Raw genomic sequence first — 72,089 nt, forward strand, 5'->3', positions numbered from 1 at the left:
CAGATTATGGATTTCATCATGGAAACAATCTTGTATGTTTTTTGGAACCAAAATCTGCTCCGAGTGCCTGCCCCTAGGCTGACAAAGTGGCTCTGAGTGCAGGCACATTAGAGAGCTGCAAGGAAAACAGTGGTTACTGCTGAGGTGCAAATTTGCCCAGTATAGATAAATGAGGCTTATTTATGAAAAGGTTAACTGAAGCTCACCAAAGTCTGCCAGAAGCATGTACATTATAGAATTATATGTCCCACTTTGATGCCATATAAATGGGAGCAGTGGTATATAACCTCTCTTAGACTGTGGCAAGCTTTATTTCACCCTTAAGATTTTGGGCAATTTTGGCAAATCATTTTCATAATAGCATTCCTTGTTCCTTGAAATTAGAAGGAATAAGGGAGGCTTAATGATGTGTTTGACTAAGACAATATTGTTTTAGCTATTTTATTTGTGGTAAATTATACAGAACAGCTAACTAAAAAGCCCACAACATGTAAGAACAAACCTTCCCACAGGGGTTTTCTGCTGTCTGCTGAATAGAGGTGATGCCACTCCTAGTTGCTATATATTTACTGCCTCCTATGTTGTATTAGGCTGAACTAGAGAGCATAGCCCACAACTGTGCTAGTTTGAAGATGATCTCAGCTGTCAGATGCGACCCAATGAACAAGAGAATATCTCTGGTAATTAGTGAAAAAATATTTATATATTAATTAAAAACCCTATACTTTGGCAGAAGTCTTTTCAATTAAAATGAGAAAGCCATATGAAAGTACATGTAACATCAAATTATAAGGCAACACCCTATAATACAGGTTTATGATATCACTGAAGTTACCATAACATTTTCACCCTTTACGGTTTTATTTGTCATTTAGGGGATAGTCCTCTAAAAGCAATTAGAATTTGGCTAAATGCTATAGCCAAGGGGAATCCTGCCGAATGAGGTAAGATACTTTGCTGTTGCAAACATAGCCCTTCATTATCAAACAAAATGAAGATCCAATGCCAGCTGTGATGGTGTCAGTCATCTTGGAAAGGATTATAAATAGTTTTCAGTGTGTACAGGTCCTTTTCAAAAAATTAGCATATTGTGATAAAGTTCATTATTTTCTGTAATGTACTGATAAACATTAGACTTTCATATATTTTAGATTCATTACACACAACTGAAGTAGTTCAAGCCTTTTCTTGTTTTAATATTGATGATTGTGGCATACAGCTCATGAAAACCCAAAATTCCTATCTCAAAAAATTAGCATATTTCATCCGCCCAATAAAAGAAAAGTGTTTTTAATACAAAAAAAGTCAACCTTCAAATAATTATGTTCAGTTATGCACTCAATACTTGGTCGGGAATCCTTTTGCAGAAATGACTGCTTCAATGTGGCGTGGCATGGAGGCAATCAGCCTGTGGCACTGCTCAGGTGTTATGGAGGCCCAGGATGCTTCAATAGCGGCCTTAAGCTCATCCAGAGTGTTGGGTCTTGTGTCTCTCAACTTTCTCTTCACAATATCCCACAGATTCTCTATGGGGTTCAGGTCAGGAGAGTTGGCAGGCCAATTGAGCACAGTAATACCAGGGTCAGTAAACCATTTACCAGTGGTTTTGGCACTGTGAGCAGGTGCCAGGTCATGCTGAAAAATGAAATCTTCATCTCCATAAAGCTTTTCAGCAGATGGAAGCATGAAGTGCTCCAAAATCTCCTGATAGCTAGCTGCATTGACCCTGCCCTTGATAAAACACAGTGGACCAACACCAGCAGCTGACATGGCACCCCAGACCATCACTGACTGTGGGTACTTGACACTGGACTTCAGGCATTTTGGCATTTCCCTCTCCCCAGTCTTCCTCCAGACTCTGGCACCTTGATTTCCGAATGACATACTTTGGACCACTGAGCAACAGTCCAGTGCTGCTTCTCTGTAGCCCAGGTCAGGCGCTTCTGCCGCTGTTTCTGGTTCAAAAGTGGCTTGACCTGGGGAATGCAGCACCTGTAGCCCATTTCCTGCACGCGCCTGCACACGGTGGCTCTGGATGTTTCTACTCCAGACTCAGTCCACTGCTTCCGCAGGTCCCCCAAGGTCAGGAATCGGTCCTTCTCCACAATCTTCCTCAGGGCCCAGTCACCTCTTCTCGTTGTGCAGCGTTTTCTGCCACACTTTTTCCTTCCCACAGACTTCCCACTGAGGTGCCTTGATACAGCACTCTGGGAACAGCCTATTTGTTCAGAAATTTCTTTTTGTGTCTTACCCTCTTGCTTGAGGGTGTCAATGATGGCCTTCTGGACAGCAGTCAGGTCGGCAGTCTTACCCATGATTGCGGTTTTGAGTAATGAACCAGGCTGGGAGTTTTTAAAAGCCTCAGGAATCTTTTGCAGGTTTTTAGAGTTAATTTGTTGATTCAGATGATTAGGTTAATAGCTCATTTAGAGAACCTTTTCATGATATGCTAATTTTTTGAGATAGGAATTTTGGGTTTTCATGAGCTGTATGCCACAATCATCAATATTAAAACAAGAAAAGGCTTGAACTACTTCAGTTGTGTGTAATGAATCTAAAATATATGAAAGTCTAATGTTTATCAGTACATTACAGAAAATAATGAACTTTATCACAATATGCTAATTTTTTGAAAAGGACCTGTATGTATGAACTGGACCATTTATCAGGGCCATAAGTGAAGAAGGCCATACTTTACATTACATCTGCAGAAAATTTTGGGGGTTTCTAGTAACAAAACACAAAATAATGCATTTTTTTCTTTGTTTTTCAAAAAGTCTTAAAGATGAAAATAGTGTATTTTCATATAAATGTAAAAACAGCATAACAGAGAAATGTGACATGACTTTTGGATTGTAATAAATAATAGGTAATAGATAATAATTAGATAAATGGCTGCCATGCCCTTCAGCGCTACACATTAGGGCTCTGGCACACGGGGAGATTTGTCGCCCGCAATTTTTTCTCCGGCGCTTTGGAGACAAGTCGCACGACAAAACACATGAAGACATTTCATGCGAGTTGAGCTCCAGGCGATCTGCTACGACGTAATGTTTAGCCCTCCCATAAGTGTGCTTACAGATAACCTATTGTTTCTCCTACTCAAATGTAATTGGAGGAGTCATAAACCAAACTTTTTACTATTGAGCGCTATTCTGATATCTACCAGTTTTAGCAATAAAGGTGTCAGGTAACTGCTATCTTGAGACCTTCCCATTGTTCTGCTGATCGACTGCTGTAGGAAAAGGGAGGCATATCACTCCAACTTGCAGCTTAGCAGTAAAGAGAAGCTAAAGTTTAGCAGAGCGCAAGGCACATGACTGTGGCACCCTGGAAAATGAAGAACATGGCTAGCCCCATGTGAATTTTCAAAATTAAGTATAAAAAAATCTGTTTGTGCTTTTAAAACATGGAATTCAGTGCAGGATTCTGCTGGAAAAGCAGAAAATGCATTTAAAATGCTCCGACTAATTTGAGCATCATTCAGAAAATGGACACTGGGAACACGTGGGCCCTGCACTTACTACTTGCCCTGTGTGCTGTGCCCACACTACTGCTCTTTGATAAGGGATAGGCTGGACTCAAATTTCCTGCCACGGGTGTCCTGTAAATGAGTACTAAGGGACATCATTGTATGCTCATTAGTGCTATTGCACTTGCTGTGGGATAATTGATAAATTACCTTAATCGTTGCTACTTTTTATGTGAATCTAAATGTCCCTGGTTGTTCTCATTCACATGAATTGGTAGGATCCGCCATTAGACTTGCACTGATAATTTTGCCGTAAAAATGCCTATATTTCTGAGCAGTAATTACTGGAGGCGGGACACCTACCAACACTTCCTATTCAACTAAACTGGAACATCAAGGGATGAAAAGCAGTTTTGATTATGTCCATGGATAGCATTGATCAAAATACCACATACTCATAGCCAGGTCTGGACTGGGATTCAAAGTAGTCCCTGGCATTTTTAAGTATACAAAGGCCCAAAACCAACCCAATAAATGGTGGCTGTCTACTGCATCTTACAGAAGTCCCTCTGGCTTTAGCCAGTGGGACAATTTGGCAGGGCCCCCTACAAATGGTGTTGTCAGCTGGCACAAGACAGATTTATGTGCTTATTCCTGCTGGTGCAGGGCCCCCATGGGTACAGGGCTCTATTGGACCCAATAGGTCCAATTGGCTTAAGGCTGGCCCTAACTGTTGATTATACAAGGCTCTACTAATTTCAGTCAGGGTTTTGCCCTGTGCAATGGTATGATGGTGCATTAGGAAGGTTGTGGTTTGGGAGGGGAAGGGGAACTGGGAGGTAGCAATTTACTTTAGGAGGGCCTGAACAATATACTGGATTTCCATTCATTTGGCTAGGTCACAAAATGAGCACTGCATTAGTACTAGACTGGACAAGGACCACTACAACGCTCAAATGCAGTCTTCACCCAACAGGATTTTCAGACTTAAGGTCCCCATACACTATAAGATCGCCAAGCGAGCGGATCTTTACCCGATATCCCCACCTACGGGTTGCTTTAAAAAAAAAATAATCTGATCGTTTGGCCCTGGGGCCAAATGATCGGATTACATTTGCGGCCATGGGCAGTCGGTTCAGGGACCGCACAACGAGCCGATGCGGTCCCCGATCCGACTGGATTTTCTAACCTGGCCGATCAATATCTGGCCAATTTCAGGCCAGATATCGGTCGGCCAGGCCGCTCGTTTCTTCCCATACACGGGCCGATTAGCTGCCGAAACGGTCCAAGGGACCGATATCGGCAGCTTCTATCGGCCCGTGTATGGGGGCCTTTACCCAAAAGATTTTTGGTCAGTTTTCAGACATGGTCAGTAAACAGGCCAAAAAAATAAAGCACTAGAGACTCATCAGAAGCTGAGACCTACAAAAACCCAAGGAACCGAGAGTGAACTGGTACCAAATACCAACATGAAAGGACCACGTGGTGGTTTTTAGTCCCTGAGATGCAATCATTAAAGCATTAAAAGCTAATGTAAAGCACTGTGTAATTTGCTGGCGCTATATATATATATATATATATATATATATATAATGATAATTATCCAGTACACTGGGCAAGAAACATAAGATTAGCGAGATTAACATTTGGTGAGATTGTCCTATGAATGAACTGGCCTATCCAGTGTAGTAAAGCTTGCCATATACACACCGATAATATCGTAAGAAACCTTCTTTCGTACGATATTCGGTGCGTGTATGGCTAGTCGGTGAGTCAACCGATATCACAGGAGGCTGCTGATATCGGTCAACTCGCCGATTGGCCAGGTTAAAAGATTTTGATCGGGCACCATAGAAGGAACCTGAGCAAAATCTGCCTTCAGAGCTGAATCGGCAGAAGAAGGTAGAAATCCTATTGTTTCTACCTCCATATCTGCTGTTTCAGCCCTGAACGGTTTGTGGCTGATTGAACGATCTTTGATCTTCGATGGTTGCATGAAAGATCGCAAATAGCCACGTGTGTGGCCATCTTTAGTGAAGTACCTTCTTTCCCTGTTATTGTCTTTGCTCGAGGAGTATTAATTTTGCACTTGAAATTGCAGATCAACTTGGAGTAGAGAAAGGAATATGCAAATATCGCTTTCCTTATCAATTATATTTACAAAACCACTGAAAATTTGTAATGAGTGTAAACTGAAAAGTTACTTTTCTGTAAATATGCATTATTTTATTTTTGTGTTTAAATCTCCTTTAAACATAGAAACATCCTGTATACTGTACTAATGCTGCAGTTACTCAGAGTTTATTATATAGATCTCCTCTCAGTCCTACAGCTGATACTTTGAAAGAAATTCAAAACAGATGCTAGGTCATCAGGTTCAACTCATCCTTTGACAAGCCTGAAATGAAAACAGTAAATTACTGCTTGGAGTAAATAAACTTCTTTAAGGCTGATGCCACACGTGGCGTTTTTACGCTGCGTTTTTTCTCAGCCTCAAAACGCCGCACAAGCCACACAGCCCCTGACTATGGCGTTTTTCAGCCTAGTACTGGTGACGTAGCAAATCCCGTTTCCATGGTGCTAATAGTGCGAAATAGTAAAAAAAACACTGCGTATTTCCGCTAGGTCTGGCAGCTGCCTTTGTGTATACATAGGAATAGCTTGCTGTGCAAATACTGGCGTATTTCAGCCAACGCTTGAAAAATCCGTGCTAAGGCGTTTTCTAGCGTATTTCCACAGTGTGGTTTGCTTCAAGTTATTTCTATGGATGATGATATCGGGCGTTTTCCAGCCGCTGAGAAAATTAGAAAATACGCAGCGTAAAAACGCCTCGTGTGGCATCAGCCTTATGCTGAATTTTAAAACAGAATTTTTCCAGTTTAATTAATGTGCTTTTGTTACTTGTTCGCTGAAATATATAAAACTTTTCTCATCTATTATCTTTCACCTTCTCCTCTGGCACCTTGCTGGAGAGACTGGGGACAAATTCAGCTAACATTCTCCCTCCTCTGGCACCTTATTTGGCAGACTGACTTCTAGGTTTGAATCTGACTGGCTCATCAGACCATTCTGTCTCTTTTTTACTCTGGCAGTTGATCGGCATACTAATTACTGGCTAGACTAGACTGTTGCTCCATTGATTCTTGTGCTAACTCACCTTTTTACCTGGTCTTGCTCCTTTTTTTGTCTCCTTTCCATTAACTGCTTCTTAGCTGGCTGACTTCTCTACCAAGACTGTTAACCCTGTCACTGCTCTATCCATACACTGCACCTACCTGGATCACACCTGTTCAGTCTCAACACGCAACTAGCTCAAAGTTCCTTATTTATATTAAAACGTACCTTCACCCAATATAGTGAAGCTCTCCTGCTGTTCTCAACTAACCCAGCATGGTCATTCCACTGTTCCCTGCTGTTTACTGTGCCCCCCCCCCCCCCAGGCATCCTGTCTATCACATATTGCTATTTCTCAGTCACAAATATGTATCGGAGACTGTTTTTGCTTGCTTCACTTGTTACCTGCAAAATACAGAAAGCAACTGTTAACTTCCAGCTCCTTTACTGGACACTCTCTTCGTCAACAGGGTCTTGAGTAAATAGTATATCCTAACAACAAAATAAAAAGTTAATTTGTGCACATGCAGTCTACAAGACATGTAAATGTTTTTTTTCCAGTGAAGCAGTAGTATTCACAGATACATTAGATACACTGAAAGTTCAATTACAGGTTTAGCACATTACTGGGCTTGCGTAAAATATTCATGAGATACAACTCAGAGTGCACAATATGCACTTTAGAAAAATCATTCAATTAGAAAACTGAAAAAAGCAAAGAAAGTTAGCTATGGTGACACTGTTATTTTTATATATTGTAGTAATGTAATACAGCCCTATGAAGTGCATGGGTGCTAAATTATATCTTGGTCTCCATCTATGATGACTACAACATTAGAACTGTTTGCAACCTCACTTCTATGACCGTTTTTATTATCTTTATTTTTAAATGTATCAGTTATACATAGAAAAATATTTAGATTCTTCTAAAATGTTATTACATTATGCATGCTGAAAAGGCTAGAATATTAGAATTATAATACAATATTACAATATAGCAAACTAGTGGTAGAAACTAGTCAATATTGAGACGTGCATATATGCTTGGATTAAGGTTTATGCAGACAATTTACAAGAAATGTTCTGAATCTTCACACACAAAAAAGGAAAATTCATTTTCTGTATTTATTAACAAAAAATATAAGAATTTATTTTAAAAAATGGGCACAACACTTTTTACAATATACAGGTATAACACCCTTTATCTGGAAACCCCTTTGCAGAAAGCTCTATATAGTCTAATATACAATTTCCCAGGAGAGATGATTTCCAGGATTTACTGCCAGCTCATGTGGGCACTACTATAATGTCTGATTTGAAATCTGCAGGAAATCCACTTTCCACTGTCTCTCTGCATATGCTTCTTTGTGGGACTTCTATAAACTAGGACAAATCTCCCCATATAATATCTTAAGCTCAAGAGCGGTCTCTTAGGGCTCTGGTACACGGGGAGATTAGTCGCCCGCGGCAAAACTCCCTGCTCGCGGGCGACTAATCTCCCCGAGTTGCCTTCCCCCTGCCATCCCACCGGCGAACATGTAAGTCGCCGGCGGGATGGCAGACGCGGCGGGGCGATTTCGGGAAATCGCCGAAAAAGCCTTGCGATTCTTTTTCGGCGATTTGCGCGAAATCGCGCCGCCGCGTCTGCCAGCCCGCCGGCGACTTACATGTTCGCCGGTGGGATGGCAGGGGGAAGGCAACTCGGGGAGATTAGTCGCCCGCGAGCAGGGAGTTTTGCCGCGGGCGACTAATCTCCCCGTGTACCAGAGCCCTTAGAGGAGAGGTGAAATCTGCTTAAACTTGCATGCGCAAGCAGGGTTTGTATCGGCGGAGAGACCCAAAGACTGTTCAGTTGCAGGGAAGATGTTGCCCAGGGACGCAGCTGCACTACTCTGCTCTTTTAGGTTGGGATTAGCGATAGGGAAAGTTTTTAAAGTTAGAAACTATGCGATAAGGGAGAGGTGAGGGGGTCAAGACTAGTTAAGGGGGCTTTTAAAGCCGGTATAGTTCTTCTTTAACCCTTTTACTGCCAGCCATTTTGGTCAAAGCGGAACTTGTATTGCCAGACAGTTTTTGAACATTTTGCACTTTCACTTTTCACTTTAGGGGCCTTTCCTCGGGGGGACTTTTAGTTTACCAAGGAAAACAATATATCGTTTTTTTCAGAACAACCTAAGCTTTCAAAATATGGTAGAATTTTTGTGTAATTCCAATTCTGTAACAAGATATAGGCTTCTAAATGTCTAAAAATGCAAAAAAAATCAAATTTTCCATAATATAATCACACATACTAGAAACAAAAATTATTTTATGCACGAATATACAACTGATTTGGAAAGTCCCATGTCTCCTGAACGTGCCAATACCAAATATATATAGTTTTATGGAGATTTCTCACTTGTATAGGTCAAAAACTCCCAGCAGTACACTACCAAATTCCCAAAGCACTGCTCCAAAAAAACTGCATACTTTGGATTTCAAGGCCAAAATTCCACTAACAGAAGGTTTATCCCAGAAAATTGTACATTTTTGGAAAGAACAGATTCTGGGGAATACAGAATAGGCACAACTGTCTGTCTACTCCAAACTATCAAGTCGCAATGCTTTCCTAAAGTTATTGGTTTTTATCAAAATTTGTGATTTTTTTTAAAAATCGCTTCAAAGCTTCTAGTCTATAGTATCTTATCTCCTACAGGTCATAAAGTAACCAAATAAAACACCCTAAATATGAATGCCTGGGGTCCACTGAACAGTTTGATGCCCAATATGTATAGGTTTACCTAAGTATGTGGCATGTAGGGGCCCCAATGTGAACATACCCCATATGAACTGTCATTTCTGTCATTTCAGCTTCTGCAAAATCAACACATTTACATCATTATATGTGGGATGAAGCTAGTAAAAAGTACGCTCACCCCAGAAAGTCATATATTTTTGGAAAGTACACATTCCCCCGAATCTAAAATGGGTACCCATGTCTTTCTACTCCAAAGTACCAAGCCGCACAGCTTTTCTAAAGTTAGCAATTTTGATGACATTTCCAAAAATCCCCTCAAAGCTTCCAATTTGAAGCATCTTATCTCCCACATAGCATTAGGTACCAAGATAAAACACCCTGAATTTGAACACCAGGGGTCCACTGAACAGTTTGATGCCCAATATGTATAGGTTTACCCAAGTATGTGGCATGTAGGGGCCCCAATGTGAACATACCCCCATATATACTGTCATTTCTGTCATTTCAGCTTCTGCAAAATCAACACATTTACATCATTATATGTGGGATAAAGCTAGTAAAAAGTATGCTCACCCCAGAAAGTCATATATTTTTGGAAAGTACACATTCCCCCGAATCTAAAATGGGTACCTATGTCTTTCTATTCCAAAGTACCAAGCCGCACAGCTTTTCTAAAGTTAGCAATTTTGATGACATTTCCAAAAATCCCCTCAAAGCTTCCACTTTGAAGCATCTTATCTCCCACATAGCATTAGGTACCAAGATAAAACACCCTGAATTTGAACGCCAGGGGTCCACTGAACAGTTTGATGCCCAATATGTATAGGTTTACCTAAGTATGTGGCATGTAGGGGCCCCAATGTGAACATACCCCCATATGAACTGTCATTTCTGTCATTTCAGCTCCTGCAAAATCAACACATTTACATTATTATATGTGGGATAAAGCTACAAAAAAGTACGCTCACCCCAGAAAGTCATATATTTTTGGAAAGTACACATTCCCCCGAATCTAAAATGGGTACCCATGTCTTTCTACTCCAAAGTACCAAGCCGCACAGCTTTTCTAAAGTTAGCAATTTTGATGACATTTCCAAAAATCCCCTCAAAGCTTCCACTTTGAAGCATCTTATGTCCCACATAGCATTAGGTACCAAGATAAAACACCCTGAATTTGAACACCAGGGGTCCACTGAACAGTTTGATGCCCAATATGTATAGGTTTACCCAAGTATGTGGCATGTAGGGGCCCGAATGTGAACATACCCCCATATATACTGTCATTTCTGTCATTTCAGCTCCTGCAAAATCAACACATTTACATCATTATATGTGAGATAAAGCTACAAAAAAGTACGCTCACCCCAGAAAGCCATATATTTTTGGAAAGTACACATTCCCCCGAATCTAAAATGGGTACCCATGTCTTTCTACTCCAAAGTACCAAGCCGCACAGCTTTTCTAAAGTTAGCAATTTTGATGACATTTCCAAAAATCCCCTCAAAGCTTCCATTTTGAAGCATCTTATCTCCCACATAGCATTAGGTACCAAGATAAAACACCCTGAATTTGAACGCCAGGGGTCCACTGAACAGTTTGATGCCCAATATGTATAGGTTTACCTAAGTATGTGGCATGTAGGGGCCCCAATGTGAACATACCCCCATATATACTGTCATTTCTGTCATTTCAGCTCATGCAAAATCAACACATTTACATCATTATATGTGGGATAAAGCTACAAAAAAGTACGCTCACCCCAGAAAGTCATATATTTTTGGAAAGTACACATTCCCCCGAATCTAAAATGGGTACCCATGTCTTTCTACTCCAAAGTACCAAGCCGCACAGCTTTTCTGAAGTTAGCAATTTTGATGACATTTCCAAAAATCCCCTCAAAGCTTCCACTTTGCAGCATCTTATCTCCCACATAGCATTAGGTACCAAGATAAAACACCCTGAATTTGAACACCAGGGGTCCACTGAACAGTTTGATGCCCAATATGTATAGGTTTACCCAAGTATGTGGCATGTAGGGGCTCGAATGTGAACATACCCCCATATATACTGTCATTTCTGTCATTTCAGCTCCTGCAAAATCAACACATTTACATCATTATATGTGAGATAAAGCTACAAAAAAGTACGCTCACCCCAGAAAGCCATATATTTTTGGAAAGTACACATTCCCCCGAATCTAAAATGGGTACCCATGTCTTTCTACTCCAAAGTACCAAGCCGCACAGCTTTTCTAAAGTTAGCAATTTTGATGACATTTCCAAAAATCCCCTCAAAGCTTCCATTTTGAAGCATCTTATCTCCCACATAGCATTAGGTACCAAGATAAAACACCCTGAATTTGAACACCAGGGGTCCACTGAACAGTTTGATGCCCAATATGTATAGGTTTACCCAAGTATGTGGCATGTAGGGGCCCCAATGTGAACATACCCCCATATATACTGTCATTTCTGTCATTTCAGCTTCTGCAAAATCAACACATTTACATCATTATATGTGGGATAAAGCTAGTAAAAAGTACGCTCACCCCAGAAAGTCATATATTTTTGGAAAGTACACATTCCCCCGAATCTAAAATGGGTACCTATGTCTTTCTATTCCAAAGTACCAAGCCGCACAGCTTTTCTAAAGTTAGCAATTTTGATGACATTTCCAAAAATCCCCTCAAAGCTTCCACTTTGAAGCATCTTATCTCCCACATAGCATTAGGTACCAAGATAAAACACCCTGAATTTGAACGCCAGGGGTCCACTGAACAGTTTGATGCCCAATATGTATAGGTTTACCTAAGTATGTGGCATGTAGGGGCCCCAATGTGAACATACCCCCATATGAACTGTCATTTCTGTCATTTCAGCTCCTGCAAAATCAACACATTTACATTATTATATGTGGGATAAAGCTACAAAAAAGTACGCTCACCCCAGAAAGTCATATATTTTTGGAAAGTACACATTCCCCCGAATCTAAAATGGGTACCCATGTCTTTCTACTCCAAAGTACCAAGCCGCACAGCTTTTCTAAAGTTAGCAATTTTGATGACATTTCCAAAAATCCCCTCAAAGCTTCCACTTTGAAGCATCTTATCTCCCACATAGCATTAGGTACCAAGATAAAACACCCTGAATTTGAACACCAGGGGTCCACTGAACAGTTTGATGCCCAATATGTATAGGTTTACCCAAGTATGTGGCATGTAGGGGCCCGAATGTGAACATACCCCCATATATACTGTCATTTCTGTCATTTCAGCTCCTGCAAAATCAACACATTTACATCATTATATGTGAGATAAAGCTACAAAAAAGTACGCTCACCCCAGAAAGCCATATATTTTTGGAAAGTACACATTCCCCCGAATCTAAAATGGGTACCCATGTCTTTCTACTCCAAAGTACCAAGCCGCACAGCTTTTCTAAAGTTAGCAATTTTGATGACATTTCCAAAAATCCCCTCAAAGCTTCCATTTTGAAGCATCTTATCTCCCACATAGCATTAGGTACCAAGATAAAACACCCTGAATTTGAACGCCAGGGGTCCACTGAACAGTTTGATGCCCAATATGTATAGGTTTACCTAAGTATGTGGCATGTAGGGGCCCCAATGTGAACATACCCCCATATATACTGTCATTTCTGTCATTTCAGCTCCTGCAAAATCAACACATTTACATCATTATATGTGGGATAAAGCTACAAAAAAGTACGCTCACCCCAGAAAGTCATATATTTTTGGAAAGTACACATTCCCCCGAATCTAAAATGGGTACCCATGTCTTTCTACTCCAAAGTACCAAGCCGCACAGCTTTTCTAAAGTTAGCAATTTTGATGACATTTCCAAAAATCCCCTCAAAGCTTCCATTTTGAAGCATCTTATCTCCCACATAGCATTAGGTACCAAGATAAAACACCCTGAATTTGAACGCCAGGGGTCCACTGAACAGTTTGATGCCCAATATGTATAGGTTTACCTAAGTATGTGGCATGTAGGGGCCCCAATGTGAACATACCCCCATATATACTGTCATTTCTGTCATTTCAGCTCATGCAAAATCAACACATTTACATCATTATATGTGGGATAAAGCTACAAAAAAGTACGCTCACCCCAGAAAGTCATATATTTTTGGAAAGTACACATTCCCCCGAATCTAAAATGGGTACCCATGTCTTTCTACTCCAAAGTACCAAGCCGCACAGCTTTTCTAAAGTTAGCAATTTTGATGACATTTCCAAAAATCCCCTCAAAGCTTCCACTTTGCAGCATCTTATCTCCCACATAGTGTTAGGTACCAAGATAAAACACCCTAAATTTGAACGCCAGGGGTCCACTGAACAGTTTGATGCCCAATATGTATAGGTTTACCTAAGTATGTGGCATGTAGGGGCCCCAATGGGAACATACCCCCATATGATCTATCATTTCAGCTCCTGCAAAATCAACACATTTACATCCTTTATGTGGGATAATGCTACAAAAAAAGTACATTCACCCCAGAAAGCCATATATTTTTGGAAAATACACATCCCCCCGAATCTATAATGGGTAAATATTTCTTATTGCTACAAAGTACCAAGCTGTAAAGCTTTCCTAAGTTTGCAGATTTATATGACATTTTCGAAAATCGCATAAAAATGTTGCAATTTGCCGCATTTATCTCTCACAATTTCTTGATAAAGATCAGATAAAGACAAATCACCCCAAAAAGGAACACCAGAGGTCTACTGAACAGTTTGATGCCCAATATGCATAGATATACCAAAGTCTGCGGTATGTACTGAACCCAAAATGAAAATAGCGCATAAGGATTTCTCGCCTGCCAGCTCAGCTTTTGCACACAGAGCCCCCTGTCAGTGTATTATGTGCCAAAACTTCCCCTAACCATACAGTGACCCCCACAAAACCATATATTTTTGGAAAGTACACATTCTGACAAATCCAACAAGGGTAAAGAGTCCTTTCTACACCAAAGTACCAATCTGCAGAGCTTTCCTAAAGTTATTGGTTTTTATGACATTTCAGAAAATCGCCTAAAAATGTTGCAATTTGTCGCATTTATCTCACACAATTTCTTGCGTACAAAGGCAAGTCACCCCAAATAGGAACACCAGAGGCCTACTGAACAGTTTGATGCCCAATATGCATAGATATACCAAAGTCTGCGGTATGTACTGAACCCTAAATGAAAATAGCGCATAAGGATTTCTCGCCTGCCAGCTCAGCTTTTGCACACAGAGCCCCCTGTCAGTGTATTATGTGCCAAAACTTCCCCTAACTATACAGAGACCCCCACAAAACCATATATTTTTGGAAAGTACACATTCTGACAAATCCAACAAAGGTAAAGAGTCCTTTCTACACCAAAGTACCAAGCCGCAAAGCTTTCCTAAAGTTATCGGTTTTTATGACATTTCAGAAAATCGCCTAAAAATGTTGCAATTTGCCGCATTTATCTCACACAATTTCTTGCGTACAAAGGCAAGTCACCCCAAATAGGAACACCAGAGGCCTACTGAACAGTTTGATGCCCAATATGCATAGATATACCAAAGTCTGCGGTATGTACTGAACCCTAAATGAAAATAGGGCATAAGGATTTCTCGCCTGCCAGCTCAGCTTTTGCACACAGAGCCCCCTGTCAGTGTATTATGTGCCAAAACTTCCCCTAACTATACAGATCCCCCACAAAACCATATATTTTTGGAAAGTACACATTCTGACAAATCCAACAAGGGTAAAGAGTCCTTTCTACACCAAAGTACCAATCTGCAGAGCTTTCCTAAAGTTATTGGTTTTTATGACATTTCAGAAAATTGCCTAAAAATGTTGCAATTTGTCGCATTTATCTCACACAATTTCTTGCGTACAAAGGCAAGTCACCCCAAATAGGAACACCAGAGGCCTACTGAACAGATTGATGCCCAATATGCATAGATATACCAAAGTCTGCGGTATGTACTGAACCCAAAATGAAAATAGCGCATAAGGATTTCTCGCCTGCCAGCTCAGCTTTTGCACACAGAGCCCCCTGTCAGTGTATTATGTGCAGTAACCCCCCCCTAACTATACAGTGACCCCCAGAAAACCATATATTTTTGGAAAGTACACATTCTGATGAATTCAAAATAGGTAAAGTTATTTTTGTACACCAAAGTTACACCTGGCAAAGCTACGCTAAAAACAGATCAGGAACACTTATATAGGGATAAAATGTGATAAAACCACAAAAATTGTGCAAATCAGTGAAACAACAAAATAAGTTACATGACAGTGTAATTAGTGGCCAGAATATCTGATCCAATAGTTACGCTGTCAAAATAAACAGTTTTTAGGTAAAAGAAAATAAAAACAAAGTGGTAAAATGAAAAAAAAAAAAAAAAAAAAGCAAAACAAAAAAAACCCAAAGTGTTTGTGTATACATGTGTGTACATGTGTAAAAGTTGTGTGATAGTGTGTAAGTGTGTATATAAGTGTAAATAAGTGTATAAAAGTGTGAAAAATGAAAAAAAAAAAAAAAAAAGCAAAACAAAAAAAACCAAAGTGTTTGTGTATACATGTGTGTACATGTGTAAAAGTTGTGTGATAGTGTGTAAGTGTGTATATAAGTGTAAATAAGTGTATAAAAGTGTGAAAAATGAAAAAAAAATAAAATAAAATAAAAAAATGCTAAAATGTGTGCTGTAAGTGTGTGTAAATGTATGTAAGTGTGTGTAAATGTATGTAAATGTGTGTATAAGTGTGTAAAAGTGTGTAAATGCAATAAAAAAAAAAGTCCTTACCTGTTCCTGAAGACCGATCGCCTCCTTCCTCATTTGGGCCGGCGCTGGGGGAGAGGGAGGAAGCAGGAAGCAGCAGATGCGATGCGATCGCATCTGCTGCTTCCTGGAGGGTCCTGCGAGCGATCGGCTCGCAGGACCCTGATGACAGCCCCCCTGGCACATTGCCCAGGGGGGCTGTCATTGTTAGAAGCCCTCTGCAGCGGCGGCACATGCCGCCGCTGCAGAGGGCAGCGCTTAAACGCCAACGACGTATGAGACACGTCGTTGGCGTTTAAGCCCTTTTACTGCCAGCACGTATGCCATACGTGCTTGGCAGTAAAAGAGTTAAAGGGGTCATTCACCTTTGTACAACATACACAAATCTAACAGTTCTCGTTAATATAACACTCTTTGCCATATACATAGTTAATAAAATATGCAGCTGAAAAGATATTCACCTCAGAATCATCCCTCGGCTGATCCTTCACTTCTGCACAGACCCTGTCAGTCTGACATTGCTTCCTGTGCCTGTGACTGAGTGCAACAAATCTAACATAACAGTGTGTTATGATATGCTGAGTCTGTTTGCCTATGCCATTGCAAGACAGAAATTAACCAATGGCCTTTTAATTTATGCAACTCGTTGGAGTGCACAAACAACCAATAAATGGGTCCAATAGGAAAATATTAAGGGCAAAGTCTGAACGTGATAAAGCATATAGGAAATTATAGTGTGTCAGGTTCAAAATAGGCCACTCCCATCCTCAGAAAACTGATCAGAGAGACAGAAGGACTGATTTAACAGATATAAAAGTAGCTTTTACAGTGGCCTTTTTACATTTTTTATAAAAAATGGATTTTCTAACTCTGAGACCATTGTTGGTGATGGTGTTGTTTTAATTTGAACATTGATGGTAAACAACCCCTTTAAAGTTGACTGTGTGAACCTAGAGACTCCTCATTTTCCCACACTCTGCTTTACATTGAATGTTTAAGAGTTGAAAAGATCTTGAAAATATCTTTGTGCAAAACTATATATATTGTTTATTAATCTGCTTTACAGTAAAACATATTTTTCAATGTAAAGTGCTTTTTTGAAATATTTAAGAATGTAAAATCACATTTCCTAGGCAACGCTGATAACCTCACGTTTTTTTTATACAAAGGCGATATTACCAAACAAACAAAACCGCTAATTTCTTTGTGATTGCTTCTTTGATAGATGGAATTATTTTATAAGTGCATTCAGAATGTACAGCCACAATACAATTGCTTTACATAATGTACAATAAACTGCATTCTTGTATTCATTGGAAAGCATTTATTTCGCTCTAAATAACATCTGTAAACTGTCATTTTCTTTTGTATACATTTTATCTTTTCGTTTCTGAACGCAGATAGAATATTTTGTTTCAGGCACAGTCTGTTTACTTTAGAAACAATAGCCACCATCCATGTATAGAATTTATTCACACATTTAGATCCCATGTGGTACATGTCTTTCTTGCCAACATTAAAATAATGGGAAATGCAAATAAGCACAGAAATGTGGCACTGCTTTTATTTCTTAAAAACATTAGGGGATAATTATGTTTTAAAGAAGGTAATCCTTAATTTGGAACATAGTCAATTACCTCTAGAAAATGGAGATGTTATTTGTAAATACAAATGAGAAGATTTCTTGAATGGTAAATATTTTGCTCTGGTTTTAGCATATTTGCTTATTCTAAGTACAAGATCAGAACTGCTCATTTGACATTGCAGTATCTGCAATGCTCAGCTTCAGTATATTGATTTAGAATGGATTTAGAATGTTACAAGTTCCTTAACCAAGTCCTGAGCCTCCCAACCTGTAACTAAAGGGACGAGGAAGCAGGGGAGGCTGAAGTCTAGTATTTTCATATTTAACAATAGGCGCTAGAAATAATTTTGTAATAATAGTTGCCCATGGGAGATGTCACTATTTTCCTCAGACATTGGGCAAGTAGTATAACCACCTAGGGCAACACTACTTGGTTTGGTGCCCTGCCAGATCCTCTAATTTTGACCCTGGGACAAGGAGCAGTTTCATGTACTCCACTCTGTAGTGAAAAGTCCTATCCCCCGTGCTGACCAGGGTGCAACCACACAAATAATATGGTGGTTTGTCTACATTTTTGCTGTAGATCTGTGCCTCTGTAGATGCCCCTAGCAGCTCCACCTTCTTCTTTCCTGTCATTCCTAGCATATGTTCGTGACGGCTGCCAGTTAACTTAGCTTAGAGGCCAACTCACAATTTTTCAATCAGTATATATACAGTGGAGGAAATAATTATTTGACCCCTCACTGATTTTGTAAGTTTGTCCAATGACAAAGAAATGAAAAGTCTCAGAACAGTATCATTTCAATGGTAGGTTTATTTTAACAGTGGCAGATAGCACATCAAAAGGAAAATCGAAAAAATAACTTTAAATAAAAGATAGCAACTGATTTGCATTTCATTGGGTGAAATAAGTTTTTGAACCCTCTAACAAAAAAAGACTTAATACTTAGTGGAAAAACCCTTGTTTGCAAGCACAGAGGTCAAACGTTTCTTGTAAATGACCAAGTTTGCGCACATTTTAGGAGGAATGTTGGTCCACTCCTCTTTGCAGATCATCTCTAAATCCCTAAGGTTTCGAGGCTGTCTCTGTGCAACTCTGAGCTTGAGCTCCCTCCATAGGTTTTCTATTGGATTAAGGTCCGGAGACTGACTAGGCCACTCCATGACCTTAATGTGCTTCTTCTTGAGCCACTCCTTTGTTGCCTTTGCTGTATGTTTTGGGTCATTGTCGTGCTGGAACACCCATCCACGACCCATTTTCAGTTTCCTGGCAGAGGGAAGGAGGTTGTCGTTCAGGATTTCACGATACATGGCTCCGTCCATTTTCCCGTTAATGCGAATAAGTTGTCCTGTGCCCTTAGCAGAAAAACACCCCCAAAGCAAAATGTTTCCACCCCCATGCTTGACGGTGGGGACGGTGTTTTGGGGGTCATAGGCAGCATTTTTCTTCCTCCAAACACAGCGAGTTGAGTTAATGCCAAAGAGCTCTATTTTGGTCTCATCAGACCACAGCACCTTCTCCCAGTCACTCACAGAATCATTCAGGTGTTCATTGGCAAACTTCAGACGGGCCTGCACATGTGCCTTCTTGAGCAGGGGGACCTTGCGAGCCCTGCAGGATTTTAATCCATTGCGGTGTAATGTGTTTCCAATGGTTTTCTTGGTGACTGTGGTCCCTGCTAATTTGAGGTCATTAACTAACTCCTCCCGTGTAGTTCTAGGATGCTTTTTCACCTTTCTCAGAATCATTGACACCCCACGAGGTGAGATCTTGCGTGGAGCCCCAGAGCGAGGTCGATTGATGGTCATTTTGTGCTCCTTCCATTTTCGAACAATCGCACCAACAGTTGTCACCTTCTCTCCCAGCTTCTTGCTAATGGTTTTGTAGCCCATTCCAGCCTTGTGCAGGTCTACAATTTTGTCTCTGACATCCTTGGACAGCTCTTTGGTCTTTCCCATGTTGGAGAGTTTGGAGTCTGCTTGATTGATTGATTCTGTGGACAGGTGTCTTTTATACAGGTGACTAGTTAAGACAGGTGTCCTTAATGAGGTTGACTAATTGAGTAGAAGTGTCTAACCACTCTGTGGGAGCCAGAACTCTTAATGGTTGGTAGGGGTTCAAAAACTTATTTCACTCAATGAAATGCAAATCAGTTGCTATCTTTTATTTAAAGTTATTTTTTCGATTTTCCTTTTGATGTGCTATCTGCCACTGTTAAAATAAACCTACCATTGAAATGATACTGTTCTGAGACTTTTCATTTCTTTGTCATTGGACAAACTTACAAAATCAGTGAGGGGTCAAATAATTATTTCCTCCACTGTATATGTTAAATACAAGGTACAAGTCTGCTAAGAAGCATGGTCGGACTGGGCTGCCGGGATACCGGGAAAAAACCTGGTGGGCCCCAGCGGCCCAGACATGATCCCTTTTACCAGCCCCTGCGGGGGGTAAGGGGGGCGTGGCCAGCGGGGCACCTTGAGGGGTAAGGGGCCCCTGGAGCAGCAGCCCCGGTGGGCCCTGCACCCTTCAATCAGACCCTTCTAAGAAGCATCACATACAATAACAAATGTAACCTCCCTTTATGTGAATGTTTTGTTATTTTTAGAAAACTACTAGGCTTAGCTTCTCAACTGCAGTCCAGAACACACTGAGCAAGTGAGGGTGCACCTGGGAGAAGAAAGGCAGTCAAGGGGTGTGTGTACATCCAGATGTATGCAGATACAGGCAATGTGCGTTTGAGCTCTTTACATTGACTTGAGTTTGGTGTGTGCCAGTTACATCTCTGCTGCATGCAGCGCAAATAAATATCAAAAGGTTCAGAAAGAGAAAATAAAAAATAACAATGTAAGAAAAAAAAAGCTAGATGGGCCCCTAGGCACACAAGTGACGCATATCTTGCCCAGGGCAGTTTTAATAAATGGGGCATTTGCCCAGAGCCCACCAGATAGGTGCCCCAGTAGCACACCTGTCAGCTGGGATAACTTTTAGCAGAAGCACCTCTTCTCATTAACTGGAAAAGGTCTAGGCATTTTATATAGGATTAAAGATGAACACATGAAAGAATAAAAGCAGGGCCAATTTCATGATTAATGTCTGTGAACACACAGAAAAGCTATCAGGTCGGTGGGACAGTGGCAGCTTAAGGCTGAGCAAAGATATAACAGGTATAATGGGAGGAAGACAGAAAACTAGCCAGGGCAATTGGGGGTTAATATAGAGGTTGCTGAAAGAGGACAGAGGAAATATGAGATTTATAAAGACAGTACATGCTGCGAATAATGATGATTACAAAACTTTTAGTTCTACACAACAGACAATAACATTTTGTGACAGTGCTTCTGAGCTGCTCCTACTAAAAAGCCCGCCTACCCCTCCCCTTCTCCATGGCAGCCACACAGGAAGCAGACAGAGATCTAGAGAGAGAGAGCAGCAGGCACTGCCCAATAGGTTCCCAATCTTGCGCTGCTTGCCCTTCTCTCTCCCAATAACAACGAATGAAGGAGCGATCATTACGATCTCCATTCCTGCCTTCAATAAAATCTGATTCCCTCCTCCCCTCTCATCGTTGCGAAACTAACGTCACAAGACAATCAGGATGTGAAAGAGCCATTCATTAGCGAGCATTTCTTCTTCCTACCCAGTGCCTGGCTCAGTGTGCGGGTGGGCGGGGCTTAAGCCCGGTAAAACCTGTGACTAGTTGGAGTAGGCGTGGCTGAAGCCCGGTCACACCAGAAGAGCCGGCATACGTTAGCTAACTGTGTGTAGCATGCCAGCTGTCCCGTGACAGACTCACTTCCGTGGCGAATAAGTGGGAAGACCTGTATGTTCCTGGTGTGGCACCGGGTTCCTTTTGCCCCAGGGCAGTCTGTGCGCCCGGCTGCGTGATGGCTGAGGATGTGAGCAGCGGGGAACAGACAGAGGACCAAGCTGGGCAGCCGCTTCTTAATGGGGAGATAATAGCCTCGAACGGGGATAAGTGCCAATTTCGGACCTACAAGCGAAGATGGTTTGTTCTGGGCGTAATATGCCTGCTGAGCTGTACCAATGCCATGGTGAGTGCGGAGCAGAGAAGTGATTTGCACTTCAATCTGTGCGCTATTTACCATTTACTTTACTGGCAGTTACCCCTATTATACTGTAGGAGCTATTTATTTAAAAGGGGAACAACACCCGAATCTAGATTTCCCATAGTAAAACATAATGGGGCTCATTTATTAATACCGGACAATTTTGCCCATGGGCAGTAACCCATAGCAACCAATCAGTGATTGCCTTGTTTTCAACCAGCTTCATATAGAACAATGAATGCAACAATTTGATTGGTTACTATATGTTACTGCCAATAGGCAAAGTTGCCCATTGTTATTAAATTACCCCATTGTTAATAAATTACCCCCAATGACATGCTAAGAAAGTTTCCAGTATACATAATATAATGGTTTCTGCTTCTGATTCCTAAACATTTCTGGTCCAAGTCTTGACAGGCATGCTGCCTCACATTGATTCAGGAAACTGAACTGGGGGTGTAATATATATATACACATTTTTTTTTTTTTCAAAAATTTTTTTTCACTAACTGCTAAGTCCTTGTGTCTGCGGCTCTCTGTCCTTATATTTCCTCATTTTGCCAGCACCCAAGGCATTTGAGCCCTTATAGGGTGTGCTCCACTCTTCCTTATATATAGTCTTGTAAAGAATCGGCACTCACCAGTATCGGGCACAGGCTGGGTGCTGACAAAAATAATGCATCAAACTCAACAGTAGAAAGCACTCACAGCTACAGCATCAATCAGGTCAGTGATTTATTTCAACATACCATCTATACCATGGTATGCTGAAATAAATCACAGACCTGATTGATGCTGTAGCTGTGAGTGCTTTCTACTGTTGAGTTTGAGATATATATATAATATATATATATATATTTTTTTTTAGCTGTGTCTTTCTCATTGCAGCTGTGGATCAGTTTTGCCCCAGTGGCTGATGTGACGGCAAGTTTCTTCAAGTGTAGCCTTGACGTTGTCAACTATCTGTCTCTTGTGTACCTCATTATTGCAATTCCAGTGGGATTTGGAGCATCGTGGCTGATAGATACTCTTGGACTAAAATATGCTGTAAGTACTTTACTTTATCCTGCCTGCACATAATATAGAAATCTGTATTTTGGGATCTTCACAACCTGGACTTATGTGCAAGGCTAATAAGTCTTGCAATTAGATGTATCATTTGTTTTGCCACTCAGAACTGCTGTCTGTTTGTTGCTCTTGCACAGACACCAGGTTTCTACTCAGGCAGGTACCCAGTTTTTTTTTTTTTTTTTTTTTTTTTAAACCAATCCAGTTTTCCACAGTCAGAACCTATAGACCAAAATGTAATTTTGCATTTTACCACATCTCTAGCAACAAAGCTTAATTTTAGTTATTACTTATTATTAGGGATGGTAGAGTATTACCTGAAATAGGAGTCTGATAGGAGACATATCTGCATATGGGTATAGTCAAACCAAATAGCTGCAGTGGTCTGGCTCACAAGAGGATAGTTGTCTTAGTCCTTTAACAGGGCAGAGTTACTGAAATCTTCCACTAAGTATGCCTCTTTTTGTGAGCATGACTCTCTTCAGGTCTAGATTGAGATTCAAAACAGGCCCTGGAAATTCAAGGGCACACAAGCCCAATAATTAGATACTTTATATGGCACCTTACAGCTGCCCCTCAGGCATTAGCCAGACTCTACAGATGGCAAGTCTGGACCTGCACACAGGGTGCTTTTGGGCACTTTGAGCACTGCAAGTGACAATGTTGTGTCAATGGGGCCACCCAAAAGAGAAGATAATGGTGGATCTGCTTTCATCCACGGGTGCACAAAACACAGGCTGAGTAAAGCGGAGATTCTGCTCAGTGTGTCTCTGCCCTTAGAGTAGGGCACATGGCGTGTTCGCTCCGGTGTTTTTTCTGCAGGCTGAAAGCAGAGGATCCACTCCCTTCTGCCTCTCCATAAAACAGTATTGACTATCACGGCTTCCCCTGCGTGTAGGTACACAGAGGGGATATTGGTCCGAAAATACCTTGTTCCATGTTTTCAGGTGGATCTCTGCTTCCACTCAGTATGCCTACACACACAGGAGGATGCTGTGATACTCAGTACAGTTTAATGGAGAGGCTAAAGGGAGCAGATTAACTTCTCTCTGCCTGCAGAAAAAAACACAACTAAGGCTAATTGCACACAAAGCATTATGGCGCATATTTCGGCAAGCTGAAAAACGATTGCCGAGAATAAATTTTTAATAAACTTTTAAATACAATTAATTTGCAATCAGTGCACCGCATCTGCTAGTGGATGGCGCAGCAGCCAATGAAGTGAAGACGAGCTGCAGCTGCACTTTACGTCCTGCTGCTCTGTTTATTTGAGCTGACAGTCTGAAGGGACAGAACAAAGGCTATACTGTTTATATTTTGCCAGCCCCTTTACTTTATCTCTTGAAAATGCAGCAGTAGGCATAGGCAACAAAATGCCTTGTGTGCCCTTACCATTAATGCTAATGCTACACACGGGTCCTGCGTCTGCACCGGGAGTCACTGTGATAACCTGGGTGCAGACACACTTAGTGGATTAGTGGAGTCTGCACCCAGGCTGATACAGTAACTCTGGGTTCAGACACAGTGTGGCCAAGAAAAAGCCCAGTGCGGTGCTCCATATTACAGAATTACCCCTTATCTGGAAAACCTCCAGACAACAATGAAAGCATTCTTTTCACTTTCCTCTGACAAGCAACAATACCCTGCCATCATTGACTAGTTTGCAGGGTAAACTGTATGATAAAGCTGGTCTGGTCATACACGCACCAATATTATTGTTACAGACATTTACATATAAATGCATGTATTTACACACAAAAATACAACATTTACTAAAGGTTTTTTTTCTCTTGCATTTTTTTCACATCTTTACACACTCGCATACACATATACGCAACCACACAATTTTTAGGGGGAAATTCAGAAAATACTCCAAAATTCTACTCAGCCACCACTCTTTGTTATTTGGTGAAAGAATGAGAGTTCACAGGCACATTTGTAAATATGTGGTTAAAATGACAAAATGGAGAGGAAAAACAACATATTAACATTTTCTCTTCAACGGTGAAGCTCAGTGTAACTCATTCTCTGTCCTCACCTTTGCATTGCTAGTCACCCTTTTTTCAGAGGCAGTATATATTTGATGTGATAAAGCATGTGTTCTACTATATGGAAAGAGGCCGGGAATATCTTTTTAGAACAAGGCAGGGTTTTTTCGTGATTTTATTACAATGTTGTATGCCATGTATACAAGAAATTGTGTGAGATAAATTCAGCTAATTGCAATGTGTTTAGGTGATTTTCAGAAATGTCAAAAAAAACCATTGCCTTTAGCATAGCTTTGCAGTTTGATATTAAAAATTTGGATTTTTTTTTTTTGCAGTTTGGAGTAGAAAGAAGTTTTTACCCATGTTAGATTAGTTTTTGCAGCTTTAGCCCACATAATACAGGCAGTGGGGCTCATAATTCTTCTAATAATATATTTATTTTACAGATAGTCTTTAGCTCTTGGCTTAACATGATTGGAAGCATCATACGTTGTGGTGCTATTGTACCTTACCTCAATCCCTCTGGCTCATACACTGGGATATATTACCTTTTTACTGGACAAAGCCTGTGTGCTATAGCACAGCCACTTGTCTTATTTGTACCTGCTAAGCTTGCATCTGTGTGGTTCCCTGAACATCAACGTGCAACAGCTAATATGATCGCCTCTATGTGTAAGTAGTGCATGTCATGTTCATATATGTATGTGTCAGGTAGGTTTTAAAAATAGGTTTCTTTATTTTTGGCACTTGCCCTTTAAGAGCTGATCAGCTGCTCTTAGGGACCTTAGATCCCCATCAGTTTGGTTAAGTAATTTTCCTCTGTACTAAACACAAATTAGCTCCAGTGTTTGCTGCCCTGTTAATTACTAAGCATTACAACACTGTTGTAAAGCAAGGTATTTATACAAATTAGATACTGATTTATTTAGGATCATGTTTAGGAACACAACACTAAAAATGAATGCAAAAAAAGTGTTTATTGCATTAGGGGATCAGTAAACATGGCACCATCTAATGAATCCCAAAATCGTTATGGATTTGTTGTAATTGATTTAAGTTTCGATGAGAAAACTTATTTCATAATTACAAATTTTTCTCTGCATTATTACTGATTAATTAAAACAGATTTCTATCAATTTGCTAAGTCCCTGTATACTTGTATTGTTTTAAAGGTCAAGGAAAGATGGATTCACTTGGGGTGCCAATGTGTTTTTTCCCGGTCCAGTGTTTTTATAGGTTAAAATTGCAGCATTCCAGGGAACTGATTAACTGCAGCACTGCCTTTTTACCTTATTCCCAGATGTTCCTGGCTTGGCCTTGCACATATGCAGGCGAGCAAATTCTGATCTTACTCTGCTGTGTATGTATAAGTGTCAGTCAGTGCTAGGGACTGCTGGGAAAGTACAGTAAAATGGGCCATGCAGTTTTTTTCCATGGAGCACAGGCCCGGGAAAAACATTAGCAATTGGATTCACAGATATTGCCCCTCTTCCTCATGAATCAGTTATTCCTATAACTCGATGGGGTGAGTTATAGCTTAGTGCTGCCACTAAACTCTATCACCTAATAGAAGAAGGATTTGTATTTAACTGCTCAAAGCATTATGATGAAGAATCACCCCATTTAGAAAGCTTTCTAAAAGTTAAAGGGGAAGGAAAGGCAAAGTCACTTGGGGGTGCCAAAATGTTAAGCACCCCCAAGTGACTTTAACCGCTTACCTTGTACCCCGGGCTGGTGCCCCTGTTCGGAGAAAATAGCACCAGCCCGGGGTACCCGGAGCGCAGCACTTCCTCCTTCCGCCTTCCACTTCCTAAACTGCCGGTGGCCGGGCATGCACAGTAGAGCGAAAAAGCCGACTTAAATGTTTAAGTTCGGCTTTTCACTCTACTGCGCATGCGCGCGCAGCGAAGCCGGAAGGAGGAAGCGCCGGCAGCTACCCCGGGCTGGTGCTGTTTTCTCCTGACAGCGGCACCAGCCCGGGGTAAAAGGTAGGCGGTTAAAGTCACTTGGGGGTGCCTAACATTTTGGCACCCCCAAGTGACTTTACCTTTCTTTTTCCTTTAAGTCTGGGAATTCTATTTTGTAAGGACCAGAATTCTTTGGATTCTTTTTTTTCACTTAAATATAATTATCTTGATAACATAACTATACTTCACACACACACACATATATGTTATAATATAGGAAGTATAATATATTAATACACAACCATACATAAAGTATATTTTTCCCTTTTTCTTTTACCAGCCAATCCTTTGGGTGTGCTTCTAGCCAATATTATTTCCCCTTCAGTTGTAACCAAAGAGGAGTATATTGCACACATGGTAAGATGATTCTGTTGATTATGACTCCAAAACATTCATAACACAGCTGCTCTGAATTGCATTTTTTGTACTCTTTTTAAAGCTTGGAATCTATACTGTTCCTGCTATAGCTGCTTGCATTCTTGCAACTGCTGGGATTCGTGCGAAATCTCCTCCAACTCCACCATCAGCAAGTGCCTTTAACTCGGCTTCTGAGCCCTTCATAGCCGGTATAAGACAGGTAAAAAGCTAGATAGAGATTTATATAAATATATGTCTGTCTGCCTGTATGTATGGTGGTGGGGCAATTTAGTACTGATCTAATTAAAGTTCTTGGCAACAATTAGCAGACGTTTAACGAAAAATATGATTAAAATATATTCAAAGGGATAGTGACCTGTTCCTATAACTGTGCACTGGTAGTCATGCAATCCTTCCATAGTTTACATTTGTGTTCCAGCCTATAGAATGATCGCACCACCCACTGCCTAGCGTCTCTGCAGAAAGCCTCTTTTTTTCCAAAAATGTGGCGCACTTTCACATGTGGTAAGTGTAGCTGCGAAGCCTTTGGGTATCTCCAACAGAAGCACTGCATTATGAGTAATACATCTTTCTTACAGTTATAGGAATGTGTCAGTATCCCTTTAAAAGACAATATTATCTAGGATTTTGGTTTAGAAATACACATTAAGCTGTTTCTTGTTTTTATGTTATGAGTCCTTTTGGTGCATGGGGCAGAGCACTCGCTAAGGTGCTTTTCTGAAAAGAAAAAAAAAATACAATTTTACCCCTATCTAGAATACAAGTTTGGTTAGCCCCAGACCTCTGGTGGGAGAAACAATTTTTTCTTGTAATAGGTACCATTTCAGATATTTGGTGGCAATTTTTCACTAAAATTAGCTCTTGCTTACCCATCAAAGAACCAGCAACAGCAAATAATGCCCTGCACTATTAAAACCAGTACGGGGCCAGGATTAAATAGTGCCCCCACCCCTTCACCACTTGCATGGTGACAAGTGGGGGGGGTGACAAAAACCTTAGCCCTCGCTTATCATCACTAAGGATTCCGAAATCTGAAGACCACCCTGGACCGAACTAGGGGTACATACCTCTTCTGCCTACCCATAGTTCTGGCCCTGGGTAAAACTGGTGTGTTTGCTGCAGAAAGACTACTACAGTTAATATAAATGTGCTTCTGTGTAGCCATGACGGGCAGTTATTCAAGCTGAATAGGGAAAAAATTGGAATCATTGTGTACTTTCTGCAGCAATGTATGAAACTGTATGGTTTGTGTAATACAAAATTCCCTGTCATTTCTTTTAACTGCATACACAATAGAATTCTTTTGTATACACTAAAAAAAACTGCACAGAAATGTGGGTGGATCCAAATAAGTAAAAATGATTATGATTTTTTTTTTTTATTACAAAATTCTTTGTGCCTTGCCCTTAACAATATGCATGTGTATGAACACGCATCCAAGAGGGAACACTGAACAATAAGACTCTCAGTTATAAGTTAATGTGATAAATTATTGAAACACTGAAATCTAATGAATGGAGCTAGTTTGCTGCTATTTTCAATAATTAGTTTGTATTTATGTATGTATATCCTTAAGATATTATGATATTATAAGTTACCTCAAGTTATATTACCTCTATAAAATCACTCTGCCTCTGGCTTGTTTTTGTATAGTCTCATAAAACCTCTAGGGGGCTTCTTATTATTATATTTTACAATATTTGCCCATGTATAAATGGTACTTAATAATTCCATTAGTTTTACCTGGACCTTGATATTATTATTATTATTATTTTTATAGCGCCATCAATTTACGCAGCACTTGATATCACTTGTATTGTCATTTAAAGTTGTCTGAACTTTGTACTTAAAAATTGTAGTAGTTATCATAGATAGAAAGGAAGACAGATGGGATAATATCATTTCACAGTTAATTTGCGCTTACTTCCAGACAATATTTGAACATTTTATGCTTTTTTTTTTGGTGTTTTTTATAAACACTGGGCAAATTTGCTACTGGGAATTTACCCATGGCAACCAATCAGATGTTTGATTTTATTGTTCTATTTGCAGCTGGCTCAAAAAAGCTAATCACTGATTGGTGGAAATGCGTTATTGCCCAGTTGCAAATTTGTGCAGATTGTTTATCACAGTTTATTACAAGCCTCATTTTGCTGTGAATCTGCCAGAATATCTTGCACTCTGAAGTGGGTCACATTTCCACAACATTCCAACATGCAGTGTGTGTGTGTGTGTGTGTTTAGGGAGACATTTGTCCAAAACACATACAGCAACATTTGTTTATTTGTCGGTTATTTTAACACTTGTATGATGTTTAGGAGTAGTTAGTGCAAGTAGTTGTGCTGCTGGCATAATACTGCAGTCCCTAGAAAGGAACAAATATGGAGATAGCGTTAGTCAGCCGTCACCGAGCAATTCTATCATCAAATACACCTGGCATGTTTCAGTTGCTTTAGAAACTCCACTCCCTGCTTGAAATAACTATATAAAGACTGTTATTAGCATGCCTGTTTAATAATTGTTTTTCCTTCACAGCTCCTGACAAATAGAGCTTACGTCATCCTAATGCTGTGTTTCGGGGCAGGAATTGGAATATTCACAGCAATTTCTTCTTTTCTGGAGCAGATTTTGTGCTTTAGGGGCTATTCAAATGTAAGATTTTAAAAAAAAAAGCCTAACACAAAATGTAATATTTTTTAATGTTGGGAAGACCACTTTAATATGCATCCCTTTGTTACATTTTATTGATGACATTATCCTGGTGAATTAAGCTGTGTCAGATTCCAAAGCCTGACTAACTTTCTTTACCTAGAAGGATACATAATGCATGCCATGTTTTAAATACCATCTGAAGGTTATCTGTGATAAATGTAACACTATTACTTGGCACTTATCACTATCCTAACTGTACAGTATAATTTTGTTATTTGATGTGATTCTCAGGCTGTATGGATAATGTAAGTCATGTTCAGTTCTGCATGCATAAGGAGCACTATAGAAATACAAATATACAGTCTGTGCAGTATGTGAATATGTTTCTAAAGCCTTTTTAATAAATCTAGATGTCTTTTTTTTCTAGCTTTTTGCAGGTGTGTGTGGAGCCCTGTTTATTTTCTTTGGGTTCATTGGTGCATTTGTTTGTGGACTTTATGTTGACAGGACGAAAAAATTCAAGGAAGTTGTCAAGACCTGCTTTGCATTAACCGCGCTGACAAGTATTGCATTTGCACTGGTGAGTTATTGGCCTTGGTTTGGAAGAAAGCATTATAGCAATACAAGCCATTTTGAAAAGCAGAAAGGGAAGTTAATATTTTATTCAAATATTGTCACTATTGGGTGGTTATTTCATTCAGAGAATACATATTTTTGTCTTCTCCGGTAAAATTAAAGGGCTGTTCAGGAAATTAGATTTTTTTTTGCACGTGAAAGAAAAGCTTTAATTGTGAGGATATGCGTGTGTGTATAATATATACATAAGTTAATGTGATGACTTTTATGACCTTGGCATTAACTTAATAATTTTAATTTACATGTTTTTACATGCATCCTTTCCTACAGTACAGAACTTTGGTATAAAGTCTAGGTTCAGGATTTGTATATATACAATCAGTCATGACTAAATGACATTTCCACTGCTGCAATGTGCACTCTTAGCCAGCATTATTGGGAAATCCTCTGCCTCAAGTGCTCTTACAGAGTGTAATTAGGTGTAATTAAATTAGGGATGCGCCGAATCCAGGATTCCGCCAAGATTTAGGCAGGATTCAGATCAAGCTGAATCCAAGTGCCTGGCCCAACCAAATCCTTAAAATCATGACTTTTGGTCACATGAACACGGAAGTAAAAATTCTTTACACTGCATGCACGTTTATTTTTAATTATTATTAATTATTTAACCATTCAGCAGCCTAATTTGCACATGTAATTTAGGAATTGGTTTTAGGCTAAATCTTTTACGAAGGATTTGGGGTTTGGCCAAACCCAAAAATAGTGGATTCAGTGCATCCCTAAATTAAATAAAGGTATTCAAAGGGTATGCTTACATAAGATCCTCCCATCACATCATGTGTCCATTAATTGGACTGTGTATATTTAATGAACAAATTATAATGCATCAAGTATAAGCAAAAAAAGTTACCAGGTGCCAGATGCTCTTATGCACTAAAATAACACAATTAATAGTCCCAATAACAGACTCTAGGTAAGCTCTAAACAAATTGCCCTGTTTATAAAGGAAGGGTGGGGTAAGGTCACATATGTATAAGCACAGCAACTAAATCTCATTTATCTGCATTCTTTAGTCAGGTTCTGGTAATAAGAAGCTTAGTTTTTTTTTCTAGAGGGCAATAATATAAATGCTGTGAGCAGTAGGCCACCTAGAGTGGCCCAAAGTGTTAGAAGGGGAGGCAGACTTAAAGGAACAGTAACACCAAAAAATGAAAGTGTATAAAAGTAACTAAAATATAATGTGCTGCTGCCCTGCACTGGTAAAAGTTGTGTGTTTACTTCAGAAAGTCTACTATAATTTATATAAATAAGCTGCTATGTAGCCATGGAGGCAGCCATTCAAAGGAGAAAAGGCACAGGCACATAGCAGATAACAGATAAAACACTATTGTATTCTACAGAGCTTATCTGTTATCTGCTATGTAACCTGTGCCTTTTCTCCTTTTTTCCAGCTTGAATGGCTGCCCCTGTGGCTACACAGCAGCTTATTATATAAATTATAGTAGTGTTACTGTAGCAAACACACCAGTTTTACCAGTGCAGGGCAACAGTGCATTATATATTTATTACTTTAAAGCTCTTTCATTTTTTAGTGTTACTTCCTTTAAGCTGGCCATACACGCACCGATAATATCGTACAAAACCTCGTTTCTTATGATATTTAGTGCTTGTATGGCAACTTGGCGAGCCGACCAATATTGCAGAAAGCTGCTGATATCGGTCGACTCGCCGATCTGGTGGGTTAGAAGATTTTGTCTCAGCAAAATCTGCCTTCAGGGCTGAATTGACAGAAGGAGGTAGAAATCCTATTGTTTCTACCTCCATATCTGACGATTAAGCCCTGAATGTCAGTGTAGGGTTGGAACGATCTTTCATGAAAGATTGAAAATCGCCACGTGTGTCGCCAGCTTTAAGGCCAAACTTAAGGAGAGTGTCTTGAAACATGACTATAAGAGGGGCCAAAAAACGCTATTAGCAGAGGGGTCCTAAGCCTAAGGCATCTACAGAATTCTGGCTTAAAGAGCTGGTTTTATCAATTAAACTTGTTAATGATATATAAATAATGATACCTGGAGTGTTTCCAATAAATCCATGAAAATGAGCACTTCCACAGAGTTTTCTCTGCTGTTCATTTTAGCAGGTTCTTTCTTCTCCAGAATCCATTAAAAATAATTGTGAGGGTTTTCTTTCATTTAAATTCCTATTCTACAGTGTTTTGTAGAAAGTACCATTTCACTGCAAGGTAGCTACTGTACTGTCACAAAAGATGAACATTAAGTTACCGGGAATAGAAAAACTGTAAAAGGGCAGGCAGATTATATTAGTGATATAGAGTGAACTCTCTAGGTAACTTTTAACACACCACTAAAATAATAAATGAGAACATACTGTAGGTTGTACGCCTAATAGCACGTCTAATGGTACTTTACCGTTTTACAAAGATCATAATACAAATTAAATATAGATACAACTAATTTAAAAATCTGACACTTGTATTCAATCATTATAGTTTTATTGTTTTTAATATATAAAGGTTATTGCATTTCTAAGCAGTCTGAATCATGAAATAGACCTTCTGTTTAATGTACTCCCTCATAAAATAGGTTAGGGTTGCAATTACACATCACATTGCATTTGAAGTATTGAATGATATAGTTATAGCTGCGATATTAAAATAAAAATTAAATGCGGGTGCATGAGAAAAATCAACCTTTTTTAGTCGCATCAATTTCAGTTGATTTGTCTTGATATACTAGTGAATGTTATCAATTGCTGTTGTAATCTTTGATATTATAGGGTTTCATGTAATGGAGTAGAGATATAAAATACTATGATAGGTAATAAAAAATGTAATTAAATATTAGCCTATCTTTCTTTGTTCTTATACCAAGATCTGCAGTTATGTTGATCACCTAAGAGGGTTTGTGTGCTTTGTGTTCTTTTCAGTCATATTTTGCTATTGCTGTAACCATTAGCAGCTATATAGAATTTTACTTTCATCACATACACCAATATTAACAAGTATGCAAACACACACTTTATGGCCAAAAGTGTCTTCTGAATTCCTCATTTGGGACATGCACCGCTGAGCTTCAAATTGGATCTGGAAGCAACGTGAGCGACGTTAGTTGCACCTCACTGATGAGCTTTGATTTAGCCAAGAAAACAACAACAACAAAAAACAACAACAAGAAAACAACTGGCAGAATGTGTAATGCCAACTGCCAAAGTTTGGTGGATAAGGAATAATGGCCTGAAACTGTTTTTCATGGTTTAGGTTATGGTATGAAATCTTATCATACTCTGGTATTATTGAAAAGTCCAAGTTTTTTACTTTGTAACAACAGTTTGGGAAAAACTGTTTTTGTTTCAGCATAATAATATTCCCTAATACCACATTTATTTTCTAAGATTGGAGTGAAGGAACTTGACTGCCCTGCACAGAACCCTGATCTCAACCCAACTCAACATCTCTAGGTCTAATTGAACCCTGGCTTTTAACCATATCCAGCATTATTGCCCAGCCTCACTCATAGCTGAATGAATAAAATCCCATCTAGAATGTGTTAGTGGGAGTCTTCACACAATGAGAGGCCAACTTCATATTAGTAGTATTGTGAATGGGTATTGGACAGATACTTTCGGTAATACAATGCTGATTGTTGCTATGGGTTACTGCACTAATTGAAGCTGGAACTTATTTACTATATTATTACTGTATTTAGGCACTGTACAAAGCTGGGAACTATAAATAAAAAGTACAGATTCTAAAAGTCTGAATCAGGGTTCCTGGCTTTCAGGTTATTTTCTTAATTTAAAAAAAAAAAACATGTAAACATGGTTGCTGAGCAACACAAATCTATGTTGTGTTTAAATGAATTTTTTAACAATGTTAAAAAAATGCTTTGTAAAAAGATGTTTGTATCAATTTATATCACCAGGTGATTAACTTCCGTGAGCAAACAGTTTTGGTGGCGTGCGTATGCTCTTTGTTGGGATTGTTCGGGTTTGCAATCTCTCCAGTTGGAATGGAACTAGCTGTGGAATGTTCCTACCCAGTCGGAGAAGGAAGCTCAACGGGTTTGGCCTTCATCTCTGGGTAAGTATATGTTCACATGTATGCTTTTCTATTGACTTATTATTGTAAAGTCACAGTAACATTTATGAAATGTGTGTTTATATCCATATCAGGCAACTCTCAGAAATTTGCACATATATCCTATTACAATATCAGTAGTTCATAAGAAAAACAGTAACTGCACAGCAGCACTCGCAAGCTGTCAATAGTGCCTCCTGTGCTGTCCTTTCTGGCTGCGGCAGTGCTTTGTATAAGACTAACTAAGTCACATTACAATGTACAAACCTAACAACGTCTTGTGTCAGTCTCAATGGCAGGCATGCTGTGTAATGATGGCCACACAAACACAAGTATTTCATAATGTTCCAGTGTTACACTATAGTTAATGAGCGAACATGGAATACCAAGGCAACTGATTACTCATATGGCATCTGCATCAAATCACAAACCAAACTGGAACTGCATTCACACATCACTGGCAATTTAAGTGTGCATGTGTGCCAACTAGTTGGGCATGTACCATTGTATGGTGAGTTAAGGAGCAAAGCATGGCTAGCTAAAACTCTAATCCTTAGTAGGATCTCCTCTTTACAGAATTCTTGCTTTGAGACCCCATTCATTTTCATCTTCCACTGCACACATCGAAGTTGCTACATTATAGTATTATGGATGCATATACTCATTTTTGGTTTGGACCAGAAGTCAAGACAGTTGACAGAGTGTGTGCACATTGAGCTCTTTTACTGTGCACAGTGTCTGATGTCGGTTGATCTTCCAGAGCAGTGGTTCCCAACCAGTGGCTCGTAAGCACCATATTGTTTACCAGCCCCTAGGATGTTGTTCCCAGTGGCCTCAAAGTAGGTGCTTATTTTTAGGGATGCAACAAATCCAGGATTCAGTTCGGGATTTGGCCTTTTTCAGCAGGATTTGGATGAATCCGCGCTCCTGGACGAAATCATGTGACTTTTTGTCGCATAAACATCAACTGAAAATTTTGCACCATGCACGTGGTTCTGTTTTAACCCTTCCATATCCTAACTTGCATTTGGATTTGGTTTGGTGTTCAGCCAAATCTTTTACAAAGGATTCAGGGTTTGGCTGAATCTGAAAATACCGGATTCGGTGCATCCCTACTTATTTTTTAATTCCTGGCTTGGAGTTAAAGGACATGTAAAGCCTACATTTGCCTACAATTTATATCAGTTGGGCAAGTCTCCCCCACCCAAATGGCATCATTTTTACTGCATATATCCCCCTCTGTTTGCCAGCACCATCACATTTTCCTAAACCAAATAGCAGCTTTTACCTGGTGGCCATTTTTCCTCTGATACATAGTTGGATATGTTTAAATCTGCAAACAGCCTACACACACAGACCCTTATTCAGCATACATTTAATCAAGAATACAGGCTCAAGCAGGCAAAACTGTCTTTGATAAAAGTTCTGCTTTGTTTGAGCTGAGCTCAGGAGAGGAGTTTAGGAGAAAAAATGTAAGCAGACAGCTAGAGCTGAGTTTCTGTGGGAACCAGCAATGCCATCTCTTTACTGGCTGCTAGACTGGGGGGCGTGTTTAGTAATCTGAGTTTAGAACAACTGAGCATGCCCACAAGCCAACAGCCAAAGCAAATCCTGAGGGTGGGGGCCGAGTGGGTTACAGGAGAGGCAAATCTGAGTGATTAAGGGGATGCTGCAGCCTTGAACAGATGTAACTATTGAGGTAACAATATGAATATCCTGGTGCTCCTGTGCTCACCTGACTGCCAGAGTCATAGGTTTTTAACCCCTCCAATCTATGCTATTGTCTGGAAAAATTTGGTTGACATCAACAGTATACTGCTTTTGTATTTTTTGAAAGAAATTCATTCATACGCATACCTGATTCCAGAGACTGAAGGAAAACCATGATAGTCTGCCTGTGCTACTGGAACAAGTCCCCCACCACTTAAACTGCTATCAGAGGATGGTCCAACCCCTTCCTCACCTTGTTCCACTATGAAGTAAGGGATTCTGCAAGCTTAAGCTTTCCAAAGAAACTATCCACCACCCACTATAGAAAGTAGAAGAACTTCAAGTACCGGAAAACATTACTTTACAATGGAACAAGTGAGAAATTGGTTGCATTACACTGCGATGGGGTAGGGAACAGTCCTTATGAGTAACATGTATTCCACGCAGTCTGTGCAATTTCAGTAGTAGTACTGCATTGCTTTGAGCTAAAATAAAGCAGCAATAGGTTTTTATAATGTAGTATTTTCATGATATATTCCAAAAATGTGTGTAACTACTTTTAGTCAGTGGAAGCAGAGTGTAAAAGAAAAAAAAGCAGCCTCCATGCCATAAAATGTATTATACTTGCACATGTTTTAACATTTACTTTTCTTATTTAACATCCTGTGTTTGAACAACAGATAACAAAATATTTTTATTTTATTTTTGTTCAAGCCAAATTCAGGGAATAATCTACATGATACTCTTTCAAAAACTCACCAGGCCATTTGCAACGTCTGGACCTTCTCCCTGCGGAATGAATCAGACTGAAATATATGACTGGTCAAGTAAGTAAGACCATAAGATTATCTTCGTTATTAAAATGACTGTTGTAATTATAAGTTGTACAGCTAATGATAGCAATTCCACTGTGTTTATACTGTATGTATGTATGTATGTATATATATATATAATATAAAAAACTGTAACAAGATTTTCTAATAAAGACTAGGAGATTTTCACTGCTCCTGCCTACCAGTTCCTGACCCTATCCATCAGTCAGCAGCTACTACCAACTCTCCCCACAGCTGTATAGTTCAGGCTCATGATGTAATGAGTTCAGCAGCAGTGCCTCCCTAGTTAAATAGATGTGTTCTAATAACAAAATGTATTGATCTGCTGTTCAGCACCATAATAAATTTGCTATTTCGCTAAAGTCCTCACTAATTGTCTTATATACTTTATTTCAGCTTCCATGTTAGTGATGGCTGCTTTGTGCAGCTTTGGTTCCTGCATATTTATTATCTTCTTTCATACAAAGTACAAGCGACTCCTTGCAGAAGTGAATTTTAATGGATTAAAAGAAGAATTGAACACACATGAAACATAACATGCCAAAGCCATGCTAGTGTCATAAAGCCACCTCACACTGGATACCTAAGGACTTGAAGACTGATTTAAGTGTTGCATATGAAATGCTATGAAAGAATTACAAGTATTCCCTCAGTAATGAACTACCCTAAATAGCCCTTCCTTGAGCTCTATGAGTTACACTGAAGGCAACCACATGTACTGTATATACTATTCTACATACTAGAAACTTTTAAAACTTTTTTGCTAATTAAAATGTTCTCTTAAAAACGTTCTTTTAATTATTTTTTTTAATTACAAATGTTCATTGACTTGACAGTTAATCGTAAATGAAAATTGTTTTTGTAATCTGGCAAACTGAGAAGACAGTAGAACCCAGCAGACAGATACCCAGCAACAGTTCAATTGCAGTGTATCAGAACCACAGTGCCTTGCTTGCCTCTCCTTTTGTAGGCATGATAAACGCAGCACATGCAAGGCATTGTGGGAACTGGAGTGTTGGCTGACGGAGAGCTGACTACTGACACAGTGTTGCAATGGCACATATAGTCATATGGACTGTGTACATGTTCATGGCAACTGACAAGCTAATTATTTGTATTTACTGAATTGTAATTAAAATATTTTTACATTCCCAATACTATGTTGTTCTTTTTTTGTATACAACTCTATTATTGTTGGTTCCCTCAAGGCAATGCTTACTCACCCAAGGAGTATGTATGCAAATAATCTGGGCTGAACTACCCTTTCATGATACCATTAAAGGGTAATTCACCTTTACAACACCTTTTTTTTTTTTTTTTTGTTATAGAATGTTCTAATTTTAGCAACTGTTCAATTGGTCTGTACTGCTACGTGGTCCACTTCATACAAAAACACTATCTGGGAGCACAGTTTTTAAATGAAGAATCACTAACAAAAACTATTTTTCAGCACTTGGAATACAGTAGGGAAATCTTTTTGGCTTATGGCAGAACAAATCTATAAGACATTCCACAGAAGTCAGGAAACTCAATGCACCCCAGGAACATGAAAACGCTACACCTTAACCAAGATTTAGAAATGGGACACTACATTGGTGCACTACATTACCCAGGTATCCAGACAGCTGCCAGTGCAATGTCTCATTCCAAAAGCAAGGGCATTAGTTGGTCCTCCCTTTGCTGCTATAACAGCCTCTATTCTTTTAGGAGGATTTCCCATTTTTACCTGTCAGGGAACTGCATCAAAATGGTGCTAATTCCAGGAAAACATAAAATCGGGTTATGGGGAAAAATAAAAAGCAAATTACCTGTGTGGGACCATGAAAAATCAACATCATATCTACTTGTTATTTTGGGGCTCTGAGATAATGAACCACTGAAGGGTCAGTTGAATTGGCCATGAATTAATAGGCAAGATGGAGCAACCTTTATAAAAATCCAGTAGATATCAAGTGGCTGTAAAACCTAAAAGATTCCCCATTTCATCTATGAGAAATCAATCCATCATTGTCATTATCAAGCCACCTACATATCCTTAAATGCTTAAATCAAAGTGCTAAAAAATGATCTCCCTTGACCCAAATCAAAGTTCCAATTCAGTCAATCTGGACTGGGACTGGTGGAATAATTCCAGACCTCTACTATTTTATAATGATATGAGGTTACCCAGACCTTTCAATATCTCATTCAGTGTTTCTTTTTGTAGCTAAAATGTGCTACACACTAACCCTCACAAGCACAGCATTGTCCTAATCATACCTCTGCCCTAATTAGATTGGCATTGAAAGAACCTGCATATCTCTTCCTCTGTGTTTGCCCAATAAAACCAAAATCAGATAAGGAACACAGCTTGTTTGATATTTTAGCAGTACTTAACCTTCTTTTAACTAATGAGTGGTGTTCCTTTTCTATCTAGTAGATGTGTATGGCATGCCATTCATCTAGGATCAAAGCAGGGTATAATTTCTATCTAGAGCTGATAATAGATTTACTAAGCAAGGAAAAAATGTACAAGGAAATGTATCTGTTAAGAGCAGGGGTCCCGAATCTTTCTTACTCATGTGCTGCAGTCAAATGTTAAAAGACTTAGGGCTCTGGCACACAGGGAGATTAGTCGCCCACGACAAATCTCCCTGTTCGCAGGCGACTAATCGCCCCGAAATGCCATCCCACCGTCGAAAATGTAAATTGTCGGTGGGATGGCATACGCAGTGGCACGATTTCAGTGAAATTGCGGAAGTCTACTCTCAAGGCAACAGGGAGATTTGTCGCGGGCCACTAATCTCCCCTTGTGCCAGAGCCCTAAGAGAGCAACACAAGCATAATAAAAGTTCATGGAGGTGCCAAAATGGGGCTAAGATTGGCTATTAAGCAGCCTCAATGCACACTATCATCTTACAGGAGACTTTATTTGGTAGTGAATCTGGTTTTTATTCAACTAAAACTTGCCGCTCAAGAATTCAAAAATAACTACCTGGTTTGGGGGCACTGAGAGCAACATCCAAGGGGTTGGGGAGCAACATGTTGCTTACGAGCCATTGGTTGGGGATCACTGGTTAAATCGCATGACACAGAAAACATGCTTTACACATTTTGCATGGAACTACCACAATGTGATCATACATCAGACGGGTGAATTATTTCTGGAAAATCTTTGCCTCCAGTGGCAGTCACATCAACAAAAAGCCAGCTGGGCACACATTGCTGCAAGACTTCTCACTGGAGGACTGCCTATCCCTAGAGATACATTTTAATGAATAGTGCTGATTTAAAGAAGCAAACACTATGGCGCTGATCTCTTTCTCTCCCTCATGTAATGAGAGGTACAGATGACTTACCAGTATTACTGCTCCTTACCAGCGATCTGCAAGTCACCCCGTGTATGTAGTCACATATCAGTAAGGGGGGGAAGAGGGGAACCTTTACTCCAAAAGGTCAGTCAGAACGTTCCTTGGATGGACTTGTTAATTTCAGTAACCTTGTATATCGTCACTTGAATAAGGACATCTGACCTTTTCTTAAAGCTTTCAGAGAAAAGCTTTTATTGGGCAGTGTTGCTTTAACAATACATTCCTGATGTTGGGTGCTTGGACCCTGAATGATGTTACAGTATGCAGAGACTGTGCTCCAGACATATCTGGGTGTAAGTTTATACACCCTTCAACCTAACTGTACTTACCTAATCATGCAGTTATTTTGTTCACAAGAATTAGTGCTTACAGCCAAACAATACATACGCATACAGTATACATATATATTTCATTCAGTATAGTAATCCTAAGTACAGCAGATAGGGGAGTACCGAGCTTCAGTACAGCACAGGGTTCTGCCTGGGGCAGAGACCTAGGGGCAGATTTATCAAAATGTGAGTTTAAAGCTTAAAACAAACTCACCCACTTTCTATTTATTCTTATGAGATTTTCTTAGAAGAATATTTATCAAAGTTTCATCCATTGATAAATATGCTTCTAAAAATCCCATAGGAATAAATAGAACATGGTGAGAGTTTATGTATTAAGCTCTAAGCTCACTTATAAAATCTGAATTTTTGTTTAATTCCACAGTTCACTAGTGTCTCTTCTCTGTTTCCAGTAGCCTGCAGTGGATCAGTCTTTGCAAAGCTGAGCTTTCCTACTGTTGGGGTCTCAGGTATGTGATTAAAATCACTAGGGGTGCCTTCTAATTGGTATAACACACTGTCTCTCTCACTCCGCTCGCTTTCTCCCACCAGTGCCGATGTTACTCGCTCCCACCTGCGACACCTCTCCTCCTCTCTCCTTCACCCAAAATGGCGCCTCCTGTTACTATTGCGTGCCTTCTGCAGTGGAACCCATTAGCGATTTCTTCTTCACAACCAGTGATTATAATGTGGAAAATTAATCAGATTATTATTTAGACGGTCATCAGTGCAAGAGAAAGTGTGGAGGTCTAAAACGAACGCAATAAAAACGCGCTCAAGCTGGGTGAGATTGTTTTATTTTTTCATCTTATGATGACAGATATAACAACTAGGGGACGCCCCACATCAGTCACTTATGTATGCTGGAAGTAGTTTGAATTGGTGGTGGTAGAAACAATCACCTAAATTAATTAATCTGCTAGAGACTGTGGTCATTTTGCGCGATATACAGCAGCACAATCAATATTAGTGATATAAGTTAACTCTGCAAATTAAGAACGTTGTTTCTTTGATTAACCCCACCAGGATAAAGACTGTGGAAACCTGCATAAATCACACCTCTCTCCTTCAGGAGCAACAATTAATACAAGTGATTTTGGTTGTTGTTTTGGGGTTTTTAAATTGTTTTTGAATTGAAAACTGACTTTTTATTTAATTTTCCATTTAATTTTAATATTAGATTTTTTTGTTGGGACTTTTTTGATTTTTTATTGATTTTTTACCTCCTGCTATATAGTGCACTTATGGTTTAAAGTAATTAACTTTATACTAAGGGGCTGATTTACTAATCCACAAGTCCGAATCCCGAATGGGAAAAAATCGGATTGGAAACTAACATTTTGCGACTTTTTCGTATTTTTTGCGTTTTTTCGTCGCCGTTGCGACTTTTTTGTGTATTGTCGGGACTTTTTCGTAGCCGTTACGACTTGTGTGAATTGTTGCAACTTTTTCGTATTGAGCACTAGTAAACGGCGGGCAAACCTTTCCGACTTTTTCGCGATGGCTGCGAAAAAGTCGCGACAATTCGCGCAAGTCGTAACGGCTACGAAAAAGTTTCGACAATTTACGAAAAAGTCGCAAAATACCGATCATTACGAAAAAAACGCATTCGGACGCTTTCAATCCGATCGATTTCAATACTACTGCTTCAATGGAAAAAAAACCATTTGCACGTCTAATGTCTTGTCCGATAAAGGAGCTGGAAGTTAACAGTTGTTTTCTGTCTTTTGCAGGTAACAAGTAAATCAAGCACAAACAGTCTCAGATACATATTTGTGACTGAGAAATAGCAATATGTGATAGACAGGATTCCTGGGGGTGGGGGCGCAGGGAACAGTGGAAGAAACATTCTGGGGTTGTTGAGAACAGCAGGAGAGCTTCACTATATTGGGTGAAGGTATTATTATTATTAACATTTATTTATAAAGCGCCAACATATTCCGCAGTGCTGTACAATAAGTGGGTTTCATACACTGGACATACAGAGTAACATATAAAGCAATCAATAACAGATACAAGAAGTGAAGAGAGCCCTAAGTTTTAAAATTAATAAGGAACTTGGAATCAGTTGAGACTGAACAGGTGTGATCCAGGTAGGTGCAGTGTATGGATAGAGCAGTGACAGGGTTAACAGTCCAGGTAAAGAAGGCAGTCAGCCAGCCAGGAAGCAGTTTATGGAAAGGAGACAAAAAAAGGAGCAAGACCAGGTAAAAAGGTGAGTTAGCCCAAGAATCAATGGAGCAACAGTCTAGTCTAGCCAGTAATTAGTATGCCGATCAACTGCCAGAGTAAAAAAGAGACAGAATGGTCTGATGAAATAAAGCTAGCCACGGTCCATCAGAGGTTATATTCCACTGATCCCATTTTTTATGGCATCAAAATGTATCTGCAGATTCACGGCCTGCAGATAAGGGCAGGTTGAGAATCCGCCCCTGTGCTCCTAAAAGCTCTTTAATGTGCCTGCACTTAGAAACTTTGTCAGCCTAGGGGCAGGCGATCAGAGCAGATTTTCGTTCCAAAATACATACACGATTGTTTCCATGATTAAATCCATAATCTTCTCCATGTGCACCTCGGCCAAAGCAGTGGCTCTGGGTACAGGCTTTTTAAACACAACATGCTGCACTTTTTTTCTCTTGATACCCATTCATAATAACATAAACTAGAGAGATGCGTGTTGAACACAACACAATTATATGCATTTTAACTTGGCTTGGCAGGCATTTTTAGATGCACAAAAAAAAACGCCTGTGTATAAGAGCCCTTAGACTGTTAATACCAGGCATTTGTCTCTCTAAAATTCAGTCAGCAACCCCACAGCAAACTGAATACAGGAGGTGTGCAGAAAAATGCAAGACAGATAAGGGCTCATTTACTAAGTAAAAGGCAGGGTGCAAATTGCAAAAAATCGATGCAGTCAGTGCTTAACTATAGAGGAAGCAGACCCTGCAGCCCCGAAGGACCCGGACCCTGGGGGCTGCTTCCCCCGTAGGTCTAAGAAGTATCCCTCGTCCAGCCGCTCTCTTTCCTATTCAGCACGAATGGCCGGAGAGTGGGGGACGTGAGCAGACTTGCAGGTGGAGGGAGGGTTGGGTAGGTGGGCTCCTGGCCCTTCTGAAGTTTTTTCCTGTGGGGAGGGCTCAGGGTGTCATTGTTATGCCAATGGATGCAGTGCATAATTTTTTGGCACTTTGTACCCCGCCTTTCACCCTCTTTGAAACTGGCACAGAGACTGGCAGTCACTATTCAGTGGGCTGTTTGGACCTTTGTTTACTTGAATTGCCAGGGCCTATTTTTAATTCCAGTCTAGACCTGGGACCTAGGAGGAACTGCAGACAGACTAAAGCAAGAGGTGTTGTACCATACACACTGCATCATTTTATGCTCTATATTGAATAGAACTAAAGAAATGTTGGTACGATGGTGTGAGTCTCTTAAATAAATTAAACAAAAATCCAGAAAGAATTCTAACTTACTTGTCTCCTTTCAAATCTTATTGCACAACATATTAGCTGTTAAACAGTATTTGGCACAGTAAACCCACTAGGCAGCAAAGTGACCCCTAGGTTATTTCATTACTGCTATTGCAATTCATTCACACAGTGCCAGCATGGAAAGCAATATAAACATGAGAAATGTACAGAATGTAAAAAAAAAATCAATATTTACAATTTATTTTGTCCATATATTATATATGTATTTGTCAACAGGACCAGAACACTTGTGATATAAAGAAAAAAATGTATTAAATTACATATCGTTAGTTTCCAGTGTTTAAGTCCTCCTAATTTGTACCACTTTTTCACATGCTTTTAATATACTGTAGAAAATGATGGCCCATTTTTTGTAATTTAAATTGGCCCTATGTTTATAATATATTTCTTTCCCCCTTATTTTAGTCTAGGGAATAGAAAAAAAGAAAGCATTGCAGTTCTTCTCTCTGTGGGACATAGGTAATGGAGGAAAAGTCCGGCTGGCACCATCAATTACAATAATGTATGTACCATAATGTCTTTTTTTTTAAGATATATATTTCAACATTGCTTTATGTGCTGTGTCTATGTAAAGGATTTTCAAGGGTAAGTTCCAGTGATCAGAATGTCTAGAAACCTACTCTATAAAATAGAGTAAACCACAACACTTTGCCACTTGACCTACTGTTTCTCTTTTTTTCAGTATATTGCCTACTGCTGCCTACCTTTGGTAAATACAAATGTTATTACTATTACAGCCATTCACAAAAATTTGTTGAATTTAGGTTTTTTTAACTTGCACACAGCACAATATATAAACTCATGCTTCCATTTTTGTGCATTTACTGTATTGTCACAAATAATCAGGGTAAAACATTAAATGTGATTTACCAACATTCAGGTGCAGTGTGTTCCTATTTGTGGCGTGTGAAACTTGAAGAGGGTGCCAGCTCTGTTCTGCATTCAGGTTTCTAGTGCATAGGCACATTTTTTGCAGCATGCCATCTTCATACAAACACACATATGAAAACTAAAAAGAGGGACACAGTTAACTGGTGTGCTACGCATAACTGCAGTTTTTGTTTTTATCCACACCCCAAATGCCATGGCCATCAAAACAACAAAAACAATTGAAAAAAAAAGCAGGCGTGCCACTAAGATCACTGCAGAAATGGCCAATGAGCGCTCTGTTAACACCATACATGACAGTAAGACCAAAATAAATTGACAGATTACCTAATTTACACTTGCACAAGCAGAGTGCCACACACATTCTGCTTGTCTCTCTCGGCCTTCCTTTGGCTAGCTGAAACACCTGAAATATCAGACGGTTGTGCGTTCAACAGTGGTATGCACACCCATTTTCCCCCCCCATCTTTTAAATTGAGAATTAAACTGCGATCTGGGACTGGGTTTTGTAGTAAAAATGGGGACTGTCCTGCAGAAATCAAGGTGGGTGGTATGCATATGCATCTGGTTTTATTGTATACCAGGCTTCTGTATTCCCTTTCCATGTATTTCCATGCGCATGCGTGTGCCCCAACATGGCTGCCCACATTGGGGGCTTTCTCTCGGTGTGGGTAGCCCAGCAATGGCAGGTACAGTTTTTTTTGTTTTGTTTTTAGAAAAATGATTGTTTCCTCTATCTGGAGCATGGGCTCTATTAGCCCACACCTCTGGTGGGGGGAAACAATATAGGGGTGAAAAATGTCCTTTAGGGCTTCTTAAGGGCTGTGTCTTTTTAAGGGCTCATACTTATGTAACCCTATCCTCACCGCTTCTGGCACTTCTGACAGTGTTACACTCCACGTGTGTGGCACCTACCTGATGGCACGGGACAAACCTTAATCACTCCGCAGTGGTATTGGGAGAGACTGGGTACCTGGTACTTATTAGCGCAGTGCCTCCACCTAGTGGGATCCGGGAGTGCACCTACGGGTGGCCCCACTAGGAACAATAATAATGCATACACAGTACTTGATAAACTAAATAATTTTATCTGAAATAAAGGGGAAACTAATACACATAACACTCCTATCAAAGTGGAAATAAGGGCCTTACTATCTTTGCCAGCGCAAGCTATCTCACTAACTATGTAAAGTCCTTTAGCTCAGTCCACAGGAAACAGTCTATATACTTTAAATCTTCAAGCGCTCCTTTATTACTGTCAGTTTAATTATACTCACTCCAGGGATCTCTGTGGATGCTTCACACAGAACCTTCAGGCGAGTCCAGCACCTACAGACACACAGTGCGACTACTAGCCCCTTTAGGTACTCAGATGGGATTCCCCTGCAGGTGTTTGTTCCTCCAGTCAGGACTCCTCACAGGATCTCTGTCTCTCCAGGTACAGGATCTGCCTTCCCTGTACCAGCCTGTTCCAAAGGCCAGCTTCTCTTTGTGCTGCTCCTCTCTCTGAGCCCACTTGCAGCTTCTGGAGCTCTGGAACTTTCTCCTCCTCTCCCAAGCGTTCCAGCTTCCTTTTCCTTTGTCACTCCCAGGCTGCTTTGCAACTTCCTGCAGCCCTGAGCTTGCTGTTCTGCTTGTTGCTAGGCAGCAGCTCACCACACACAGACACAGTCTCAGTGCCTGATCCCCTACAGGGAACAGCAGCAGGAGGGGGATAAGTGCAGGGACCCAGCACTACCTACCTACACTTACAAGCGTTCCCCTGTGGTACTTTTTCCTGTGTTCCACCCAGCTCCACCTCAGGGGTCCTAGCTGCCTGAGGTGGCTCCCCCCCTTTTAGCTTTTTCGCGTCGGGGGGGGGGGGGGGGGGCGCATTGCTAGTGCAGAGAGCTAGAGAGCTAACTTTTATGGCAGCAGCGCCCCTGGTTCCTCTACAGAGAAGCGTAGGAAGGAGCGCATTCTGTTCTTCCCTAAGTGCCTTTACTCACGGGCTCATGTAAGCATCGAATAAGCGAACGTGTTCGCTGTATTCCACCTGCCTTCTGCGCTTACATGTGTGAGTAGCGACACATAGGGAACAATGGAATGTATTTGTTTTTGTATTGCTCCTGGGTTCAGCACTTACATGCGCCTGTGTGAGTATAGGAAAATAGGCAACAATGGAATGTGTTTGTTTCTGCACTCCCCTGTGGTGGAACGCAGTAGAACCCCAGTACAGAAACAATCACTTGTGAGTCGACAGCCCTCTAGCAACCAGCTGAATATCAATGTCAGGGCTGCAGGAAGTTGCAAAGCTGCCACCACCAAAAGGAAGTGGAAGCTGAAAGCCTGGCAAAGGAAGTCAGGAGGAGAGAGCTCAGGTAGCTGTAGGGTTGCCACCTCTGCTGGCTTTCTTAGCCGGGCAGAGGGCGGGACCGTGACATTATAGGGTGGGGAAGAGGCGGGGCGCGCCATCATGGGGGCGGCAATTGCAGTGTCAGTGTTACTGAGACCTGCACAGTTTTCCTAATGTAGCTTCATGTGAGCCTAGAGAGCTGGAAAGCCCCACCAGAAGTTATCCTTCGGGACAGGGAGGTACAGGAAAGGCAGATACTGTGCTTGGAGAGATAAAGATTCTGTAAAGGAATCCTTTCTGGAGAAACAAATACCTGCAGGGGAGTCCCTACCAGAGAGTCCAAAAGGGCTGGGAGTTGCACTGTGTGTCTGCGAATGCTGGACTCACCTGAAAATTCATTATAGAGCATTAGAAGCCGACTTGGCAGTGAGTATTAACTCTTAATGTGACAGAGTGTAAAAGGAGTGCTTGATGTTTTACAAAGAGTACATTTTTGCATGACTGTTAGTGAGACAGGTTGTGCTCCCAAAGTTAGGTAGTGTGGCTCTTATTGGCATTTTGCTGGGAATGGTTCCTGTGTTAGATTACATTTTCATTTTTGATAAAGAAAAGAATGATTAAGTTTCAATACTAGTCCTAGTAGTGATGTGCGGGCTGGCCCGAAACCATCCACACAACTTTGGCAGGCCGGGAGTGGGTTGGGGCTGAACTGTATCATGTGCCCACCTCCAGAGCTTAGTATTTATAGATTTCCGTCTGCGAGCCCCACCCCTTTTGTGACATCAGAGAGGGGCAGTGTTGACACCGGTTTATATATACAGAGGTTTGACAGGTTACGGGTCAAAAGCGTGAGTTATGGTTGGGGGTGGGTTGACTTTATGTAGCAGGTATCAAGTCTCATCTTACACCACAATGGAATAACTCAAGTTTGTTCTGTGCAAACAGGTGAGCAACACACATAGGGTTGCCATCTGGGGGTAAAATACCTACCATGGCTGGGGCCAGTGTTAGAAATTTACTGACAATGTACTGTATTTGCCGGTAAATTTGTAATAGCTAATCCATCCGCCCCAGCTCACCAATAGTCCTCCACATTCTCCCCTCCCAGCTCCCACAGATTTAGCAAATGGCCTCCCGATTCAGTCCTTGAGGACATGACTAACCGCTGAGGTCACAGGAGACTAGTAGACATTATATCTTGTTCTATCCGTTATTATAGGCTGCTCAATGAGTCACTAGGAACCCTGTGATAGAGTTGATATTTGTGATTTTTAGCTCCCAGTATGCAGTAGGGCTTTCACTCAGAATACAAGATTGTGCTTAGCTTGTGAAGGCTGCTCTGGTTGCCTGAACTATTAGCTGCCTTTTCAGGAAGGCTTCCTATTGCTGGCTGCACCTACTGTTGCTCTGTACCTTGCACTTCTGAATTATGTGCAAAGTACATGGCAGAATTGTAAATGACCCCTATAGCCAGTGTTCTTCCCAGTAAAAAAACTTTGGGAGGGCAAATGGGAAAAAATGCAGTGAGCAAAAAATACAATTATCCACTTCCCCAAGTAATCCACCGCAAAACAGAAATGCTCTTACAGTACACAGTCCTACAGCTTCTGTATCTTATTAGCCTATTCATTTTATTTAGGTGCAGGCTGGAACAGAGCTTCACATTATTTTTAATTTGAAGGTTTACGCCACCTTTAATACTTCAGTTCAAACTGTAATATTATTCTGTCTGCAGCTTCCCCTAAATCTAGGCCATACCTCAATGGAAATCACAAATACTGCACTAAGGTTTTTAATAGGTACAAGTACAAGTAAAGGACTTCTATAACCAATTTCCCTACCTTGTGAATTCCAAGAAGATATTGGGCATAGAGTGAATGGACATGGGTAGGTTGAATTCCAGACAAAAACAGTGAGACAAGATTGTATTCCACTATTACACATTGCAGACTAGATAGAATATTAGAATGTAGATAAGAATAACATTCAGGTCAAGAGGGAGTATATTCATACAAGTTTGTTTTCAAATAGTACACCAGAATGAATGTATCATTAGCCCATAGGGTAAAGCAATGTCGTGTGCTTGCACATGGATAGGAAACTGGCTGAAGCATTGTGTACAGACGGTGGTTTTTATTCAGGGATCCCCAACTTTTCCTACTCGTGAGCCACAGTCAAATGTAAAAAGACTTGGAGAGCAACACAAGCATCATAAAAGTTCATGGAGGTGCCAAATAAGGGCTAAGATTGGCTATTAGGGGCCTCTATGCACACTATCAGCTTACAGGAGGCTTTATTTGGTAGTAAATCTTGTTTTTATTCAACCAAAACTTGCCACCAAGTCAGGAATTCAAAAATAACTACCTGGTTTGGGGGCACTGAGAGCAACATCCAAGGGGTTAGTGAGCAACATGTTGCCCCCGAGTCACTGGTTGGGAATCACTGTTGTTAGTGGTACATTTTCAGCTTAGAGTAGGGCTTTTAATGCAGGGCCACATTGGGGTCACTATTATTTAATATGTTCATTCATGACTTGGGATGCATTGTAAGCACAGTATCTGTGTTTGCCAATGACACAAAACTATACAATCCAATTCATTTTATCCAGAATGTAGCATCCTTGCAAGGATATCTGTACAAACTGGTTAACTGGGCAGCTAAATGGCAGATAAGATTCAATGTTGATAAGCATTTGGGGTTTAAAAATATGCAAGCCCCTTATACCCCACCTAAAGGGGTGGAGCATTTTTTTAAATGGGGGTCACTGACCCCAGTAGCAAAAAAGCTATTGCTCTGTGAGGCTACATTTTTATTGTTATTTTTACTTTTTATAACTTTCTTTTTTGTTTGGGCCCTCTCCTATTCATATACCAATCTCTCATCCAAACCACTCCCTGGTTGCTAAGGTAATATGGACCCTAGCAACCAACTCCAAACTGGAGATCTCCTGAACTGAAAATGAACTAAAAAACTACAAATAATAAAAAATGAAGACCAACTGCAAATTGTCTTAGGATAGCAGGGTAATCCAAACAGTGTACAACCCCTTTAAAGGGAAAAATGATAACTAAGTACATAAGGGGACCATACAATAAACTCTCTCTCATGGTTTTGCACTCGTAGATAATTTCAGCAGACATGGGGGAATCCATTTAGCTTTAGTTGATCCGGGTTTTTCTAGAATTACTATTATACAAAACTGCTAAAAATTAGAATCTGACAATTCGACAGCTAAAACTTGTTAAGATCATGTAGAAGTCAATGGCAGAGGTCTCTTCCCTTCCCTGGGGGATCGTATTTTGCTTCTAACTTTAGAGGTTTTTTTGGATTTTTTATGCTGTTTTTTTTTTGTTTAGCAATTTGAAAAAGTAGAGGTTTCAGTGAGTCAATCTGAAAAAGTCAGAGCTTTTCCTGAATGTACTTTTTCAGTTAAGACTTTTTAGTAAATGTCAGGCATTTGTGGAAATGAGTTTTTTCAAATTTTTAAAAAAGAAAACAATGAGAAAATGTAACATTTTAGTAACTCTGCCCCTAAGGGCTTTGGCACATGGGGAGATTAGTCGCCCGCAACAAATCTCCCTTGTTGCAGGCGACTAATCTCCCCAAAATGCCATCCCACCGGCGAGAATGTAAATCACCGGAGGGATGGCATACGCTGCGCCGCAGTCATTGAAAATACTATGATGATATAAAAGCAGAAGGCTGAGAGCTAAGCAATAAAGGCCCTGGAAATCTGAGTAACAGTAATCACACTTGGTACAGGTATGGGATCCCTTATCTGGAAATCCGTTATACAGAGAATTCCAAATTACAGAAAGGCCATCTCTCCATTATAAGCAAATAATTCTAATTTTTCTCTGTAATAAAACAGTACCTTGTACTTAATCCCAACTAAGATATAGTTAATCCTGATTGGAGGCAAAACAAGTGTAGGGACCCATAGGGTTAAGCTCCCTATGGTGTTATCCCCTACCTTTATGTTATCTGTGTTGTAATAGGGCAGAGCCCTCTACACTCAGATTACAGTATTAGGCTACCCCCTATAGGTTTAGCCCAGGTTGACCACTCCCCTTGGCAGACTATATAGTGTCTGGCACAAGGAAGTGTCTTCCTCTTTGGCTGATGTTGTCCTGAGGCTTCATGTCACTGAGCCTGAGGCAATTAGGCCCCAGTAAAGAGAACTGCTGATTTGTAAGTCGGGGACAGGGCCCCGTGAATGAGATAAAGCCAGCACAGTCAGTCATATGTAATAGCACCCTCTAGGAGTGGTGAGAATAGATAGCTTATTTAGTAAGGGCAGCACTAGCCCCATCAAAGGAGACTGTAAGGGTTTAGTCCAACCCAGGCTTTGTATGCCTTGCTGTAGGGACCACAGTTAAGACGCAGGATTCAGGCAGTTTCTTACCCTGAACCATAGTTGGCTGGAGGGGATCCGTTCCAGTAAAGGGCATCCATTCCTGGCATACAGCTAATACTCTGCACTTTCTTAGTGACGCGGGAGGTATTTGGCGCGAAGGGGGAGTCTCGCGTGAAAACTAGTCTAGACGCGAGATCTCAAAAGGGCGGCTCCCGGACGCACGTCACCGCCGCCATTTTGTGAAGAGACTTTGTAGAGAGCGGACGCGTACAAGCTAGCTCTTCACTGCTGTGCCTAGAGACCTCTTGCGGCTGCATTAGGGACAAGGGCTACCTCTTCACAAAGCATACTGAGTACTAGCGCGGCTGCGCAACTCAGCTACAGTACCTCCATCCTTCATTTACACCGCGGCTGCGGGTAAGAAATCTCCAAAGAGGGGGACTGTTAAAATTACCGCACAAGCCAAGCCACATAGTGGGGCGGCCTAGATAGTGCGGCCGGCATTGAAAGGATAATTTGTGCCGAATAGAGGGGACTGCACTCCGCCCTACGCGGCTGCGAGGGATCATACGGGGGTACCCCAGCAATAGTAATTTTTTTTTGCATTTGTCAGCTCAGACCGCGGCTGCGACTGAACATAAAGAGACTGTTTGCCACCGCGCCCAGCCAAGCCACATAGTGGGGCGGCTCTCTTGGAGCGGGTGGTTGTGCTATTTTTGTCAGTATTACCTGAGTCAGCGGCTGCGGCCAGGTTTAATTGTGCTAAAGTTTTATTACCCAAAGTCTACCCCAGCATGGCAGAAAAAGGCTGGGACGGCTGGGAGGTTCTAGATGAGGAGAAAACAAAAAGCTTTACCCTCAGAGACCCCCCCCAGTGATAGACGCAGGTGCCCGCTACGTATGGGTGGGTACATTTGGGGAAAGATTAAATGGTGAAGGAGAAAGGGTGACTGTACCGTTCTGTGGCAGGTGTGGCACTACCCTCATTGAGGAGGCAAAGAATTTCCAGAGCCACTGCAATTTGTGTTATTATGGCTGCTGGATTGGTCCATATCAGGAGACAAGGCCCCCTAGAGGTCGCCCACTGCCTGGCCCCATGATTTTGGGAGTCAGCAAACTGTCTGTACAGTCAGATCTCTCCGCGGAGGCGGAGCCTTTCACACCAGCATCCTCACCAGCACGTAGTATTCCTTCTGCCAAGGCCATAAAAGAGGAGCCTATCTCTCCACCCATGGGAGGTGTTAAGGATAGCCCTCGTGGAACCAGCTCGGGGGAGGAGCCTCCAGTAATGCTGGATCGTAAGGCTGTTGCTAGGGGGAGGGGTCGAGTACGGGCTGTAGCAAATCAGCCTTCCTCTCCACCAATAGAGAGTCCTTCAGAGGAGCCTACAGACTGGGCTACAGATGGGACCACTACCATTTGGGTAGATAAAACAACATCTACACCAACACCCGCACCACCAGTAACTGACCAGCCTCCAGCAGAGCCGGCCTTGTCACTACCGACCGTGCCACTCAGAGGGGCTGTACCAGGCCTAAACCAATCCTTTTGGGTTTTGCCTGGACGGGGAGACCCAGCAAAGATGAGATCGGTATCCAGGGTGCAAAGAATGATAAATACCCATGTGATGGACCTCTGGGGTTTCTACATGCCGTATGCCCCAGAGTGGGTGTTCGACGAGGTCGAGAAACGGGTACAAGAATGGTTGTATGGAGAGATCATCAGGCGCGCAGACATTGGCACGGAAGGAGTTTTCCACGGTGATGCCGAGAGACGCGGCCGTGATGTAGAGTTCGTAGGAAACATGATGCACGAGTGGTGGTATGGGAGAACCATGCTCAAGCACTTCGTTAAAAGTTGTGGTAAATTCCATGAAGACAAGTTCTTCAGCATGAATGCTCAACTCCCAGGAGGGGGAAGGATTGACAAGCCTCATCCTTCTTACTACCTTTCCTATGAGGAGACCCTGAAGAGATTTGGGGTACGTCAGTGAGTATTCCACAGTGGCACCGGCTGGGCACTGTAAATTTCATTTTTTTGGTAGGGACTGAGCGTCTGGCCAGTACCCGAAAATTTTGCATTTGGGAAAATTTCCCCACTCTGAACTCACGTTTTTGAGCATGCAGAGATCACTTCCTTCAGTTAGTTCAGTATGTGAAATGGTTCTTCTCCTAAGGGAGGCACTACTGAGACATTAATTTGTGTACATAGTTGGCTCTAAAAGGACTACTGAGCCCCCACCTCACTACAACTTCTACCTCAACCTCACCAGGGAGGATCCATTGCCTAATCCACACCTACGAAGTGCATGACGAGAGATTCATGAACACTGGGCTAGGGTGGGAAGCAATGGACTAATAAAGTTGGCTTGGGTGGGGCCATGAATGTCTAAAGAGTTAACTATTGTTTGCACTAACCTTTTTTCTCTTTAAGCTAAAGACCTGGGACACCTGAATGAAGGCAGGATCGTTCCCATGTGTAAGTGTATCTGTTATACCCCTGTTGCAGGTTACAGGTGGTATATAAAGGATCTCTTAAGTGTGTGCCTGAGCACCCCTGTAGTGGTCAGGAAGGTGACTCAAGAATTGCTATAAGTATTGTGCCTGTCATACCTCTGTTGCAGAGCCAGATGGTATGTCATGGATCTATAAGTAAAGTGCCTGAGTGATCTATTATGACACTCATGATTGTATATGGTTTACAGTAACGTAACTAGCAACGAAACAGTTAATAATTTTGTTTAAATCAAAAATCTGTTACAGCTAAGAAAGTGCCTGGGAACCTGTACTTCAGGAGTATTTCCCATGTGTGCACTGGAGTGATCCTACAGGACACTCAAAGTGTATAGGATTCAATAAAGTTGCTGTATGTGCCTAATCTTTTCCTTGCAGATATCCAATGTACCAGATACTCCTCAGGAGAGGGTATCAGAAATGGATGTATTGATACTGTATTTTTGCACTAAATCAATGCACTACTGTTATTGCTTGAAAATGTACTTATTGTTATTTACCATTGCCGGGTCGGAATGGATTCTTCCCCCGGGTGAATGTAGGGACCCATAGGGTTAAGCTCCCTATGGTGTTATCCCCTACCTTTATGTTATCTGTGTTGTAATAGGGCAGAGCCCTCTACACTCAGATTACAGTATTAGGCTACCCCCTATAGGTTTAGCCCAGGTTGACCACTCCCCTTGGCAGACTATATAGTGTCTGGCACAAGGAAGTGTCTTCCTCTTTGGCTGATGTTGTCCTGAGGCTTCATGTCACTGAGCCTGAGGCAATTAGGCCCCAGTAAAGAGAACTGCTGATTTGTAAGTCGGGGGCAGGGCCCCGTGAATGAGATAAAGCCAGCACAGTCAGTCATATGTAATAGCACCCTCTAGGAGTGGTGAGAATAGATAGCTTATTTAGTAAGGGCAGCACTAGCCCCATACAAGGCTTTGTATGCCTTGCTGTAGGGACCACAGTTAAGACGCAGGATTCAGGCAGTTTCTTACCCTGAACCATAGTTGGCTGGAGGGGATCCGTTCCAGTAAAGGGCATCCATTCCTGGCATACAGCTAATACTCTGCATATCCTCCAAGTGGGCTATACTGTTACCTTGAGTGTCACTTCTGCTGTATTCTCTGTGACCAAGTTCTATACTGCTGTGACTGTGAGTATATACCCTGATGCACTATTTTATATGTGCTTTGTCCAATAAAGTATTATCCAGTTAACTGCAAGAGCTCCTGGCGTCCTATCACTTATTATATTGCACAACACCAGTGTGGGTTGTAGTTCAGCAACACCATATAGCCCCTGACATAGCTCCCATATAGCGGAGGCCCATTCCTGGGAAAGGGGGTTGCTGTAACACGTGCTCTAATTGTCCAACTAGCCTGGTATAATACCCCTATTAAGCCAAACAAGTGTTACACAAGCTTATCGGGTTTATTCAATATTTAAATTATTTTTTTTTAGATCCAAATTACCAAAAGATCCCTTATCAGGAAAACCCCAGGTCCCGTACATTCTGGATAACAGGTCCCATACCTGTATAATGTATTTCCTATTGAAATTATATATGGCTGCATAAACAACCGGATGTTAGGAAAAGGAGTTTTTTCCCCTTGGTTTGTCTCAGAGGTATTGTTACATAAATATATTTCCAGAATATGTATTTGATCTTGTTATTTGTGCCTACTGCTCACAGATGGTGCTGTAATAACTATGTTTGTTCTAGAATTTATTAGGCAATAAATCAGACTTTTTGTATTCCAAGATGTTGTATTTTTGTTTACCATTTGATGCATGTTAACATTTGATCATTGCTATTGCGCATAAGTATTATGATAGATAGCATACTTATAGTAAGTAAGCAGAGTCAGGGCATATTAAGTGAGTGTGGGTGGTAAGTCGGATGGTGGGATTCCCAGTGGGCCCCAGGTACAAAATCCAATGCTAGACATTCACATACGCAGAGGGTAAAATACAAACATTCTACACTGATAAAAGGAACAACAGCCTGGAAAAAAAGTAGCAATTAAATTCATATTGGCACCCCAGTGAATCGGGCTTTCTTTGTCAGGCCCTTAGAGTTTCAAGCTGATTGCACTTGTATCTAAAGGTTGGAAGTGAATGAAGCACGAGGGTATGGAAAGATGCATAAATAGCCAAATTACAACTGACTTTTTACTTTTTTAATTTTTTAGTAAGTGTTCTTTATCAGTTCAGTCTGCTATGTTTTTTTGCAAATGAATGTATTTAATTTACAACTAAAGATCACAAACTTCTTTAGTAGCATACATATACAAATACATACAGTACATATAACAAATAGCTTAAAATTTTAACTGCCAGAACACGGCTTGCCTTTTTCTTTTGATTGTTCCCAATCTGGACAGCACTCTATCAAATACATTCAGCCATGTGGTCTATATGTCATGTGGTCTATTCCAGTGTATCAATGAAAGCTTTTTAAATAATATAAATTTGATAGAATGCTGTCCATAGTATTCTTACTGTGTTGGACCAGTGGATGATGATCATTTTTACCAGTGTAATGCTGGCTACTAGTTTCTGTACACATTTTGTCACATAAACCTGCTTGAAATATTCACATGCATCATCAAGCAACACACCCCTCTGACTATTAACACACCTTCAGAATAAACTACCTGAGCCAGTTGACTCACCTAGAAATATACTAACATGCCCTATCCTCTGTGGCCTATACTTACACAGTTCTGTAAATCTAGCTATATGGGGACGGATAAAATAATATATTTCTGGGTTTTCCATCTGGAGGTTCTGAATTTGGATATAGGCTTCCAATGCAAAGCAGGGGAAGTGGAAGGGGTGATGGAAAAAAAAGAGAGAAGAATGCAAAAGATAAAGGAGAGTTGAGAACATAAAAAGGTTAACTAAAAAAATAAAATGGATAGAAAGATTCATTTAGACATATATAATTGAGGTTAGTATTGTTACTAACCTATTCTTTAAGGTTGAAAGAGGTGGGGGAGGCACATATCTATTTTTCTCGTTCATATTTTTTCCTGCCCAGCAATTAGTTTTTTTCTGGGGAGAACACAGACTGCCCCATGAAATTTGTCAGAGTGGAAAAATCATTAATTATGTGAATTTCTGTTAGAAGTGGTCTGCGGGAGGTCCTTGGTCCATATAGTTATGCTGCTATATGATTGTGTCTGTGTATGTGAGTAAGACTCCTTGCATGTATGTTTGTATGTTTTATTGTCTATTACTTCCCATAAAGCCTCTTACATTCTGCACAGTCTTCCCATTGATTGGTAGTTGTTTGTTTGCAAGGCCTGCTTATAAATTGTCCCAATAAGTCTTTCAGTATAAACATTATTTAATCAACAACTATATATAGTGATTGGCCAGCTATGTAAATTCTCTAATTTAACCCATATAGTGGCCTTTTTTATCTTTATATTCATTTCAGCCTGGACAGCCACATAAATGACCGTTATCATCTGCTTAATTGTTTTTATAATACATTTAGGGATGAAGGTGGAACTGTTCAGCTCAGGTGTCTATTTTAAGGCACAATGCATTGCCAGATATGGCGCTGTTTGTAAATGGTACCTAAATGGTCATTTCTGATCATTTTCTGATCATTTTCTGGTCATTTCAGTTGGGTTGAATGCAATGCAATGTGCATTTATTCTACTTGAGATGGATGTAGAAGTTCCACCTGCTTCCACCTGGAATTTATTTCCTTCTGGGAACTGTAGCTCAGCAAGTAACAGTGGGGAGACTCAATATGGGGGACCTAAGGTTATGCTGGGTACTTTGTGAGTACAGCTGGGGCAAAGGCAGTGTAATGTGATTAATCTTGCTCTTTGTGAATAGTTTTTATCATTATATATTATTTATATCTAATTTGTATATACAAGTAAGTAGGTTTGCTACCTTTTCCATCAATGAGATCTGGATGGGGGCGAGGTCGGTGACATCGGGGGAAGGTCTTTCTGGTCAGAGGCGTGGCAATTATGTTTTTGTGGAAAACTATGATGTGTTGGACTGTGATTGTCCACATTTTGCAACAATCAGGGGAAGCACTGACAGTTTTTCACATTTATGAAAAATGTGCAGGCAGTTTGGAACTGGGCAGCCCATCTAAAAACTGGGCTGTTAGGTTAACTGGACAGATGGAAACCCTACAGGTATGGGATTCTGTAAGCTTCAAATTATAGGAAGTACTTTCTCCCATAGACTTTATTTTAAGGAAATAATTCAGATTTCATTTTCCTCTGGAATAATAAAAAAGTACCATATATTTGATGGTATCTAAGCTACCTATATCCATATTGGTGGCAAAACAATCCTACAGAATTGGTAAGGTATGGTGATCCAAATTATAGAAAGATTCCTTATCCGATAACCCCAGGGTCCCAAGTACTCTAAATAATAGATTGTATGTATTTCTATAAAAGATTTTAAAGGTTTAAAATTATACATATATCTTTTAACTGACCTTGCAGCCACATAAGCTTTGATGTCAGTGCACCAGCAGCCCCTGGATATTCCTTATATGGCTACAAAGGGCTGGTTTTCCAATAGGGGGGCATAACTATGTTTGGGAGCCCAGATCCACTGTTTTCCACTAAAATGAAAGTATTTTGCTTTTTTTCCTGCACCTAGTTACAGGACTGGCACATAAGGATGGAGCTTTCTTTCAAAATAAAGTGCCATAAGGCATCCCTGGTCAAAATATTAAAAAAATTACATTTTGTAAACATTTTTGCTGTACTTTTTTTTTTGTTTTTTAAATCCTCTGATTATTGTTGGTACTGTAACAATGTATAATTGTCACCAAAAAATTAAAAAGAACATTTAATAACCATGCTTCATAATTTTAAAACGCCCAGAGGTTTGAACAATACACTATAGTTCAGTAGAGAATTTTTTATGCAAATGTATCTCTTTTGGTCTAAATAATACACACAAGGATTATGATTTTTGACTATACACCCCCTATAGCTTTACTAATATTCGTTCCTGGTGTTCTGTGTAAATTTCTTTAATGACGCAAATATGGTGTGGTATGTAACCCCTATGCCCTGGGGGAATCTCAGCCCAAAATATTTTTAACCTTAAATCAACCCTGGATTATGTTGTAGAATCCACTAAATAATATGCAAAGCTAAGGGTGGCAAATTGATTTGCTGCAGACTTGATTAGAGTGATTTTAGCACAAGGAGACACAGCAGGAGAAAGAATGAATTTTGTTAAGAATATGGAAGAGAAGACATGAGATGTGGGGAAAAGGAAGGGAGACAGAAAGCACTGATGAGAAAAGCAATTGGTCAGAATTGGGAGAAGGCATGTTTTTTTGTCAAATCAAAGGGATGCCTTTTCCCAGACTATTTACCAACAGAATTATTTTAATGCAAACTGCATGTGTTAAATATATTTAGAATCTTAAAAATGATTATAATTATACTAAGTTTGAAAAGAAGTATACAAAGAACTGTTTACCGACACTTAATTAGGAGCTTTTTGGCTGCATTGACCAAATGAGTGTAACTGCTATTAGTAGCGTGTGTTAGGCTAATATTACAGGAGGCACATTTATACTGGCTGCTAGCAGTGGAATGAGGACTACTCCTTGACATAGTCCACTGTAATCTAGGATACTGGCCTCTGGAAAGCTGTGTCAATGAGACAACGGTGTGTTTTGGGTATGAAGTAGCAACTGACCTTTAAAGGGCACTGTTGTGGCAACTCTGGTTTATGGCAGCACAGACTGGTGTTACAGTCAAGGCAAGCTTTGGAAGTACTGCTATTCTGAGCTTTTAAACTTGAGTGATGCTAAGTGAACATTAGTGTAGTAAATAATGTTTCCAGTCATATTTCTAATAGCTATAACCTATACAAGAAATGTACTCTCTCTTTTTTTACACTACTCTAGTACACCACATTAGTACATGGACTGCCTTATTTATCTGATGGATTGCAGATTATCTGTTAAATTTGAAAATGTAACCTGCTGATGCGCAATGTCAGCAGTCGCCTGGTACATCAATGTACAGGTATGGGATCCGTTATCCGGAAACCTGTTATCCAGAAAGCTCTGAATTATGGAAAGCCTGTCTCCCAAAGACTCCATTTGTATGTATTTCCTTTTTCTATAATAATAAAACAGTACCTTGTACTTGATCCCAGCTAAGATATAACTGATCCTAATCAGATGCAGAACAATCTTATTGGGTTTAATTAATGTTTTATTGATTTTTTAGTAGACTTAAGGTATGAAGATCCAAATTATGGAAAGACCTCTTATCCGGAATACCCTTGGTCCCGAGCATTCTGGATGATGGGTCCCATACCTGTATATCAAAATGAAGAGAAGCCCCAGCTTTTCTCCTCTTTCTAAAGTTAACTACTGTATTATTTTCTACTTGTAATTATTTATTTAAGCAGTAAAAATGGTTGCTGCCTTCAAAAACATATTGATCAGTTATGATTCACATATATTTCACATTACTACTGCGAAATCCAGTTAAATCAATTCTGACGAATATTTATATTTAAAAAATAAAGCATTGACATGGGTCAGTTGTTCAAAATAATTTCCTGATTGTCATGAAAAATAATTTATTTGAAAAAAAAAGTGCTTTGTTTACTTTTAATTATGCCCTCTTTTTCTTTTTAATATTTAGGTGAGGACTTTAGATTTCACAGTGTTCTAAAAATAGAACCTTGAGCTGAAAAGCACAAGCTGAACAGCAACAGATGATGTGCTGCTAGAGACCAGTAATGCACTGTGATGTCATAGTGCTCACATTAGCAAGATAAAGATCTCACTGTGACATCACAATGGCATTACCGGTATCTAGCAGTACATCCACTGTTACTGTTCAGTTTGTGCTTTGCAGCTCAAGGTGCTTCACGTACCTTAGCTTAGAAGTGACAAACTATACAAAACAACTTTTTTTTTCCAATATCTACTTATATACAAAATAAAGGTGAGTGACTTCCCAAGATTCTAATGTGAACAGTACAGAGGAGCAAATAGTCATACCTGTTCAATTTTGTATATAAAAACCTATTTAATTTGAAAACAATAAACTTAGATTTTCAATTTCTGTTGTTCATCAAAAACAGAAATACATTCCACTAATTACTGAAAAGAATTAAACTATCATAGGGTAAAGGTAGATAACTTCTTTTATCTACCCTGTTAGAATCATGTTAGAGAATGTAACATTGAGCAGAACTAACTAAATTAATTAGGATACATTATAAATAAATGGATAAAACAGCCTTTGGGGTATATTCATTAGAGTAATAATAAAAATATATATTTTCTCCACATCAGAGACTTTTAGTAGCAAATGTATCAGAGGGTGAAAGTGAGTGCTCATTTTTTGATAAATATGCCTCTGAAACTCACATAGAAATGAATCGATAGCAGTCGCATTTCACTCTGGCATGCTGCGCAGAGCTAGTATAGCCTAGAAACTTTTATATTTGCTTATTATAATAAAAAACACAGAGATGAACTAATACTTTTGAGCATTGGTAATGTAATATATTCTATATGGCTGTAGATACCATTACGTGTATTTTCACCTATTTTTCTTTCTATCCCACTTTATGCAATAGATTTATAACAACAGAATGAAGATGTATCACACATATTTACTTGTGTACATCCTTATCATTGGAATCTACCTTCCTTGCTTTTTATCAGGTAAGCAGAGAAACGTCAACTGCAGGAAATATTATCTAAAATATTTTGGTTAGAAATGTTTGTCTTTAGAAATGGCACTTTTTCATATTAGCTTCATCTACAAAAGAAATAAATATGTATATATATATAATAAACGATACAGATAAGTACATAATAGAGCGGAGACAACAGTAAATACATAGCTTCTGATATAGTGCATGACTGATGATACGGAGTACAGTAAAGTATACTTGCAATTAGGTATTCAGTGATGCAATCAAAACATTACCTCAATCTAAAATATTTTGTGATATGAAGCATCCTGTAACATGAATGTGTGTGTATTAATGTGTGTATAAATGTATTTCTGTGTATAATGGTGTGACTGCATTACTATATATGTGCATAAATGTATATTTTTTATGTGCATGAATGTTGAGTGTTCTGTGTGCATATGTATAACCTCTGCAATAGGATATCTTGAAACTGGATTAAGTTTATAGGGGGGGGGGGGTCACTGAGGTTAAGGCTACAGAGTTACAAAGGGGCATCTTTTGGGCTGTTACATCCTATTAGAATTGTTGATAGAAAACATTAGTGGGACTGAATGGGGTTAAATGTTCCAAAAGCCAGAGAACACGTATACCAAGTGGTGGTTTTTGCTTACTCATCTTTGTTTTTGCAGACAATTCTAAAAATGAAAGCCAAATTAATGAATCCTACAAGGAAGATGAAACCAACAAATACACTTATACTGCATATATTATAGCAGGAGTTGCTCTTGTGATAATGTGTATACCAGCAGCAGTTGGATGGTAAGTCGTTTCTCTTTATTTAGCAGATTCTTTTATGCCTACCCTAAGGGGCACATTTACTAATCCACGAATCCGAATGGGGAAAAATCGGATTGGAAACGAAAATTTAGCGACTTTTTCATCGCCGTTGCGTTTTTTTCGTATTCCGCGCGACTTTTTCGTCGCCGTCGCAATTTTTTCGTATTGAGCAATTGTAAATGGCGGAAAAACCAATCCGTTTTTTTCGCGGCGGCGCCGAAAAAGTCGCGGAAAATATACGATAAAGTCATAACGGCGCTGAAAAAATGGCGGGACATACGAAAAAAAAGTTGCAAAAATACCAATCATTACGAAAAAACGCTTTCAGTCCATTCGTGCATTAGTAAATCTGCCCCTTAGTCTCACTTATCCTCAACCGACCAGCAGAAGTCAATCATGCAAGATCTATGAAATAACTGTAACTGTGATGCCACAACAAGAGTTTAGGTTGTTTTGTTTTTTTAACCTAGTCCCATTTTTTAAACGATAGCCAAATTTTTACTCTACTGCCAATAAAAGTACTTGGCACAATTTACAGATATGCTTATATAAGTACTGGATATACTTTGAATTGGAAATGGGGGAAACTGTTATACTAGTATAGGTGCGGTAGTGATTTTGCAACTGTAAGTGGCTGGGTCTAAAAGGCCTCAGAGTATCTAGTGTGAATGTTAAATAACTGTATCTTTTCCTTGTGCAGGTTTCTCTATTATAAACTGAGAAAAAAGACAACTGTGTATGATGAAGAAAAGGCGATAGAGCAGTCTATGCCGCCTAAATCTAAAAGCACTAAGAGGTCTGTAACTGAACTAACTCTTTTGTTTAATTTAAGGGGTATGAGGGCATAGCTTTTTATTTTAAAAATAATTTTGTGTTGCTTAGAACTTAGGATAGTCACCACATCGTAGGCACATAAAGGCACTGTTTTAAAGTAAAGCATCCTGTTTGTACACAACACCTCATTCTTATTGTTTTTAAAGTTTTTTTTTATTATTTAATGAAATAATGTTTACATTAGAAATGGTACCAAGAGTCTCTAATGTGTGCAATGTATCTCATCCATTTAGTGGCAATATTTTATTGAATTCTAAATAAACTTAGAAGAAATCACTGGTGCCATTGTGTAGTTGCATGGCATGCAATAGGCCAGGATGTATGACTTAATAAAAAGCATTTCCCAATACCTGATGAAAGTCCATATCTGTTCATCATTCTGTTTGTTTAGGACTAAAACGAAAAAGAAGAAAAAGAAGAAAAAGAATCAAGTGAATAAACCAATGGAAACAACAATGAATGTGGAGAAACTTGCTGATGTTTCCATAAAACCTAGTCCTACTGAAGAGCAAATACAATCTAAGGAAATACCCCAAAGACCTTCTGAAGTGAAGAAGTAAGTCAAGCCTAAAAGTTATCCCTTTACAACCCCAATGTTCTTTATTTGTTTTCAAGTAGGGTAAATTTATTAAGTAGTTGTTGTTCCAAAAAATTAATACGCCCACTAAATGATCTCTTTTGTCATCAGTGATTACATTTGGATCTTCTCCAGGTTATAAATGCCCACCCTGGTTGTAAAGTACTTGAAAGAAAGACACTTAATTCAAATTTTTCTTTATACTTACTTTTGTAACAGGAATAGGACATTTCCAGAAGAGGAATGTATGGGACCAGATCATGAAGAATATGTGGTACCAAGAGACTTTTTAACTATAGAAAATGAACATTTGGTACCAGACAATGTTTGTGTGTCCCCAACTTCTTCAGAATTCCACCAGTCTGTAAAACCAACCCAGAAAGGAACTCCAAGTAAACCTAAATATAGGAGGTAACATATTTTCATTTTAAAATATTTTCATAGCCCAACTCATTGCCCTGAAATCATTTTGCTCACATGACTGTTACATACTGCTTCAAATTTATCTAGTTTGGCCAAAGTTACATTAAGTATTGGATCCGCTTATCTCTGTCTACATTTTGTAGTCAGGCAGAGAGAAGCTGATCCACTTTCTTTTGCATCTCCATATAGCTGCACTGAGAGGCACAGCTTTGGCCTAAGTGCAGTTACACAGAGAAGAGATTTTTTTTCACTCTACTCAGTATAGCTGCATTTAGCCCAAAGCTGTGTCTTTCAGTAGCTCACTATATACTCTGTATATGCTAATAATTCATATTATCCTTATTTTAATTGCTAACATTACGCTTGTTTTGTTTGTACAGGTTGACAATTTTGGAGTGGATTGATGAGACCACAGATGAAGAAGATGACGAACAGACAGACATGGAACAAACACTTCAGGCACCAGAGAAAGACATTTCACAGTTTACAGCTGTAAACATTGTTCCACAAGTTTCAGAATCGCAGAAAGAGATATCTGTGGTTCCTGAAACTAACATGTAAGTTTTGCGCTATTCCATTTAGGTCAAAGTTAGCATTGTTTCCATCAATACAAATATAGCATAAATAATAAAAAGGGATCAGAATTAGTGATGAGCGAATTTATATTTTATATATATATATATATATATAATATAATAATATATATATTTTTTTTAATTCAGGGCTTCGCCTCGTGAGTTTGAGATCCAAATAGAAGATGATGATGATGATGAAGAAGAATGGGTTAGCAAACCCACAGATGATATTATAAATAAAAAGTTTAACAAGTAAGTTGGATAAACTGTCAATATCAGCTTTCTGATTCCTATAATTGCACAAATGGAGATTTTTTTTATACATTAACATTTAGAATATAAACACATTAATTATTTGAATGGCCAGTGGTTCGCCGATAATATAAATATCATGCCTTTCATTATACACAACCTTTTAGCCTATAAAGATAAAATGTAACAGAGATATATTTTCAGCATCTTTAAATGTATTGATTTTTAAGAAGAAAGTTTTAATATTTTTATACTTTTTTCATTTCAGGGACATATTAGTGACAGTCCAAAGAAAAGATGTTGTTGATGATGATGATGATGCTGATGATGATTATGATGAAGAAGAATGGAGAAGGAATCAAATAGATCTGAAAAAACATTGTGAAGATGTTAAGAATAAAAAATATAAGCAGTAAGTTTGCTAAACTGTTAAAACAAGGTTTCTGCTTTCTTATAATTGCTGAAATGGATGGGAATGTATTTTTACATTTAGAACATTAGCCCACCTATTAACACTGGATATTTTAAATGGCCAGTGGCTTGCTTATAATATAAATATGATTTATTCATTTGTAGACAACCTCATTAGCCAACAGAAAATGAAGTATAACATGTAATATATGTATATATATCTGATGCTATAAAGATCATTTGTTTATTATACACAACCTTGTTAGCCTACAGAAAGTAAAATATCACTGAAATGTCGCTCTATGCTCGGGAGATCAAACTGGTGTATTGCTATTTTGCGTCTTTAAATGTATTTGTTTTTTAACAACAGAACAGAAGAAAGTTTAAATAATTTTATACTTCTTTATTTTCAGGCCTCCGGAAGTTGAAGTAATTAAGATTGGAATAGAAGATTATGATGACGAAGAATGGATTAGCAAACCCGTAGATCTGAAAAAACTTAGTGAAGATATCAAGAATAAAAAATTTAAAAAGTGAGTTTGCCAAACTGTCACTATACGCTTTCTGCTTTCTTATATTTGCAAAAATAGAGCTTAATAGGCATTAACATGTAGAATATAAACCCACCTATCAACACTAAACATTTTAAATGGATTGCTGTACATCATTTGTTCATTTGTAGACAGCCTCATTAGCCAAGAAAAAATTATGTATAACATAAATGGCTCTATGCTAAATACATTATTGATTTCTTTTAGGGTTGTTAATACTTTAATTTAGGGTTGTTAATACTTTAAACTTCTTTTCTTTCAGGCATTATCAATGGACAGATATCCAGATTTTTGAAGAAGATGGAGACGATCCAATAGATCTATCAGATCTATCTAGTGATACGGTTCAAATGCTGCAAGAACATATTCAGTGAGTTTGCAAGTTTTGTATTCAAACTTTATATACATTAATATTTAAATAAGCTACCTGCCTGTTAGCTGTGGATTGTTTGAATGGCCAGTGACTAGCTAAGAGTCAGGAAGTTCCGAAAAGTTGCGGAAAATGTTGCGATTTTTTCGTAGCATTAAAACTTGCGCGAAAAGTCGCGCCTTTTTCGCAGCTTTTGCGCCGAGTACGAAACATTCTGATTCATTCAAGCTTCAGTATGGTGACTTTTCTTGGGCCAGGTTGGAGCTGCAGGGTGCCATTGAGTCCTATGGGAGGCTTCCAAAATCATGCTAAGTCTGAAAGTTTCGCCCGCCGCTTACGAGCGCTCAATACGAAAAAGTCGCGACAAGATACGAGCGCATCGTAATGGCTACGAAAAACTTGCGTTTTTTAAAACTCGCGTTGTTTAAATACAGGAGAGTGTTTCATCAACTTTTATACTAATTTTGTATGCTTGGTGCTCGTGGTTTCTAAAGAATTTTCTATATTTTGGAGCACCACTACTTAAAGCTACTAAGAACATTACCAAGAGTAAGAATATGCTATCCTATAATGTACTAATAGTTTACATATAGCTAAAAAAAACCTCGAAGTATATATACATATTATTTACAATTGGAGCCTGCAGGGGCTACAGAGCCTGCCACAATATCTTACGTTTAGAGGAATAATGTGTTGTATTATTTGGTACCTATAGCACCAGAAGAATCTTATCATATATTTATAATTCTTTACTTTCAGGAATGACTCATTTAAAGAAGGAGAATATCGAGTTATGCGTTTTGAAGATTTACAAAACACAATATATGTAACAAATTTACCTAGAGCTAAGGCTAAAATGATCATAAAACAAATGAGGTGAGTTTACTGTACTGAAAATAGCATTTTGAATCCTTGTATTTGCAGAAATGTCATTATATATATATATATATATATATATATATATACATATATACTTATGTAGAATTGACCCCCCTGTTATTATTACAATATTATTGAAAATAAAATGTGATACAACTAAATCAGTAGATTAAAAGACCACTAATACCAGAAAAATTTTTTGATTTTTTTTTCCCTTGTTATCGTCGTGGTTAAGCACTATAACACAGCCTTTCCTATGTTTAAATCCCTACTATCCCTGGATGCCAAAATTAAGGCCACCCTCCTAGAGGCAGCACTTCAATAAGCCCAAGATTTCCCCTACAATGTAGCAATATTATTAAAAATTGGTCCCCAGATTAACTGTGCTATTTTAATATTTTTCTACTTCTTTCGTTTTAGGACTGCACCTGTTGAATCAGTGCAGGATTATTTAAAGGCTTTGGAAGAACCTGAAAGGAAACCAATTAATTTAGACAGTGATGAAATTGTTTGTAACTATCCAGAAAATACTAAGTGAGTTTGATAAACTAATGATAAGCATTTTGCCTTTTTATAAATGTAAATACATACAATTAGTATATGAACCAACCCATTAACAGTGGGCTATAATGAATGGCCAGAGGCTGACAATATAAAGATCTTTTGTTAATTTGTAGACAACAGAAAGCCATTAGCCAACAAAAAATAGAATGCAAGATATATAGAAATATAGCTGTATTGCTTTGTTTCCCGATTTTTAACACTTTACACTTGTTTAGTTTCAGAGAACCTGAATCCTTAAATATTCTGATATTTGAAGATGATAGAGAAGATCCAATAGAATTATCATCTCTACCTAAGGATACAGTTGAAATGATTACAGAACATATTCGGTAAGTTTGCTAAGATAAACCCAAGCAGTTTTCAATTTTGGTTTTCACACAACAAGATCTAAATAAATGAATATATAGGAAATTGTAGATTATTTAATTGGCTAGAGACTAGGTGAGGGTTAGGGAAATAAGACAAAGAATGGGGTAAATGGGGTTAATCGTAGTCTGATGGAATGCACTAGATGCCCTGAATTTGCTCTTTGTGTTAGTTGTCTCTGCTATCCAGGCTTCCATGGATTTGAAGCAATGTAACAGAAGTCAGCCCTTCATGCTATTTGCTGTCTTCTACTACTGTTAGCAACATTTATACCTTAAAATTACAAAAAAAAAAACATTAAACATATCAAACTAATATATATTGGTACATTGCTTCAAATTACATTACTTATTTGAAAAAAAATAGGAGTTTATATTCCCTTTGAAAATTAAAGTGGATGGTTAGCTGTAAAATAATTTACATTTGCAATTTGCAGTATGATGAAATTAGTGATAATTTGATATTTTTGCTGTTTTGGAATTAATAATAATAATAGGCTATCCTCTGATATACTAAAGGTTTATGTAATGGTGAATGACGCCTTTTACAGCCTGGCTGTATATGCACATTTAAATATAATTTTTTGATTTGCACAGAAATTACAGTGTTGCTGGTCTTTTTTGTATGATGTGTTATGTTTTTACCATGCACCTGGGTATATAATTAAAGCGGTGTGCCACCCTTCTGGTAATATATATAATTAATAATAGGAACCCAAAGTAACTATACTTTAAGGATATGTATTATGTGTATAGGAATAATTTGTAACTTATCAATATGTTGTACACAAACCAGAAAAATCTTATTTTTGTTATTCTTTAATTTCAGAGTAAAGCCTTTTAAAGAAAGAAAGTATCAAATTGTGCTCTTTCAGGATAACGCAAAGGCAATATATGTAACAAACTTACCTAGAGAACAGGCTAAAATATCTTTAAAATATATAAGGTAAGTGTACTTAACTTAAATTACTTTTTTCAATTCTGCTATTCACACAAATGTTTTTTTTTTCTACATAAACATTGAGAACAGGTTTCCTGTTACCATTCTGATTATTTGAATTAAAAGTGGCTCACTGAGAACATGAATATATTTTGTATATTTGTTCATAACTTTATTATTCCAAAGAAAATATAATATAGCTACATACTCAGCAAATTAAAGAGCCACTAATACCATTAAGTGAAAATATTTTTTACATAATGTAATATTGTTATTCTTGTTTTATTATAGGAATCTGCCTGATGAATCACTGTACGACCAAACAATACGTTATCGAAACCTTATAGGAATGAAGAAAACGATCAAAGCCTTACTATGAAGTAAGTTTGTTTTCAATGAGTTTGATTTGTAATGGAACTTGTACTAATGGAGCCTTGTCAGTGAGACTTTGTATGGCTCACTGTGAATATAAATGTCATTTGTATATTCTGCACAACCTTGTTAGCCTCTAATAGCATACATTTAAAGTTTTCATCAGTTCATCTTGTACCTACTAATAATTGCTTGGCAACAAATGTCCTGTAAGATTTTTTTTGTATAGTTCTGTAGTCATGAATGCCACCCATTTTATCTCCCTGGTTAAGTAGTAATAATCCTTATTGTACTTTTTTTTAGGAATATTGGTGACAACAAAATGTCTAACAAATAGTTTTGGACAGTGGCGGGCCAAGCCGACCGGGCGCCCTAGGCAACCCAGTCGGCCCCCTTGCATCGCAACCCCCCCTACGTGCGTTCTGGCGCGCATGCACAGTTTTCGTGCGCTCACAGGGGCGGTGGCGGGGGGGGGGGGTTGCGATACGAAACGTAATGGAATACAGACTAGGGGTAGGTAGGCAGGAGAGGCTCCTGTCTGGCGCCCCCCAATGCGCCCTAGGCAGCTGCCTCTTCTGCCTACCCCTAGTTCCGGCCCTGGTTTTGGAGGGCACACCACAATTGCTAAAGCAGAAATAGCTGGCTTTAAAACAAAGACAGAAGAAAAAAAAAAGAAAGAAGAAAAAAGGGTGCAAATGAGAAAGCAAACAGAACATAACGTCTAGTCTTGACAATCAAGATCTGTTGAAAGTTTTATGCCCCAATCTGAGAATGCACCTGAATAAGAAGTGAGTTGAAGATGAAGTTAAAGATGAAGTTGAAGATATCATTATTTTATTATTTCAATAAATGTATTTTTATAATAAATAAATGCTATTAATCTTGTTAAATTATTATATTTCTTTATGGAATTTTAATTTCAAGACAACAGAACTAGTATTGCTTAGTATTTAACAGCCCAGTCATTCAAAAGCCCCTTTTAAACTGTGTACACATGGGCAAAAATAGTGAACTGATTATGATTTTTAACCAAACTAGATGGTAGTTTCCCATGTCTTTTTGTCCCAAAAGTAACAGGTTTTTGTTAAAAGGAGTTCTGTACTTGTTGCAATGCGTGACTTGGGCCTTTTAGTTACTGTCTCAAGATCTGAGGGGTCAGTTTACCATTAGTGCCAGAACTAGTGGTAGGCAGAAAAGCATGTGCCTTGGGTGTAACTATAGAGGGGACTATGGTCTTAGCTACATGCCTTTGCTGACTTCTCCGGCCCTGTGAGCATTGCACATGCATCATTGGACACAAGTTGTCTCTGGCTGGCTCTGTTTAGCATAGCTTGTGTTTGAGAAGGCTAATCAAAGATTTTTTTTATTGTGTCCCAATGCAATTACCATGTTTAATATGTTAGGTAAAATGTGTAGCCTAGAACCAACAGCATTTCCCGGGCCTGTGCTCCATGGGAAAAAAACTGCATGGCCCATTTTACTTTACTTTCCCAGCAGTCTCTACGCAGGACTGTGCTCCATGGGAAAAAAACTGCATGGCCCATTTTACTGTACTTTCCCAGCAGTCTCTACGCAGGCCTGTGCTCCATGGGAAAAAAACTGCATGGCCCATTTTACTGTACTTTCCCAGCAGTCTCTACGCAGGCCTGTGCTCCATGGGAAAAAAACTGCATGGCCCATTTTACTGTACTTTCCCAGCAGTCCCTAGCACTGACTGACACTTATACATACACAGCAGAGTAAGATCAGAATAATTTGCTCTACTGCACATGTGCAAGGCCAAGCCAGGAACATCTGGGAATAAGGTAAAAAGGCAGTGCTGCACTCAGTTAATCACTTCCCTGGAATGCTGCAGTTTTAACCTATAAAAACACATTGGCACCCCAAGTGAATCCATCTTTCCTTAACCTTTAAAACAATACAAGTATACAGGGACTTAGCAAATTGATAGAAATCTGTTTTAATTAATCAGTAATAATGCAGAGAACAATTTGTAATTATGAAATATGTTTTCTCATCAACCCGAAACTAAAATCAATTACGACCAATCCATAACGATTTTGGGATTCATTAGATGGTGCCATGTTTACTGATCCCCTAATGCAATAAACACTTTTTTTTGCATTCATTTTTAGTGCTGTGTTCCTAAACATGATCCTAAATAAATCACCATCTAATCTG

The 72,089-nt window shown here is 39.4% G+C and overlaps 2 protein-coding genes across 3 annotated transcripts; both read left to right on the forward strand.

Annotated features, from left to right (window-relative positions):
* Positions 1 to 21,213: 21,213 nt before the first annotated feature.
* slc49a3 (solute carrier family 49 member 3) lies at positions 21,214 to 38,181 on the forward strand. 2 transcript variants are annotated; one of them, XM_012958339.3, is made up of 10 exons: positions 21,214 to 21,741; positions 22,645 to 22,803; positions 25,259 to 25,484; positions 27,060 to 27,136; positions 27,219 to 27,356; positions 29,693 to 29,809; positions 30,237 to 30,389; positions 34,327 to 34,484; positions 36,906 to 37,018; positions 37,421 to 38,181. In XM_012958339.3, the coding sequence occupies exons 1-10, from the start codon at positions 21,574 to 21,576 to the stop codon at positions 37,558 to 37,560; spliced, it is 1,449 nt and encodes a 482-aa protein (XP_012813793.1). In that variant the 5' UTR covers positions 21,214 to 21,573; the 3' UTR covers positions 37,561 to 38,181.
* Positions 38,182 to 61,608: 23,427 nt separating this feature from the next.
* On the forward strand, positions 61,609 to 70,415 carry LOC116408321 (FK506-binding protein 5-like). The gene is made up of 16 exons (XM_031895101.1): positions 61,609 to 61,983; positions 62,648 to 62,777; positions 63,496 to 63,591; positions 64,021 to 64,185; positions 64,426 to 64,617; positions 65,010 to 65,186; positions 65,352 to 65,456; positions 65,725 to 65,868; positions 66,281 to 66,400; positions 66,681 to 66,788; positions 67,548 to 67,664; positions 68,088 to 68,201; positions 68,447 to 68,560; positions 69,426 to 69,542; positions 69,828 to 69,916; positions 70,212 to 70,415. Exons 1-15 carry the CDS (start codon positions 61,911 to 61,913, stop codon positions 69,913 to 69,915), a joined length of 1,860 nt encoding a protein of 619 aa, XP_031750961.1. The 5' UTR covers positions 61,609 to 61,910; the 3' UTR covers position 69,916; positions 70,212 to 70,415.
* Positions 70,416 to 72,089: the final 1,674 nt, after the last annotated feature.

The sequence above is a fragment of the Xenopus tropicalis genome, chromosome 1 (genome assembly GCF_000004195.4).
Source record: "Xenopus tropicalis strain Nigerian chromosome 1, UCB_Xtro_10.0, whole genome shotgun sequence".
Lineage (NCBI taxonomy): Eukaryota > Metazoa > Chordata > Amphibia > Anura > Pipidae > Xenopus > Xenopus tropicalis.

Bases quoted from the DNA above. Each gene is read 5' to 3' on its own strand.
- slc49a3 (XM_012958339.3), top strand. From the start codon at position 21,574: ATGGCTGAGGATGTGAGCAGCGGGGAACAGACAGAGGACCAAGCTGGG. The intron at 25,485-27,059 runs GTAAGTAGTGCA...TTCTTTTACCAG, and splicing joins TAATATGATCGCCTCTATGT to CCAATCCTTTGGGTGTGCTT. The intron at 29,810-30,236 runs GTAAGATTTTAA...TTTTTTTTCTAG, and splicing joins GCTTTAGGGGCTATTCAAAT to CTTTTTGCAGGTGTGTGTGG.
- LOC116408321 (XM_031895101.1), top strand. From the start codon at position 61,911: ATGAAGATGTATCACACATATTTACTTGTGTACATCCTTATCATTGGA. The intron at 64,618-65,009 runs GTAACATATTTT...TTGTTTGTACAG, and splicing joins AGTAAACCTAAATATAGGAG to GTTGACAATTTTGGAGTGGA. The intron at 66,789-67,547 runs GTGAGTTTGCAA...CTTTACTTTCAG, and splicing joins ATGCTGCAAGAACATATTCA to GAATGACTCATTTAAAGAAG.